Source organism: Pempheris klunzingeri, chromosome 1 (genome assembly GCF_042242105.1).
Source record: "Pempheris klunzingeri isolate RE-2024b chromosome 1, fPemKlu1.hap1, whole genome shotgun sequence".
Taxonomy (NCBI): domain Eukaryota; kingdom Metazoa; phylum Chordata; class Actinopteri; order Acropomatiformes; family Pempheridae; genus Pempheris; species Pempheris klunzingeri.
In genome coordinates this window covers 17,595,239-17,667,327 of record NC_092012.1, presented here as the reverse complement: position 1 = coordinate 17,667,327, position 72,089 = coordinate 17,595,239, and positions in this window count along the sequence as shown.

Below are 72,089 nucleotides of genomic sequence, written 5' to 3'. Positions count from 1 at the left end.
CACACACACACACACACACGCACACACACAAACAATCTCAATCGGATAGGTAAACAAATCCTGTCCAAGACTCTCCTCCTTCAGGAGATTGTGAAAGCTTTGGCAAGCTTGAGTGAATATGTTGTTTTTGTTAATACATAAAGATTAGGGAAACAGTCTCTAGGCTCCAATCTCTCTTTCTCTCTCCCTCTCTCTCACTCTCCCTCTCTCCCCTCTACCCTCTCCTTTCATCCTCCCCCACCTTCTCTCCGAGTCTGGCAGGAGAGGTGGTCTTGTCAGACAGCTTCTCTCCCACGTACCACGGAGCTCTGAGAGGTGTGGAGCAAACAGGCTGAATGCTGGGAGGCTTCTGTCTCTCTTTCTTAAAACCTTTTGGCTGCTGGAAAATACTCTCTGACAGCAGGTCTATGTGTTCTGCTGCATGTTTGACAGGAGAGGAAGAGCAGCCTGCACCAGATACAAAATACCACCACAGGCAGATGCTTAGCCAATCTAAGAAAGCCTCATGGGTTGAGTAAGAAACAATATTCTACAACTGAAGAGGGACAGTCAGTTATATGTGGTTTATTCAAGACTGTTTACGAAGCTTTTTCTGCTTCCCAACCACAGTGATACGATACTGAGTAAGTAACGGGGAAATGGTGACCTAAGAGAAGAGGTAGGTTAAAAGAGCGCTCTCTTATCTCTATCTTGTGGTATTGCTGGGGTGGATATGTGTAAGAAGGAGCATGTAAATGTAGAGCATCAGAGAGGAGGCCTTATTTCTCATCATCAGGTATATTTGCAAGAGACGCAGCGACAACTGTTGATACAACTTTTTTACTTTGTCTGCTTTTGGAGAGAAAAAAAGACTTTCAGCAACTTAGTAAGTCTCGTGGATAGAACCAGTTGGGATAATTGCTCATGGTTGATGAAACTATGATGTTAGCTCCACCTGCAAGTGAAGTCAGACTTCACAAAGAGCATCAGTGGGCAACCATCCCTCCAAGTTTTCCAACAGCAGTCTTTCCTCTAATTTTCATCTCTGAACAGGCCTATGAGCCACTCCAGTCAGCCCCTAAAGGAAAGCTTTTTATCATCCAAATTGAGGAGGAGATAAAGGCCAAATCACATCAGAGACAACACCAGCTGCACATAAAGAAGTTCTCCACTGAACAATGGAGCTGCCATGAGTACCACCTCTGTCTCCCAGCTGAGCCACGCAGCCAGAGCTTAACCAATCATTGGGGTCAAAGCAGCCGCATGGATGACCAAAGTGCAGCCACCATAATCTAATTGTCATTGTATTGCCTTCCAATGTAAAAGGCATCTCTTTTCAGTATCACGGAGGGATTGGAGTATAGATGAATAGGTCTCCGGCTTGTGTAGGCGACTTTAAACTGATTTAAAGGAGTCTAGTATAGTATTAAGATGCACTTTGGAGTAGTGGTGTTATTCAGGCTTCACAATGGTGCTCTGTTGGAATGATGCACTGGAGTAATCAAAGCCCAACATCTCCATCTAATCCCGATTCAATAGTATGTTTATACAAACTATCGCAATGCCAAGAATATGTTTAAAGCAGACGAGGTCTCAAAAAAGTGTCTAAAGGAAAAAGGAAATGAATCCTCGTTATGGAAAAACAACTTTTATTTAAATAAAATGTGCCAAAAATGTTTTAAGAGATCATGCACAACATGTGAAAAAGCAAAACAGACAGAGGCAAAAAAAAAAAAAAAAAAAAAAAAAAACAACAGCAGAGAGGGTGTGAGACAAAGGGAATAAGCAAAGTATCTAAATTAATCTCAGGTCATGATTCAAGGTCATTTGGGGAAAGGGATGTCTCCCTCTCTCTCTCTCTCTCTCTCTCTCTCTCTCTCTCTCTCTCTCTCTCTCTCTCTCTCTGTTCTTTCTACCTATCCTTGGGCTGTTTTACAGCTGAGATTCCCTTTGTCTTTTTCTAAATGCACTGGGTGATTGGCCACCCTTTTTATCTCTTTCTGAGCAGTTTAATCTTATTCAGCATGGTACATATTAAACCCTCTCCATGATTAAATATGAAAAGAAGAACATTCCTTCAGCTAATTTCAACATGATGACTTGTTAGACCATCTAGATTAATTAAATATTTCATGACATTTTAATTTTCTTGATAATATTGATAGGTCAAACTACATAGCTCTTAAGAAAGCCAAAGCACTTTCTAACAGTGGGTTATTTGATACAGTAAATACTTTTTGAAATTATTAATCACCGTGAGTCCTGGAGTGATTTTTTTGGAGGGGGGGGTTTAATGCAGATTCCAGTAATTCCTTCTTTCACGCATTGGTTTTCTTCCCTGCCCCTTTTATTTATGCAGATGGATATTGTTTTATTTACAAGTTAGTAAAGTGCAGTCAAGTCTTGGACAAAGCAACAGTGTCAGTCGACTCTCATATCTCTCAGAAATATACACACATATTTACAACATCCCCAACGGTGATGCCAGCATCCATCTACACTTAGCTGCAGCCTCCTCCTTCATTAGCCAATGGCACCTTTAGCTTATGGTCAGAGCTGCAGCAGTGTCTATAGTGTAATGAAATTTACGAAGAAGAGCCACTTGGTATGCCAGCGATGCGGCAGCAGGTCCCCATGCTCAGTGAAAACCACACGCTCGCTTTTATAGATTGCATAATGGCTTGCATGAAAATGGTTTCACACTAACATAAATCAAATGTCAAAATACAACCGGAGCAAGACAATTCCCGTGGTGCACACATGGACACACACACTCACACACACAATGGGGCACACACATACAAAAACGGCAGATACACATGCTCAGAAGAGTCAGCCATCCAAAGAACTCTGTTCTGCGTATGCAGATACATGTAGTGCTTGATAGCATACATAATAATTTATTAAGAAATGTTAAATATTCATCAATATTAAATTAATCATTTATAGCAGATCTTTAAATTAAAGGGTGTCCTTGAAGTTTTAGATGTGAGCAGTGTCTTTAGCAAAGAGGCAATCCCCTGTGGACATTTTAAATCTCTGATGTACAACATTCGGACTGCTATTGTATAATGACTATCCCACTTTGATATTGTCTTTCACAAAGAAAAAAAAAAAACCACACACACCACAGAACAAATGTCCCTGTAAAAGTCATTAATTGCCAGTGCCATAATTAACGTTAGCCCCATGTCTAGGAAATAGAAAACACTGTAACACTGCTTGGAAGCTGTGGAGCAGAAAATGAGTGAGAAAATGGGGCAGAAAATGTTTGTCTGCAGAACTGGACTCTTACATTGTTGCAGAATTTTGCGGTACTGTCAACATGAACTGTGATCAATGTCACCATGAAGTAAACCGTATGCTACAGCTGAAATAATTAATTGGTTAGTAGGCAAAAAATACAATCGCAGACTAATTTGGTGATTGATTAATCATTTCAACCCTTTTTTAAGCAAAAATAGAGAACATCTGGTACACGTTTACTGGTTTCAGCCTCTCCAATTAGAGCATTTGCTGCTTTTCTTTATAATAAAAACTGACTACCATTGTTTTTGGACTTTTGGGGATGGACAATGCTTACATTAAATGCTCAGTGACGTGCGCTTTACTTTGAAAGACTATGGAAATTACAAGATGCATTTGTACTAACTTGATCAATACCACTATCAGAGTATATTTAATTACACACAGCTTGCAAGAATGAAGTCATCACACTTTATACATCTGTGGCCATGAAAGCAGAGGAGGGGAAGGACACGGCTCCTTGCCAGGGCACACCGGCTGGTGAGACTGCATGAGACACGCTGTTACACAGCAGCTCAGTGCCAACCACACCTGTGCCCACATAGGCACCACCCTCTCCAGGGCCTGACGAGGTCACCTGGGTGCTCTGCCAGCCACACCTGTCCTTCTCCTCACCCTCATATAGCTCCTTGTGGAAACCCCACAGATGGACCGACATACTGTACAGGATATTTGCATGATCGCCTGGTCTGCGCAGGGCAGTCGACGTTCTTCACAAAAAAGTCAGTGTGAGAGGAAAAGGACTTTCAACTCTATCTAATTCCTCCACATATACACAGTTGTAGTATTTCCTCCCGTTCTTTCCATGCCATTCTCGTTATCAGTTCAGCTAATGCCCTCAGGGAGGTGAGCACTGAGTCAGGTCGCCCCATCAGTATGGATAGAAGCAAGGTTCAGCACCGGGTTAGGCAAAAAGACGGCTTATAAAAGATTATACTGCCATGATAGCAAATAATCAGGAGCTAATTCATTGTGTGGCCCCCTCTCATCGCTCCCTAAGCCTCCTTATTAGGGGGCTTACATCTACATCTGCGGCTGATGAGAGTGCTTCTCCTCTCTTAAATTTAAACAGTGCGTACCAGACGGAGACAGCACACTAATGTTAGATTTGGCGCTCACCTCTCCACTATTTGTAATAGTTGTGGATGATATAGTCTGATATATGTGCTAAATCCAGCGCCTAAAGGATTGAAAGGGGTTTTTTTTCCATGTGAAAGGCATAGAGATCTGAGTGTTTCATCTAGATCTGATTATATTATTGATAACAGCTAGTGGGTGGCAGGTCCTCAGATAAAAGGCTTAGCCCTGATTCATTTCACTTGTGCAAATCCTTCCTTTCAGCACAGGTCGTATTTGTTTTAAGTTTTTAATTCATCAACGGCAGCAACAAAAACATTGTTAATGTATTAAGAATTACGAAGACTAATGGATGCATGTGCATTTTTACAAATCACAAACCTCCATATGTGTCTAGCTCTAATTAGTTCTTTAATCATTTCAATGACAAATTTTGAATAGTGTGCTGGAGACTTTCATTATAACCACACATGGATATTGTACCAGCAGGAAAACCCTCATCTATGTAGTGCAGGCTTCACCATAAATCAGGTTAAATTCCCTAGAAAGAAGAATGCAGGAGGACACTGCACCCAGCACTAAAATAGTACCACCCTGGGCTACTTCTGATTGAATGTTTTATCACAGACAATCCTGAGTGGCGGAAAAAAAGAAACTAATTCATTCATCCTGCTCAAGTAAAGAACTGTAACAACCATGTAATTCCTCTGAGATTTTGCCGTTTCAGAGCACTTTGATTTGTCATGTTATTCATGTCTTTTCATCCTTCTTTCTTCCTGCACTCGGCAATACAGTGCGGTGGGTATCGTGTGCTGTAATTCAGCTTTTTATAACCCCCTCGCTCATTCACCTATTGAGTATCTGCCACTGTAGTACCAGGGCCACATGAGTTCATCACTCCGCCTCAGTAAAAGGATACAATAAGTATGTGTCCAGGGCAGCTTAGGAAGGGCATGGATATCCATCAGCAGTGCATATGATGGATCACGGGGGTGTCTGGGATGAATAGACATGCAACAAAAAATACAGTGAGGCCAAAACGGGCAGGAATATACATTACATCCATTTAATCATCCGCGCGTGTTAGGAAGGCAGGCGGGCCTTGCTTTCTCTATCCCTGCCGCCTTCAAAAGCTTTGCATAGATTGATTATGTACGGAGAAGCAGCGAGCATAACTGCAAAACACCTGCCAACAAGAGAAGGCAGTAAGCTTTTTCACTGAAGCATGCAGGAAGACGGTGAGAAAGGAAAGAACGCGTGACTGTTTAGCTACCCTGATGAACACCTCTGAGTATCCAAAGTACTGATGGAAATCTAACTTAAATCCTATCACTCCAAGTTCTAGTTTGTTGTCTCGTGTCTGGTTGCCACTTGTGGAATGTTGAGCAGAAACCTTGACACAGTGAGAGTTTGTTAATACCTCAAAGACAAAAGTTCATCAGAGAGCTGAGGTGAAAAGTCAGAGGATATCACAGTTTTCACAGCTGTGACTTACAGGATCCTGGATTACTATCCTGTAAAAGGAAGCAGGTCATTAGGAAGGAATACCAAAACATGGAAAACTGATAAGGTGTTCACTGGGTTTAAAATCTCATCATCATTTCTGAGCACATATCTTTCTTGATGCCCTAGGCCTCATTTAACTTCTGACTTAAAATACTCAGACCTTTTACACCCACATGAAACTGGGTCATTAAGGTCATCCTGTATAAATGTATTCATGAAGTGTGATCTGCGTGAATGGAAAAAAAGCGCTATGAGACAGCGCTGCTGCCGACGTCTCCACAGTGATGACGTGATTGATGATGATTAGAGATCTTGTCTTAAATCGATTTTACAGGACATGTCATCTGCATTTCATTTGCAGAATGAGTAGCTGCTCTCAGTACTTAAATGTAAACATGTCTCTTGCTCTTAATTCAAAGAGTGCTATACCACATGTCAAGCCTTTAACACCACCATTTTTCCCCCCAACAGAAAGCCTTCTAGTTGTAGCTTAACTACTCCTTGTCTCGAATTGGGATTTTGAAGGACTCGCACCTTCATCTTGAGATAAAGAAAGACGGCAGAAAGAGAAAAACAAGGCAACAGGAAGCAAGGAAAGCAATTTTGTAAGACTTGAAAAGACACTTTCGATAAAGGGGACCACAGCTCCTTTTATGTTTCTTTTATGAGAGGATGAAGACATAGGGAGCAGTCAGTTTTTCCAATATACATGGAAAGGTTGAACTCCTCTTTCATCCGAATTCAATGACACTCACTTCTCATGAATATAGATAAGAAACATGCAAATCAAAAACCCATGCAGTTTTTCTGTTGTTTTGCTTGAATCTCTTACTTGGAAATCTAGGTAAGTATGGAGTGTGCTTGACCTGTTAAAAGATAAGAATAATAGGTGGATTTAGCATTGCAGCTCAGAGTCTGAACGTGCTCATAGATCCTGTGTTACAAAATCTAATCTAAATGTAACATATATTATCCTTATCTTCTTTTGAAAACAAACTATTCCAGGCTTCCTTTCTTACTTCCTCAGCTGAGGATCTTCTGAATGGTATGGCAGTGGACTGTCTCTCACAGCCGGACAAGAGAGCCCCCCTCACCTCTGTCTCATCTGGGAAGCCCTGGGGTTGGGCTGAAGGAAGAAAGAAGGCTGAAGGCAGGGCCGGATGAAAAACGAGGGTGTCACAGCATTGTTGCAAGGTTAGCACACCCACTAATGGAGCTGTGCTGGGGCAGGGCGCCCTGAGGATCGACCCCGCCAAGGGGGGCATGTACAAGCCCAAGATAAACTACTGTAGGGGGCATGGCACTGCCCCAAGCCCCTCTACTGCCCGCTAAGCACTCACATACACACACACACACACACACACACACACACACACACACACAAACCACCACCATTGGCTAGAGACACCCGTTCCACATTTATAGCTGACCATCAGATGCAATACTGAGAGAAGCCTACTGCTCATAAAGCATTGTTTGACACAGCACTATTCAATGTTTATAAAAAGCTGAGTAACACTGTAACTTTACTCTGATAGAGAGTTACAATTGAACACTGTCACTTAGTTTTTTCAAACAACTTAACTCACCATTGTACTCACCTTTCAAAATTATGACATCTATTGGCAGACAACTTTGACAGCGGAGACATTGATGTTATTACAATTCCATGTAGTGATAACTGCTATCCAACCCAAACCAATCACTCCCCACAAAAAGTAAGCCTTTCACGTAAAAAGGGGAAAAGAAAATTAAATGAGCAGATCCTGAGCCTCAGTGTGAGGGGACCACTCTGTGGTTCGTGTTTCAGAATTTTCTGCCAAGCCATGCCGCTCTCCAGACTGTTCATGTAGACTACATGGAAACACGCTTGTCCTCTTTTCAGCAGCACAGATTATTTTAACACAGCCAGGTAAATCCTGATTATCCAAAGAGCTCAGAGGGTAGTGCAGACAGCCAAGAGAAAAATGAGAGAAAGTTAAGAATGAGACATATGGCTGACATGCTCCTGCTGTGCGGGGTTGCACCGCTGAACGGTCAAGGGTGGGGAGTTTCAGACAGAGGGGACATGAGGAATGACATGTCCTGGAAGATCTCTTGCTCACATGGGACTCAAAGTTGACAAAGAAGGCTCTGTTTGGCAGAGTGGCAGCCATATTAATGACCAGTTCATCACTGTTTGTCAGGGGAGGGAAAAAGGAAAAGATGGGAAGAAGGAAAACATTTCCCAGCAGGCCTTTAAGGAGACTGACTTCCTGCCAGGAGAGGAGAGGAATGCTGACATCTTCCTGTTGGCTACTCACAGGCACATTTGATTGGTCAAGAGGGGATACATTTGTGTCAGTAAGCCATGCTTTGATTGGACAGAAGGAATGTGGACAGGTCAGTGTGGAGTTCAGTCAATGTCAGGTCCAGGATGAAGGTTTAAATGAGAGAGAAACGCCATCCAACAGAGTAAGGAAAGGGAGAGTACAGGCTAAGAAGAGAACATTTGAAAGAGGAACTACAAATGATGCCTCTTCTCTCTTGGTTTGCACATTTAATATATACACCCACTCACAGTAAGATGTTGCCCAGCTGTATCACGCCATCAACCACCCACCCATTCTCCACTGTTTTGGTCACGGCACAGATCAAGAAGGAGAATGGAGAAAAACCCTCTGACGTTTAGTGGGATTCCCTCTTAAGCTGTGAAATTCCTGCTGTTAATCAAAGCAATGTTGTGCATTTCTTAATTATATCAGGTTGTAGTTCAAATACAGTGAGTGTGTAAGTCTCCGTGTGTGATCCTTCTGTCTCTGTGTCTAACAGTGTGAGATGGGAGGTGAAAATGGGATAGTTATAGGCAGAATTGAGCCTGTCTAGAATCCAGCAGAGAAAGGCCTGTCCAACAAGCTTCACCAAAGCCTCTGTCGCTGATCTAACAAAGCCCCTCTTATTCGGGGCAGCAGACAGAGGCCCACAGGGAGAAAACCTCAAAGACTTTAACAACACCTCAAACCCCAGCCTCCATGACGGCTTGCTTCTTTCATTATTGAGCTCAAACGGGGGCTCTGCGGGTGCCAGTGTGGGCATGCCCGTATTAAAGAGAAAATAAGCCTCTGCCCACACATTATCGCTCACATGGCACCGACACCCACAGGCATTATTGCTCGGAATTTTCCAGTACCAGCATCTCATCACCCAGCGTAATATGTTTCCATGTGTGGTGGCAATTAAAGTGCCCAAACACAGAAGTGGTAACAGAAGCCACACTGGCTCCTGTGTGCAGAGGCCACCGTGTCTCTCCAGTCCCGACAAAACAACAGCGCAGGGCAGATACCTTCCATGAGGAGCTACACTACATTCGTTATCTACAGTAACAAATTAAAATCAAGGAAGAGCATGAGGCAGAGCTTTTCTTAGTAAATGGTATGTGTCTCTCTCCATTTCCTTGTCTGAAAAAATTAAATAAAATCATTCTAATATCTAATAATCTGATATTTTAGGCCAGAGAGTATTTAGTTCTGCCAGAAATTTTAACACAGTCACCACAGATGGCTGTTAGAAAAGCCATTGCAGTTATAGTAAAATCTACCTATGCCTTTTTTGGCCTCCGTACCCCCGACACTATAGCTGTAGCTCTGGACCGTCGGTCCTCAAGAAACTCAAGGAAACCAGTGTTTTACCGTCCTCTTCATCTGATTTTCTTCTCTCTGCTTCTTCCAAAGATTCTTTATGATTATTGGGGCGGTTTTAAAAACTGTTTTATTAATCTTCGAAGGGTGTTCATGGAACAGACGTCATGTACATCAATAATCTTTTTATGCCTGATATTAACTAGTTCACTTTGCTAAAAACACACACACACACATACACACACACACACATGCACACAAACGGCACATGCATAAAAGTTTTCCAGCAACTTCTACCAAGATTGCATAAGAAAAACACCCACGGAACCGCGACAGGACACATTACACTTCCGCTTTCTTCAAAGCGTCGCTATTCCGATAATCTTTCCACCCACCTTATACCTCATGAGCAATGAGCCTTAACAAAACTGAAAATGGACAGCAATCTATCATCAGCAAACAGATCAAGCTGACAGCATTGCACTCCTACTGCTCTATGAAAGTGCACAGGTTCAGTCACTCTGCACTACACCCATCAAACTCTGACCCCTTTATACGCTGATGGCATTGTGGTGTTTAATCATAGTGAGAGACATTAAATAAACCGAGGTTACGTGGACCTGTATAATATAATAATTGTGCAGAGGCCTGAGAGGGATCTTATCATGAAGTTTACAACAGGCCAGAGTGGGGGTAAAAGAGGTAAAGTACAATGAGCTGGTGCTGGCAAAAGGCTATGTGGTGTTAGGGTTTTGAGGGACAGTGGAAAAGTGCTTTGGGGACAGTGGGGTTAATAGTCCAGGGAAGACAGGCCTGGCACCAGCATGTTATAATAATACACTTGGCAGCTAGAATGGTGTCAACCCCTTAATTCCCCCCGGGAGGGAAGGACACAGCCTAATCTGTATTCAGTCCTGACATTGTCCACATCTGATATGGAACATTAGCCCCTAACTCTCTCTATAGACTAGTGTCCTTCGGTTTATATTACTTTATGTTAATAGAGAGAGAAAACTCCATGTGCTGTCGTTTGTCATTGTTAGCAGGGGTGCTCCCTGAGCCTGTTTGAAATGCATTTGTTTAGAAGAGAAAAAGGGGGAAGGTAAACCTGACCGCACCGGGGAACCTCGTAGCTTCTCCATCTCTATTGATCTCTGAACCAACCGAGAGCCTTCGGTGCCCCCTTCCTCTCCTATTCCTGTGTTCTGCACTCTTCGTTCAACATTCCTCTGCTGTACTCAGTCGGCTGTGAGCTGTGCCTACCTGGGGCGGTTGAGCATTCGAGACCAAAGTCTGATTCACTCTACTTTTAAGGGTTAATATGTAGGAGCACTTGGGTTCCATTGAGGGAATTTTAATGTGTGTCTCTTGTTTTTGTTCTCTCTGTTAAGATAAACATTAAGTGACTTGCTGCTCCATCATCTGGAATATGACCCTATGCAGAGGGTCAATTAGAATAAAACAAGTCAATTAGGGAAAAAAAAGAATTGTGAAAAAGGAGGTCAAAACAACTGAGATGCATCATTCCTGATAGGTCTTGAGACAAGTTTATATAGATAATTATTTACAGTAGAAATGAAAAGCACACCAACATGAATAAATATGTTCTAAGCAGTTGCTCTACAAGAGATGAGCCTCAGTTACATTGCTGCTTAACACAGCGTGCATTGTCTTATTTGAATTAAATAAAATGAGGGAATGTCTGGTGAAGCTGGTGGAGAGAATATTGTTTAAATCTGACAATATTCTCTGACTTCTGTTGGAATTAATTCAGCTAATTGTCTTCAGCCCAATTAGAGTCTATTCCCCTCTGCAGTCTGGTGAAACAGTGCCGAGCTAATTGGATTAAATCTTTATCATTTCCTGGGTAACACGGAGAGAAGGGGGAATATGAAGCAACACTACTGCCTTTTTTAATTAAATCGACCCTAATGAATGTGCTTTTATTAACATCCTACTTTTTCATGCTTCTGTGCTGTAAATACAGCTGAAAATTCGCGCTAGAGATTTTTACACGAGCAATTTATTGACTATGAAATCTTCTCTTCACTGGTGCGAGTATGGGATCACCAAAGAAAGTGTACAGGATATCTCTCTACTGATTTTTTTTATTTTTTTTTACCAAACTCATTATTGTGAGCCACCAGCAGGACAGGAGAAAGCCTCATTGTAAACCTCTGAGTGCACAGTACAGTAAAAAGCATGTCCCTGTGTACCTACCAGCCCTGCTCATCCTCTTAAATGCCAATAATAATTAATGGTATTACAGCAGGATACTTCTGAGCCTCTTAAACTCTGCTTTATTAGTGGCCTTTAGATAGGCCAGGTGGGGGTGGCTGTGTGGAGAAAGCAGAATTTGCCAATCCTTACTGAGAGATAAAAAAGGGTTAGCGATGAAAAAACAGTGATTATGGCTGAAAATGATTAATAGAAAGAATTCATCGGCGTGTTTCAGAATATATCCACACATCATTCTCATGAGCTCTCGGGAAGATCATATCGTGTTCATCATCTAAAGCCTCATCAACACTGCTGCAGTGAACTTTGTGTTTTTACAGTCTCCTTCCCCTCTGAATGACCACTGCCAGCCAGCTCAGAATATAAAATGGACCGTAAAAAGGGCCGTTCAAGTCATGACTATTATATGTTTTCTCAAAGTGTCCAGGGAATCACAGTTAGTGACAAATCCCTCCTTGAGGGTAAACTACTTATTCAGTATTAAGAGCTCATCAGAAATCTCAGCGATCGTCTGTGAGGACAACAAAGGGGGGAAAGGTGGACACGTGGAGTTTACAAAGACTGACCTTGGAGCACAAATAACCATGTTAAAACATTAACATTTGGAGCCTAATCGGACAAAGTACTAAGCTGATGGCTGCTGTAGCTAGGGAGCAACAGCTAGATGCCTTGCAGAGAGTCTCTCTCAGCTAAGTAGGAATTGAGTGAGGTAATACTGAGGGCATTGAGGATGAGATACTTAACAAAGGGAGCATTACTCTGATGATCCACGACAAAACAAATGACGAAGAACAGGACTTCTCGGCTTTCGCTGTAACTGAACATACTGGCCTTTGACTGTTATTTTTATCTCTTGATATTCTTGTAGTACTCGCCATTTTTCAGCCTTCCACAGCGGTAAAGTATAGGACTTAGATGAATATACTATATTGGTGTTAGATGCACTCTGTACTGTCAATATGTACAGTGCACGCATCCACTTAACCTCAGTACATAACAACCATATGTGCAAGAATCACCCGACCACTCAGCTTCTTTGCTTCAGATTGAAGAGCCACTGTATTGATTCAGAGAAACCCAGCCGCCCCCCCCTCTTTTAAAGAAGCCATGTCGTGTGTCCAGTGCTGCTCTGCTCTACGAATCGTTGCCTTATAGTCTCAGTGGGATAGACGGGGGAGAGCATCTGGAAAAACAAACAGAAAACCCAGTGAGAGGAAGGCTGGGATGATATACAGCCAGTAGGGAGTACTGCAGCTCACTGCCATGAGAGTGGATTGGACTGGAGGGCAATAGGGAGCACGGGGGGAATGGTCCGCTTTATGCTGCATGACTCATGAAAATATAATGAACAGGAGCCAACGACCCAACAGCCAACATACACACAGTACATCTAGACATGCAGACACAGCCGCGAGAGAACACAGCAACACAAACAGACTCAGATGAATACAAAATACACACACACACACATTCACATACCCACACAAAAAACACCCATACTATTTCAGATGAAGCATCTGTAGCATCTGTCACTCTGGGAAAAAAAAGAGCACATGTGTTAGAATGATGAGCTTGCACAGTTTCTTTCTGAAGGCATAAAGACAATTCTGAATTTCTTATAAGTTTATCTTATTATTTTATTCTTTATTCTTATACCTTGGTATGCATATTCAATAGAACTAATTATAGTGTTATTATATTGTGCAAATTGTATTCTTCATATTGTGTTGGTTTTATGTTTTATGTCTTGTTTTTATTGATTTTGTAATTTTCGGCATGATATATAATTTTTATATATTGTTTTTATAGAAACTGCTTCCCTGTATTGTCATAAATATTGTTGTATCTTAAGCATGACTATAAATATTTATATTTGGATGCAAAATATGTATATGCATAACAATAGCATGCCCACTCACACCGTTCACCACAACTTGAGTTACGTGGACTGATTACAAGAGTTTTGCCTTTTAGACTTAGTGAGAACAGCTGCTAAAGCCTATGAGGCAGACATGCAGGGAAACACAATGCTTTAGTCACTTAGATCAGGAGCAAAGGACAGTCATGTCTGATGATGTAATTTTAGTGGGACATGAAATATCTAAACCATGTTATTTCATGCCTGTCTACACACACGCTTCACCACAGAAATGTCCCATGTTGACATTCTGAATAGGATTTCAAGGATCTGTTTTGCAGCTGGGAAAATGCTTCATATATATTGAAAAGGACTGCTTGGGAAAATGGATGTCTGAATCTGAGTGAGCAAATGACATTGCACAGTGCACAGAGCAAAGGGAAAGCGATCAATGTAGATCATAAACAGAATACAATAAAGTAATCCATTGCCATTACTAGCAAATGGGCACTGTATTGGAGGCCTTTACAGACTGAGACATGCATGGCTTCAGTTTGCCAGCTACTTGGATGAATGCATGAAGAGGAATGGCCATATAATGTCTCACCAATGTGTCAAAGAAAACAAAGAATGGATCCTTTGCCTTAGTAACTATGTGTACTGCTATGCTCACAAATGATTTTATTGAGAGGAGAGGAGAGATTTTGATAAAAAAAAAAAAAAAAAGAAAATCCAACAAACAATCAAGTGGGAACACACTGCAGCTAGACAGACACACAAACACACACACACACACACACACACACAACTCATCAGGCAGCCCTGACACACAATCCCTAGCATGCGCCTGTGAAACCTGAGTCGTTCTCTGTCACAATCCCAACATCTGGATCTGTTAGGGAAATTAACAGCCTGGCTATTCCACTGTCATTTAACCTGCAAGCAACTGAGCCATGTGTTGAAAAGTTTTCTTGGATACTCATAAGCCTGCTTGGAAAAGCGCCTCCCTGTCATAAATCAACCAACTCCCTCTATCGAGTAGCAGCGTCTTGTTTTTTCAGAAAAGTTGCAAAGATTACTATAAAAGCATTTAAAATCTAAGAGCTGAGCAGTTGTGTGATGAGAATGTTTGTCATCTGCCACAGAATAATAACAATAATTCAATTCAAGTGTGAAAAATCATAGATTTATTTTTAACCTTTGATGAACTTTTATAGTTTTCATATTTATATGTATATATATTATATATTCTAAAAATTACTAATATTTTCTCATTTGCAGTTTCGGCAAATGTTTGATGAAGAGCTGTCCAGTGATTTATTTAAGCTCTTAGATCTCTGTCCTTGGGATGCTGTGGACTCCTATTAAATAATTCAACAAAACAAGAGAGGAGTAGGTAATAGAGCTGGGGCCTAAAGTAACTCAATCAGAGCTGGCTGTCTGACGTTCCCACCCTTGCCCCTAGAACACACACAATGGATACGTCTGCCACTCTCTGAGGTCAAAGGCTGTTTGTTGACCACAAACCACATAAAATTGGTTGCTCTGTAGCCATGGCCGAGGGAAGACCACAGAGTGGTCAGCGCGCGAATCTGAGTTGCTATGTAATCATGTTACACTCACAAGCGACCACCCACATATATCAACAGAATGAATATACTTTCACACAAATCTGCTTTTATGTTTGAATGAGGTCATGTGAGGAAAAAAGAAATTGGATTTCAGTGGTAACACATTACAAAGCCCCGTGACATTAACAGTAATTTTCCTTTGACATAATAGAAAGTTCAAAGACAGAAAGCAACCACACTTTTCCTGTCAGTTTCCTTTGACAGTTTTCATAACAAGCTCAGAACATGTGAATCAGACACAAAAACAAAGTTACAGGTGTTTTCTTCATTCTTGCAAAACGTGTTCTGTACTCCTGTCTTCGTGCGGGGTAAATGTCAATTAGTAATCACCGATCATAAGGTCACCATCTTAATAGACTAAAAGTGAACAATAAGTGCAACCTGCACTCTGAAATTATACAACATGCTGGTAGCTGAGACTATAAAACATGGTCTGTCCAACAGTTTAATACATCATTCGCCATGACCTGTATGAGCTCTTCATTGATCAGGCTTCAGAAAAACAATGTACACACATCCTGTCCTTCACTGCTGAACTCTGACACTTTGTACTTGGAAGTTTTGGCAGGGGTCTGAGGACATTGCTCTCCTTGCTGCTTTTGTTCTGAGCATTACACCATTCAAGCAAACAATTTTTCTAGTGAGGAAGGACGTTTTCAAATAAATGTGTGAAAATAGTCTTTTCATAAAGAAAATATGTTGAGTTATTAAAACAAACACTTAAGAAAAACAACTGTCCCGTTCTATGCACCATGACAGCACAGTTGTCAGTCCAAAAGCGACAGCAGAGGAATAAGACTCACAACTTTATGCTTTAAGGCTTTGGAACAGATAAACAAGATGGGCTGTAAATACCATAGGACTGTACAGAATGACAGTTCTCCCCCAGCTGGCTTGTTTTAGCATTGTGCACCTACAGTAATGACATGCATTGTAGTGAATTTTAAGCTATCCAAACATGTCTTTAGTAAATATACAGAGAGAGGGAAAACACTATTGAAGGGGAGAGTCAGAACGACAGAGAAAGTGAGCAAGTGTATCAGTGAGAGAGAGACAGACTGAGAGCTGGTCCCAGAAACGCACCACGATCAATTAGTCTGGCTGTACAATAGCCGGAAATCTCATATTGGGGTCATGCATTCCTTATCAGCAAGTGAATTTTCACATGCCAGATAATGCTCTAATGATTAATGGAGTTGAATGAATAATGGTGTGGAAGAAGAGTGTTATTTTTACCCTGTGGCAGCTAGTAGCACACACACAGTTAACCTAAAAAGTGAAGATCACACTTGAGGGCACTTTCTCAAGTCCTCCCACACGCAGAGAGATAAAAAAAGACCCTTTGGTACGATTAATCTGTTTTGCCGTATATTTAAATACAAATGTTTTTGCAGTGAAATTGAACCGAATTCAGTGAATTTCAAAGGAACTCCGCAACAGAATATGTGCTTAGCACGTAACACTTGTAAGCTGAAAAATGCTTAAAATTTTGCACGCATTTAAGGATTGCATGCATATTCATTTCTGTGATGCAACAGTCGCTCCTTGGGAACGTTAATAACTGTCATGAACTGTGGCTTGCACAAGCAGCCATTGCCTATCCTTCAGATGCACATTTATTAGCGGCCTGTGTAGCACTGCATCGTGATGCATGGAGGTGATAGTGATGGAAAATACTCGTCCTCATGCTCTTCTGCAAGCAGGTGTTGTGTGGGCAAACTGGCACTGGTGGACATGCCACTCTAATTTCATTGACAGGTTTATGACCTTTTATGTGTCCCAGCTGCCATGTTTATGACGGGCTGACGGTGCGTTCATGTTCAACAACATTAAACATGCATAAGCTAGACGCTGTGGCCCAACGCACGGAACAGAATGCTCTCTCCAAGAGCCCTGAACATCTAACACGTGGAACACGGATTCGATGGGAGCCATAAAAACAAGCAGAAATTGAAATACAAAATGACACATGGATAGATGGGAGATCGTGGAATTAAAAATGGATGTAAAAACTACAAATCTAAGTCATGATGGAGTCTAATTTTATAGGGCTGTTTGGCTCTCCAATGCCACTGTACGTGAGATTAATCTTCCCTATCTGCCTAGCAAGACAAGGTCAGACGAGGCAAGGTGGTTGGACCTACGGCACTGGGAGCGTCAATCCAACAGACCCAACAGCATGTTGGGTAATTAATAATACCTCTGGGAAGTTCTCCCAAAAAATAGGAGATGTACTTGTTCCTGGAGTACAGTAAAATAGCCCTCAGAAAGAGGAGCAAAAGGGGAAGGGGGATGGAGAGGACACAGCCAATGATTTATAGACCATTGTTGTTTGGAGGGTATTTGGCAAGAGTTGCTGTTCTTATCGCGCATGTAGGCCTCTGTCTTCACTAGAGCTTTCTGACCCTTTTAGTCCTAAATCTTTTAACTTTCATCACTGGGAACCAGATAAGACTAACAGAGTCACATTTACGATGGAAGAGAAACCCTCCTAAAAAGTTACATTTATTGTTCTCTTCTATTGAAATTGTACGGAATTCTGTGTTTTTTGCAGTGTGATCAAAGAAAGATTGTAAACTGGGGTTTACACTGATAAAAAGTACAATCTTAACTCATCTTTGCCACTAACCTTATCTTGGGTTGCTTGAATACAGAGCTAATTCAGTTTTATTGGACAGAAACCTATTCATATTGTATTGTATTGTATATTTTTCATTAAGGTATGCTGTCAATTGATAGGGAGCAACAGTATCAGGGCAAGAGATTAAAAGAGAAATTTAAGAGAAAGAGAAAATGGGAGAGCGATAGTAGGAGACAAACAGAGAAAAACACAAGAGAAGAAAATGCAAAAGATAAACAGAAAGAGAAAAAAAAAAGGTTAAATCTCCCCTGTGATTTGTCAGTGATATGCCCTAAAGCCAGAGGAGGAGGCATCAGTATCGCAGGCCAAACAAAACATGTCAGGATCATTATCAGGCTAAAGATATGATTAGAGCCACATCATGCCGTGCCCCGCACTCTTCTCTCATGAGGAATATATTCTTCTCTGCTCGCCTTGTTTTCTCTGTCTTTTAAATGGCGATTATAATTTGGTCGTCTGGAGGGGTGCCAGGAAATAAACTGTTTAGTGTCATAGCCATGCCTGAGCAAGCATGCCGTGGTCCAGGCCCTGCCTAGGGACAGGTGCCAGCACAATGCTCCATTTAACACTGCAGCCATGCAAGCTCTGTGTACTTTACCTAAACGGCCATAGTGGAGATGTCACTGAGACATTTTGAGGGATGGGTATTTTGTAAACTACTGTGGTCACAACATGGGTAATTAAATTGATTGTTACCACTTAAACCCACTTGCCCATTAATTGCCCTATGAGAAAATAGTGCAGTCACGTTTGATGCACATGAACAAATTGAATGAGGAGGAAAAGGGGGAAGGTACAAGCTAAACTTACATTTCCTCAATGGGTTCATATCTCCACAAGGCCTCTGTAGGGTTTAAGACTGCACTTTATTAAAAGCAAACACACGGCACACAGAGCTGATGGAAGAGTGTTGAGACATGAAAACTGTTGCCTTCTTTATTTGAGATGTATGAAGCCCTGGAGTCTTTGGATCCCTAGAGCAGGGTTACAGTAAATGAAAGTAGCAGCTCTACCAGATTAATATTATTTTGTTTCAGTGTGGGGAGAGTGTCTTTACAGAGAAAATCCTTTATGTCTGTCCTAATACATATTTGCTTTGGTTCTTTGCTTGCTATATTCATACTGGTTACTTGAAGAGAAAATATACAGAAAATAATGAAAAAGATACTCAGATCAATCATCTAATGTGTTGAGCAGTTATCCTAAATCATGATCAGTTCAAAAAAGAGAAATGGAGCCAAATCGCAAATTTATTGAAGGCTGTGTTCCACAAATCACCCAAGGGTACAGAAAATCAATGTTTTCATACAGAACCCTACTTTTTCATCCAATTGTGGGAATTGTAATGTGTTTCGTGCCACTGCTGACATATAATGTGTTGTCATTTTTATTTTGAACTTTTGTTTATTCCTTGATTATATAGCACCCAAAGTCTTTAGCCGGAGTAGAAAACAAACTAGCAGTAGCATGGCGTTATGACGAGGAAAATGAATCCAAATGTAGTGGAACATGTTGCATTTTAATAAGCACACAGTCATAAACAGTGGCAGTCTCAAGAAATTTTATGATTAAATTTCATCTGCTTAATCGCTGTAGCCACGGTATTCATAACTCAACTATATCAGGACAGCTGGGATGCTGTTCAACTCTCTGTGTAGGCAGGCGGATGGAGGACTAAACACTATTTAGTAAAGAAGGAGTCACTGTCCTGTATCTTATTATAAGAATGGATTGTGGTTCTCATGCATCATAGTTCGAAGAAGAAACAGTTGCAGGAATATCATGGATGAGGCAAACAGAGCTACAGAGACGTGTACTGCAGAGGAACTAAAGAGGGGACATGCAGAGGAAACTCTCCTTAGAGCAGAAGAAAAGAGGTGGAGCAGGAGGTGGAGAGATGCTTTAAGCTGATTTATATCAAACTGTAATAAACTGGGCATCTCCCCCCCCTGCCTGTTTAATATGCGAATATGCAGAGCATCCCACTCCTGACAGCTCCCCATTAATAAAAGCATGGCTGGGAGCGCAGGTAGCCATAGCTCATCTATATGAAAATACATGATGATGGTTTTACACAGAGTCATCTTTTAGAATGGAGCCCATGCGCTAGAGCAGGGCTGATACTGAGAAGCACACACAGTCATAACTCTACATACATCTGTAGTTCATTTCTGGGATGCTGTCGAACCTGCAGTCAAGGTGAATGGAATCAAATCACGACGCGTCTCATGTATGACAGAGGCGAGGGGGAGATGAAATTCTCTTGGACTGTACATCAGTTTCATACTCAACACACTGCCAAGATGGCGACAGACCATATGGTGCAATGCCATTTAACCCTACTAATTAATGAAACCATTCTCTTTATGCACTACTGATGGATGTCTTTGTTATACAGTTTTCACACTCAATGGGCCAAAAGTTTGTACAGTTTCACCAGTCAATTTAAATTATACAGTGCCCTGAAGAACATGAGACACCTATAAACTGTAAGAATACCTTCTGTTCACCGAGAACAATCACAACAATGTAAGAACAGTTGCTTTCACAGGGTCACCTTGTCACTTTAGAAGTTATAGTATTTGAGATGAGGAATGATTCATAAAAATGTATAGACTGTTCTGGTGAGTATTTTTCTCCTCCCTTGGTAACAAGACCATAGATATCAGACAAAGATGCATTTCCTCAAGCCCAATATTCTTATAACTCACATGTATATTACTTTTGTCCGCTTTCTCCCAGCAGACGCCCCGATAAGGAGGAGAGAACAAGGGGGAAAAAAAGAAGGAAACACAAGGAGGCTATGGACCTGGTATGTCCAGCCCCTGGAGGCCCTGGTAATACCCACTCTTAGTCCATGTATTTTACATGAACAATTCTCAGAGGGCACAAAGAATAGGAATCTTACACTATTTAAATACAGGATTTGGGACATCAAAGCCAGGCTGATATTGGAATAACAGAAATAATTAGGGATATGGAAGTTGCAGAAATAGCCACATTTCCATAAGATGATAATTAGTCCCAGGGCTAGCTGGGTCAGGAGAAAGCCTGTTTGTTGGGGCTTTGTATTAGCAGGAGGCCTGCAGCTGGCATCCCAGGTAATTACATGAGAGTGGAATATAATACAAATTAAATACTGATTGAAAATCGGGTTTCATTTCATTTAATGTTAGTGCCATTCCTTGTACACAGAATTGAAAACATAGAAGTTGTTTCAATTTAAATAATGTACTAAAGCTGGTACACACCAGAAACACAGACCTCAGTTAAATAGGTTAACACACTTTCATTATAGGTGGTTTTCAGCTAGCCATGTGGAAAATATGATCAGTATATTTAAAACAGCACTTCACAGTAAAGAAGATCATAGACCATTCTTTTGATGACATGTGGGGACTACAAAGGCTTGTAAACATGCTAAATGATAAGGTGACTGCTTCAGCCACTTGCAAGATGAAAAAAACTGAAACCTCGTTTAGCCTAAAACTTGAATCAGATTAGACCGGAGCACAGGTCTGCTACCGCACTCCTCTCTGTGTGTGCAGTCATTTGCTTTGTCTTGTTCTATTTCCATGAATGGGTAAACATCGAGGGAGTAAAATCATTTCATTTTCTCCTGCTGAGAGGGATGTTAAGAGGGGCCAGAGAGTCTGTCTCCTTATCTAATAACCCTGCCACAAGCTTGCCAACACAGGAGAACCCTGGCAATAAGCAGGGAGGGAGTCACAGAGCCATTTAGAATCCAAGCTTGGCTCAGTGAGTGAAATCCACACTGCTACTGGAAGAGTGATGCTGGTAGCTACAAGTCTTCCTCCACTTCCTCAGAGGAAGCAGATCTGATGCATCTGGCAGCATCTGGCAAACGTTTGCATGTCTTTTGATACTCAATTGCTAAGCATAGTTTAAATCACAGTGCTGTGCTCTAACAGACAGACAGTGCATGTCATGAAATATGATTCATTTATGCACATTAAAATCTCTCCCCAGGGATTTATTCTAGCCCCAAATGAAATCTAAAGGGATGTTAAGTTGGAGGAGGAATGGAAAATGGAGGGCGGTGAACATTTCTCCTGCTTTGCCTATTGATGCAGAGAAAGTATTTTGCACAGATTATCGTTCCGAATCTTGTTCATTTTGGCGAAAAAATATTGAACTATGTTCAATTGGTCATAAAGCTTAAAAAGACTAAGCTAACAAGACTGAGAGCATGCTAATGTGTCTGTGAGGCTGCACAGTGGTGCTCAAGGCTAAATGCTAACTTAAGCATGCTAACCACATCCATGATGCCAACATGCTCACAATGACAACGCTAGCTAATCGATGCTAAGCAGGTGTAACCTTTAACATTAACATCATCTTAATTTAGCATGCTAATATTTTCTAACAGCACGTAAGAAAGTAGAGCTGAGGCAGAAATGTCATTAGTTTTGTGATAGTGTGATATCATGAACCAAACCTTTAGACAAATACAATTTCTGACCTTTGGATAGCATTAGTAGAAAAGTCAGGGATCATCTAGGAACCATGAATGTCTGTAAAAAAAAAAAAAATGTGTGCACATCTATCGAGTAGATATTGTAATATTTCACTGGGTAAGTGAAAACTTTGACCTGTAGGCGGTGCTGGAGGAAAAGTCTGAAGATCGCCACAGTCAGTGGGATACATCCTCTGAACACTGTGAATATGTGTACAAAACTCATGGCAATCCATCCAGTGTTTGTCAACCTCATGGTGGTGCTAGAGGAAAAGTCAGGGGATCACCAGTCAGTAGGAGCCACCCTGTGAGCTTTAGAATGTCTATACAAAATGTCATCAAATAGTTGTTGAGATAATTCAGTCTGGACCAAAGTGTTAGACTGATCAACTGGCTGACAGACAAATCAACAGGCCGACATTGTCCTCAATAAAGCCATGCTGCTAACATGGCTACAAACCTGAAAACAAGCCCAGCCCAGCTTTCATAGAGCAGTACTCATTCTCTTCACTGATGACGGATGGGAAAAAGTAAAGTGATACTTCCTGAGGCTCACCCAACCAGGCCACTCTTAGATCCACCCCCCATCTGTGCGCATCACCGCAGTGACCTTGTGTGATCCACAAATCTTGTTACTTTGATGGAAAAATTGATAGTTCATTTTTAAAAAGATAAGATTTAAGTATCCATATTTTTTTTTTTTAGAGAAGTCATCAGTAGTTAACAGCACAATTGTTGAATGAGACCGACTTAATGTATTTGGCAGCTCTCAGGACAGCCCCAGCAGCCTGGGAGACAGTGTCCCCTGGTGTTTATAATGTCTCATCTATACTGGATGTCTGGTTGAAGCACCAATAATTTGCTTCCCCAAACCAACCTCATAAACATATTATTTAAGACTCATTTTCATCCCAGTGGCTGCCGGTCAATCTATAACTAACAGTTTTATAAGAACCATTGTCATAATGTTCTCCACCAGTGCTGAATGGTGCCTGTGTCTTCAATCCAAACATCATGGAGCAATTAGATTTTTTTGGTCAGTGTTAAGTTGGACCAGAAAAACTGGACCTTTTTGCTGGCAAGACACAGCACTTTCAGCACCAAAATCATTATGGCAGCAAGAAGAGGCAATAAAAATCCATCATAGGTGTGGGTAAAGAGGGTGTTCACACCGTTATCTACAAACTGAATACATTTCACAGGATTCTAATAGCATAAGAAAAATTACATTTAAGACCTTTTAATGCCACTCAGAATGAAATTTACTACCAATTTTACAATAACTCAAACAGAGGAAAAAAAAAAAACACAATACCAATTACTTGGGAGGGGTGGTCTGCATGTGGAAGTCCACCTCCTTAATTCCCGATTTCCATGGTAATTGATGCCCAAATTAGTATCTGAATGGCTTCTACCAGACTGGCTGCAATACTGTAACTGGCCGCTAGTGGAGGTCTGGCACTAGAATGAATAAAGTGAGTGATGACAGTGCAAGAAGAAGAAAAGGAAGGTGATGCATAAACTGTATGTTGACAGTGCAGTGAATGAATTAGCGTGCGTTTATCGTTGGTCCATCCCACAGACGAACTTTAGCCAGGCCTGTGTCGATCAGGACACAGGGACAGCTGTGGATGTACGATGACAGCTAGCTAGCAGACAATGCATTTGCTTTGAGCTCCCTGGCTGCAAAGAAAATATAAGTGTTCTTGCTTCCATTACACTGATTTGCATGTTAATGAAAGAGGCTTTTGGCAACATCAAATTATTAAAAAAATATGTTACCAATTATTGTGAGATTTTAGATTGCAAAGCTAAAAAAGATTCATAAAATTCTACTTCCCATGTCTTAGCAGCTGATAGATTTAAGACATGTTAACAACAATCAAGGCCTTATTTTTAGATTCATTAATTCAATGCCTTTTATGGATTTGCCGGATCCCTGTTACAGAAGCTCTATTCCGACCAATGAAGCATGAGGTGAAGCAGCTGGTGCAAGTTTTGCTAACTGACTCAAGGCAAGCACAGTCGCAGCTTGTAAAGAGATAAATGCCTGTGACCTGCCTGGTTCAAATCAATTGTTTGATCAAAGTGAAGCTACCGAATTATCTTTGACTGATTTTTTTCCAACTACTTTTTCCTCACATCCCTCCCTCCTGTCACAGCACACCTGTTGCCTAACAGAGGTTTGGGCCATGGATCCCCAGCAGCCCTCTGGGCATTCAGGCCCTTTGTGGATGGAGGAGCAGGCCAAGCCCTGGACATTACAAACTGCTGACTAAACACAATCTTTGTTGCAGGGTGGGTGCATGTGACATCACGTCATCCCCTGGGGCTGTGTGGGATCTAGGGCAGGCTCAAGCTCTTTGTGTGTCCAGAGCCAGAGCACCCTGTACACGCGTCCTGGATCATCCTGCCATGTCACCTCTATTGTCCACAGGTCTGGACGCACTATCCTGGCATTCTCACACTATGAGGTAGTGTGGGAGAAACATTCTCTGCTTGACATGGTCCAGGGGCTTACTCAAAAGAGATGGACATTTGGCCTGAGACACGTGAGATCCAGGAGAAAACTTCTGTAGAACAAATTATGACTGATTATCAAAACTCTTAAACATACCTACATACCACCCATTGTCAAAATGACTTTAAAAGCCACAGGGTTCAATTTGAATTGATTTAGGAAGATCTTTGCCTTATAAAACTTCTTTAAACATATATTCACCCTGCATAAATATACCAGAACAAGTCTTTTGAGGTTTCTAGGGCTTGGTTAAAACTGATTTAGTGGTCACCTTGGAATTAACTGTCGAGTATTATGTGTCCCAATCTATGAGGACCAATTTACCTCCAGTGGGGTCACTCCTGCCATCTTCTTCCACTCTGTGCTGTCCTTCTGTCATATTCTTTTTTGTCTGATCTCAGTATTGCTGCACTTTCCATTCCAAAAACTGAAAAGACATTAACCCTCATATTAGATCTTTGTGAATAACACTGAGTTCATTCAATGACGCAGAACATGGAGACCACAGTCAGTGTGCCCTATTAGTGGTGGGCAGGAATGTAATAAGTGGGACCATAACGTCTGGCACAGGTTCCCCCTGATGCAACTCTTAGCTCTCCAGGCGCAACAGCACCTAGATAGATCTTCAGAGAAAAGAAAAACGGCCACATCCCTTGCAGTCAGACGTATTCGCGACACTCTCCTGACACCAATCTTTTCCACATGGATGGCCTATCGGTGTCCCATTTTCCTGAATCTGTTATTTCCATAATCCGGCGGGTGCCATTGCCTGGGGTTAATAGATGAGCCTGAGTGTGTGAGATGGCAGGGCTTTGTAGCCTCTAACGAACAGTGTGCGGTCTGATGAATGACATTTGGGCTGCAACCACGTCACTTCTTCCATTAGCGAAGCCTGTCCCAACTCCACCGTATTGAACCATGGCTTTCAGCTATTAGCCTGATGCATGACACAGTCAATTCCAGTTACGCTTTAATAAGTGAATATTTATCTTAGCCCGCTCTCAAAGAAAAAAGGAACAGGCAAGAAAAAATGAGGACAGAAGTAGCAGGATTGTTCTTATCTCTCTGCATGCAAGTGCGTCTACCTTTGTTTTGGTGTAGTTTTGTTTCTTTTCAACTGTGCCAGTGAGGTTTATTCTTCACCAGCAAAAAAGATGGTGTGTTCATGCAAAGTCTTGGAGTATCAGCATACAGTCCTAGAGGAGATAGTACCCTGCCATGTCACTTATTTAAAGGGTCACTCCAACAATTTTAAATATACAGTTCAGTTCACTCGTAATAAGGAGAAGCCTGTAAAACAGATGTGTAATGCTTTCCGTGGCTCTGGAGAGAGCTTTCTTAAGTTCGAAAATATAACCCTAATGTTGTCATCAGGGTAATCTGTCAGTAATGTAAGGGATCTGAATCAAGACTGCTGTTAATGTTATGTGTTCATCAAAAAATGGAGCCTGAAAGTTAAAACCATCCCATCCTTATTTCAATCAAGGAGAAATTTAGAACCAGCGATATTCGTACAAAAAAATACTCACTTAAATTTAGCTGGTCTTTTCAGCTGACTATCTGTACATGTCTTCAGCATATTATAACATTCTGTGTGTGTACCATATGTGTGTGTGTGTGTGTCCACATATAGTACACACACAAGAGAGAGAGGCGTTGATTTGTGTGACCAAGTAGAGTTGAGTGCCACTCTGACAGGCTATTAGTCATAAGGCTTTAGCCACTCAGCCCTTATCACCAGAGTAATCCATACCCTCAGATGGCTACTCTACACATTTCAATGCATGCACTATACAGTACACAGACACATTAACACATATGCACATCATAGTCAGTGGAAAATATCACTTCACGTGACATGACATTTGACTTACAACAGGGTCGGCGGAGGCTGACAGGTAAAAGCATAAGTGAATGCTTAAATTGATCAGTGAAGATGTCAATCGCTGTGAGGCTAAATATTTGACAGGCCACAATCCTGTGTCCACTTTTTTCAGTTTTAAGACACACCCCCAAGTCACCTCAATTTCAGCAAGCCAAGGAGATATATATATCACAGATTTGTTATATCGCTGGTGTATATGATTCATGCCAACATAAACATAATCAAGCAGCATTTTCTTTTGACAAACATCCAAATACTTAGAAGAAACAGTGAATGCTACTTAAAGAGAGATTATCACAGGATGTTGTGGAACTCTGAGAGTTGCTTGGAAACTGAGAGCCAATCATTTTCTTCTTCAATGAGCCATGGGGGACTAGTTTGGAGTTAATTGCAGTGAATCCAATTTTTTAATTAAAATGAACATGATGACGATCTGACTGGATTGGGATTTGTTATTGCTATTTCTTTCTCTCTCCCCGTCTCATTTTCTCTCCCCTGCAGGACAGCTTGAAAGAGTCCTGTTGTTTTATTTTAATTGGGGCAGTGATGTAATTGGCCTACTCCATGCTGGTCTGTTCAATTTGGATCCTGGCGTGTGTGTGTGTGTGTGTGTGTGTGTGTGTGTGTGTGTGTGTCTTTTGTGTGAGTGTATGTGCCGAGATATAAAGTGTTGGATGGCTTGGATAATAAGAGACTGAGAAAGTGAAATGTGTACTATGCTGTACAAACCAGTGAAACAAATAGCAAACAAACATCAAATCCATTGGACCACATGTTCAAGAACCAGAATCGTTCTTTGAACAGCACAGTGAAATATTCACCTACATCTAGCTTGGGCATCCTGATTGTTCAGCTGGTTATTCACACAGTAAAGGACTACAATATCTTGGTTTGGGATTTTATCATGGGCTTCTGTACTTAACTCAATCTCCGCTGTAGTGAAATCTTTTACTAATCTATGTTGTAAAGGTCAGAATGACAAAAACTCATCACATGGAACATAACTAGAACACAATGACATAAAACAAACATGAATGTCCCTATGTTGTGTCACTGCAGTAATGTAGTCCCACACAGGTATCTTTTGAAGGCCTTGTGAACACGCCTCACCCACGAATTATTTCTATGCAAATTAACTGATGGGGAACACAAAGCAAACGGATGGGGCAGGGTGTTACATGGAAGGGGATGAAACACGCTTGGAGAAAAAAAAAAAATGCAACCTGCAAATGAAATCGAAAGAAAAAAAAAATCGATTCTTCATGCGTTGTGTTGGGCGGCGTACCTTGCAGAGGTGGCACAGTGATAAATATTCATGTATTTTTGCCCTTAAAAATGACTGCGCTTTTGAAAATCACGGGTCAGGAGGGGAGACGGAAGGTAGCTTTAAAAACAAAGACAAAAACAGCCTAATCATTTCAGAGCTACTTTTTCTCTATTCAATTATATAGAGTGTAGAGGAGACATAATAGTGACAATGTGACATTTATCGGTCAACCTTCTCAGTGACAATCCCCTGATTTGTGAATTCTGTTCAGGCAGAGATAGCATAGCTTTGAGCACAGACTCCCACCCGTCTAATAATATCTCTATAATTAGCATATGCTTTGATTATAAAGGTCACTAACTCGGCCTAACAGAACATCATATGAAGTGTACCAGGGGAGGCTTGTTTAACAGTCTATTTCCATCCCTTTTAATCTGCATTCAACTATTTAACATGCCATATTTCCTATGTCGAGTCAGTGAATGTACAGTAAGACACACGGCTCACCCAGGGGAGATGCTGCTCTACAGGATTCTTTGCACCTTTAACTGGATAAAAAGAGCTGTACCCAGGCAAATGTGTGTAAACTTACACTTATGCAGGGATCTGCTTAATTATTCTCTAGTAATTCTTGGCTCATTGTTCACCTAGTCTTGCAGCTTTTAGTATATCAATGCCTGGCAGGTTGTCAGGTATGATGGTGGGTGCCTGCCTTTTATTTTTATTCATAAATTCATTTATTTTATGCCAGTACCAACCATAGTTTTATGTTTCATACACAGTATTCAATGCACCTTCTTTTCTACACTGATAAAACATCTTACTTCAGTGCACTGCACTACACATTATTTGAGCATGAATCAAAAACAAAAACATAAAAATGTGAATTCATTGTGAAGACCGCCATTTCAGGACCACAATAATCCAATAATCTGCTCTATTCTATGTCACTAGTTTTCCTTAGGTTTTTTGTAAATTTTTTAAGATGGAGGCATCCTATAGATGCCGCTGCGAAACAAAACTTTCACTTTCTCTTCACTTGTATTGCAAACTAGCTACTAACAGTGAGAATGGCATCCCAAAATATGAGTGCAGAGTATGTTATGGACAAAAATATATTTTGCAATGTTTTGGCTGACTAATATATTCAGCCGTAATTATTTGAGCCAGAGTACACAGTCGAAGACACGCAGTGGAGACAGGCTGAGGCTGCATTAGAGAATATTCTCAAAACTGAAGATGCGCATGGGTCAACGTCCGTCTCTGCCTGCCAAAAGCTCTCTCACAAATGTACTTTTTTTCTACTACATTTTTAAGGTACACTGGCTCCTGGTTGTTCTCAACAATATCTTTCAACCAGGCATATGATCAACGGACATGGATTTTAGTTATTTTCAAATACTTCCCGTGGCTATTGCTAGCGGACTATTGACACATCACCATAGGTATGTGTGGACTTAGCTACAGGAGGACATCAGACTGCTGAAACAGGACCTTAAGACAAAGGATGAGTAAATTGTGGGCTCTTCATCCATAGCCACTGCTCAGGCTAAACATCTGACCATGGCTAACTCTTCTGTGTGCACTGGTCAGTCCGCCAAGCACTCAGCTGCTGGTACGTACAGCAATGCCACACTTCCCTAGTCCAGTTCAGTCACCACCGGAGGGGAGCCGATCCTTTCAACTGATGCCATGGCCCTGAATGATGACATCTGGCCTGTCCTCAGGGGCTAAACTTAACACCCAAGCTTGACCCACTCCCTGCAAGTCTGAGCTGTGGGTCCTTCTCAGGAGCGGCAACAGTTGGGCTAAACGTTCCTTCTGTAAGCTGAGTGTGTTTGATACTCTGCAGCTCTGTAACAAATTCCAGGCTGTGGACAGTGGAGATGATCTGCGCTCTCCATTGCAGCACCTGCCAGGCGACCCATCTTCTGCCCAAGCCCCCAACCCCGAGCTGCCTGGCGCCAACCGGGGAGGCTGACTGTGCTTCTGTTGCTGAGGATTGTGCCTCACCTGCTGCTGCTTGTGCCCACCCTCAGTGCTTGTTGCTGGCACCTCTATGGTCCGGCACGTGGTGGTACGCGGTGGCTGGACCTTCTGCTACCTAGGAGTCTGTGTAAAGGACATCACTCCCATCGCTCTGCAGCTATCCCAGGAGCACAATTCGGCTTCTGCTGTCGTAATCCAGGCCGGAACAAATGACTTAAAAAAGCAGCAGTCAAAGACTCTCAAAGAGGACTTTGTGTGCCTAATCAATAGTCTGCTGGACTCTGAAAGCAAGTTATTAATTTCGGTCCGCTTCCCACCCCTCATTCTGGTGACATAAAGTTCAGCCACATACGCCAACTTCACATATGGCTCATGGGTTACTACAGTAGTAGAGACATTCCCTTTGTGGACAACTTCACCACCTTCTTAAACAGACCCCAGCTTTTTAAAACAGACAGCCTCCATCCTTACGCCTCACGCCTCTTAGCTACTAACATTGAGCTGACTTTGCACTCTTGAAAGGCTCCCCTTACGCACCAACTCTCCGTAAGTACTCCATAGACTCCTCTGGAATCACACTGTTTTCAGCCTAACTACATCCATAGTGTTGGCATCACCACCTGTACTCACATCATCCCTGTTCTGTATAAATCTGTCCGTCTAGCAAGGCATGGAAGTCGACCTAAGTGTGTCTCCTTCAGTAACCTAATTTATCCTCCGGTGTCCATTGTGCCCTCTCATCCACCTGTTGCTACCTCTAATAAGCATGTCACACTAGAAACATCTCAAGACTTTAAATTACACTGCGGCCTTGGACTGTTACATTTAAATATCCTGCTCCCAAAAATGGACTATATCCAAGTCTTAATACGTGAATCCTCCCCAGACGTCCTCATCCTGACAGAAACATGGCTTTCCCCTAAAATCCCAAATAACGTCATCTCTGTAACAGGATACAACATTTTTAGATACTATCGTCAAAGTAAGGGAGGTGGAGTACTGATTTATGTAAAAGACTGTCTCACTGTTGATGAAATTTCCACATTCTCTGAACCAAAAAATATGAATATATAGTTTTGGATCTCTATCTTGGTCGGGAAGTTCATTATCTATTATTGGTATATATCGCCCCCCCTCGGCACAGCTGGATGCTTTGGTGGATATTGCACAGCTTTGGTCGCTGTATGCTTCCTCTGAGTTACTAATGATGGGAGATCTTAATCTGGACTGGCTCTCTGACAGCTTAGTACTTAGTATTCTCCACCTCCACCATTGGCGCCATTTGTCTTACCATTACAACTTTGAAAGGCACCCATATCGCTCTTACTGAGTCAAGCAAATACTTAGGACTTTGGCTTGACAGCAGACTATAATTCAAAACGCATATTCAACATTTGACTCAAAAATTTAAAATCAAATTGGGTTTTCCTGTGTAGGATTAAAAGCTGTGTGTCTCCATCCAACCGTAAAACTATTGTGCAACCAACCTTTATGTCTGTTCTGGACTATGGAGATATTCTGTATTGTCATGTGGCCCCATCAACTCTTCAGCAGTTAAACCCTGTGTATCACAGTGCATTATGCTTTATCACAAATGACAAATTCGCGCCAGATCATTATTCTCTGTATCAGAAGGTTGGATGGACTTCCTTACAGAGAAGAAGAAACAGGAACCTCAATTATAAAGCTCTGCTGTTGAAGTACCTCACATCTCTTCTCTCATTTAAATCCACCAACCTCAGTACATGATCCAGTGCCTACGTATCTTTAGAGATCCCTTACATACGTTGGCAGAACTGGGTTCAGGTATTATGCACCTTTTAAATGGAATGAACTACAATCTGCCCTCAAACTGGAGTCACTCATTACAATTAGATAATTTAAAACCTTATTAAGTGATGTCTTTGTTGATTCTTGTAACTGCTTCAGGTAGCCACTCTTTATTTCTTGTTATTGCTTCATTTTGGGGTTTTTTTTCTGAATGTTGCTTGTTCTCCGGTTCTCTTATGAAGAGATCTTAATCTCAATGAGACTGCCTGACTAAATAAAGATTATAATATGGCCGGCGGGGACCATCTAGAACGTGAGCTGCAGAGACCAAACAGCGACGGGTGGCTACTTGGCTCAAATTGTCCTCTGATGATGACCTCGGGCCATAGTGATGTCCAATGCGTATAATATAATATTCTCATGTTTCTCACACACTGTTGGTGTTTATCTTTAGCAGTAAGTTTATTTTTCAGTCAGTTGTTGTTTTCTGTGTATTTACATGGCATTATTAAGACCTAGTTGCCAGCTTGTAATGTTATGTGAGAGTTATGTTACTGCATTCTGGTAGCTACAGTTTCCGTACATGTCGGTTGCCATTTTCCGTTGTTTACGCTTTAGTGCACCAAACGCTTGCTGTAGTAACTGTTACGGTCTGTTTTATCTGAATATACAAATTCCAAGTGTGTAAATGTTCCACTTTTCAGCACCTTCAAAAACCCTACATTGGAATGAAAACATTAGCAGCGTGTTCGCTATTTGCTGCTGACAAAAGAAGAGAAGTAGTGTCTGAAATCTCTGCAATCACTGTAGAATAAGCTTCTTTTTTTTTTTTCATTTAGGGAAACTATTGTAAGGAGTAGTGACTGAATGACCAAGGGAGTGATTTCAGACACCACCTTGGTAACTGCAAATATATGATCATTCATTTATTCAATTTAATCAGTCATTGACAACATTTAGTATCTACTGGTACTGTAAATCACTAGCATGCCCCTTTTTAAATAGACTGTTTATGTCTGAGCGCTGTGTTAAGTGCTACCGAATACATTCTATATAGTATATGCAGTATATGAACATGAGTACCATCACATTAAGAACACACCATATTGGCTTGAGCAGTGGCGGAAATGACAATTACGCCCTTTCTTTCGGTGGCTATTCATGATCCAACAATTAAACGCGTCTATGTCTATATGTGGGGAATGTTAAATAGTTTTTTTTTCTTTTCTTTCCAAGCCGATGCAGCAAAGATCAAACACAGAAGGATGAGACGGTCTGAATAAAGCTTATGCTGTTTGCAGATCAGTAAAGTAAAGCTGGCTTCTGAATGCATTCACAGCACAATCTGCCTATAGATGGTGCTCTGCTTGAGCTGGTGGGCTATTTTAAGTCCCCCCCTTGCAAATACACTAACAAACAGAGAGGGGAGCCCCCTTGGGAGACCATTGTAAACAAGTGGGTATGATGCACTGAGTACAATCCCACTTTTTGTTTTATATAAAATATGCTCCTTTCATCTGAGACAAACAAGTAGATAAACCAGCGCCTACACTCACACACCCTGCGTTAATTACCACATTCATTTACAATGTTTAATCTGTGTGCAAACTGAAAATACAACAAACAAACAAAAGGCAGACCAGGATTTTTCTGTTGTTTTGTTTGTTTGTATGGTGCAACATTTAGCAGTGAATTCTTATCTGTAGAAAATTGGTCTGCACAACAATGTCCTGGTTTTGCCTCCCTCCATCAGTTCTACAAGATATTTCTGGCTTAATGATCTAGGTTACATACAATAAAAGAATGTATTAAAAATATCTGGGTTACGAACATATCTGTAAAATTAAAAGAGTAGAAAAACTTTCTTTTTTTTTTTACTTGTTTTATTTTGTCATATTCAGATTTTAGGTCAAGTAAAACTGATGCCCAACAACTGATCAAACATTTAAATCTCTGTCCTGGTCAGCAGTCCTCCAGAGACTTGAGAGAGAAGAAAATATGACAGTGAATTATTCCTCCCATTAAAAAATGGTTATCACTGAGCTGCAGTACTTTGAGTCAATATGTTGAAATGTTGCAGAGATGACTAAATTAAAGGCAAATTCAAATACAAGAACTGCTGTTTTTATATCTGAGTACTGTAGGGTCCCGCTATTACCTACAAGCCTATCAAGCCTGGTCACCTGAGCTCTCTCCATTTATTATCAAAGCACACAGCACATTTGAACCTGAGGGAAATATGATGCCTGACAGCTCCTGTGTCCAGCCAGAAACTAGCTGAAGTTTCACAATTATTGGTGACCAGGCAAAAACTAAATAAATAAATAAATAAAAATCTCTCCTACGTACCAACACGCAACCCTACACCTGCTAGACGTTATAGATTGCTCTGCGGTTGCGGTCAACAAGGTAGCTCAAGGCCTGGGAGGGTCTGACCATCACAATGAAAATATTCATATTTATAATATTCGGTGTAAAACTCTCGATAAAGTCCTTTATGAAAATTTAAGCAATTACATTTATTTAGGAGACAGTTTTTTTTACGAATCATGCAAAAATTCTATGTAACACTTCTACGTTTACATGCAAAAAACAAAATTCTTAGCTGTTTTTCTAGAATTTGCAAAGAACTCTTTGATATCTGAATTTGCAAATTTAGAAATATGGTTTTATTGCATGTTGTAATATGTGCTTCAACAGAGGCCAACAGAGTCTGAAAAAATGTTCTCACACAAAGATACCGTGAATGGAAAATGAAACTGCCTACTTCAAGTGAAATGTCTGTACTTTCTCAATGCTTTTACCTTTTGAACCGAGACTTGCACATTACCGCTATTTTAAAAGTGTCACAATCACATGGACAAAGTGAATGTTACATTTGATCCTACATGCTGTTACACAACACAGACATGTGGTGAAGGGTATTTTTATTACTGCTATGACAGGGCCACGGACACACAGGTTTGTTGTCTCCATCCTCACGCTTTGATCAAACTGCTGCTCGAGAAGATGAAAAGGTTCAGAAAGAGCAGCCTCCACATCTGGAGGGAAGTCCCCTTTACTCGGCACAAAGAGACAGGAAGAAGGAAAAAGAAGGCAGAGGACTCAGACACGAATGACACAACATTTCAATCAAACTGGCGTAGACATGACACTTCCTCCCTTAAAGCACAACAGGACAGTGGGACGGATATAGTGCCTCTTTTGTTTTAGTTGATTATTTACAAAAAAAGTGGATATATTAGGATACTGTCCTTTAATAGAAGGGTTACTAGGTTAAAGCTTCAATGTCAAACACTTTTCCTCACAAATTGTCCTTGAGCAACATTAACACACCAACAGATTGCACATCCCTACATTCTATTGTCTTATATCTTAAACACACACACATAAAAATACACATTGCTTGTGTATTTCAGAAAGTGAATCTACTGTAGATTTTTGCTTTGAGCATTGTGTCACATAAAGAATAACTAAGTATGGTGGGCCCGCTGTGATATCACAGTAAAACAATATTAATTGTTAAAAAAAATAAATGTTTAACAGGAAAATCTAACATCATAGCAGTTTTTAAATGAGAGAAAATGGCAAAAAGCATAATAATTCCCCTTTGAGACTTAAAACAGCACTAGCGCTTGCACAGATCTTATATATACTTAGAGTAAATACTGAGAAAGTATCCATTAATCCAGCAAAATGTTAAGTGACATTTCTGTATGACAGCTTGATAACAGACCCCTCATGGTGGAGGACGTGCAGCTAAAACCCCCGTGTCTATGATAACCTCTTCATTAGACTAGAAGCATGTGAAAGTGTGCTCACACCTGCATGCACACAGGCATACACTCACACAGGGTTTCATTATCATAACTAACCCCCTCCTGCGCTAGTTTAGACAGGAAGAGAGGAATCTCTGACACATCTGACAACTTCACCCTGACTTTAACAGATATTAGAGATGACCTCTGGCTCGTCTTCCCCAATACGATACACATTTCCTGATTTTAAAGGAAGACTCTTTTCTTTGTAGTTATGAAGAAAAAAGAAAATAGTCTCCACCCCAATGTGGAGCTCTCCCCCTTGTTCACCCACACTTGAATAGCAATTAAATTAATTCTCTTTTTTTTCCTCGTTGGGTCTTGTGAGGACTTTTGTGTTACAGGGGATGGGGCGTGGGGAGGGGGTGGAGTGACACATCTAATCTAGCACAGCTTCGTATCTGGTGGAAGACTTATGAAATGAGAGGAAGGGGGATCTTTATCAGTGTGGAATTAGTGCTTCTCCGTGCTTCGTCCAGGAAGTGAATGTAGTGATTCCATTATAGAGAGGGAGCCTTCAAAGAGGCCAGCGCAGCCAGAGGACACCTTGGGAGGAAAGAGAGGACCATGCTGAGGAACAGGATGGAACCTTGCTGAACCAGCACTCTGCAGAGAGAGATCACAATCAGGCATTTGCACAGGGCCTGCACAATTACCTCCCAAATAAAGGTCATTTTTTACATCACTCCAACACTTACATGGGAGGGAAAATGGATTGTAGTTATCCAAAAAGTAAATTGAAAGTGGAATGTATTAAGTTCTTCCTATGAATTTATGAGCAGAAAGAGCATCGCAGGACAAGAAGTACAAAATATGTATCCAGGTAGGCAGTGAGCATCAGTGGTAAATGGTGGAGGAGTACTGGTCAGATTTCAACGGCAGCAATGCTGGATATCCTCATCAGTAATTACATAAATAAGCTGTATCTAAGTATGAAACATTAACGGCATACTGCCACATTCAAATTTAAAAAAGAGATTAAAATGTTCTATTCCATCTCTGCAGCAGTGAAAAGTTTGTCTGACAGCTAAGACAGCCTTTCAGTCACGTCATGTGTCTTGGGCAGATCGGGTAGCTATCAAACACTAACAGCTTCTGATATAATCTAATATTCATCCTTTTTTTTTTTAGTGTCCCTGTGGTAATGGCAGCTGTTATAAAGTTATAAATATGATTCACTGATGCATTTGAGTTAGTTTATAGATTGTTGCTGGCTACTAACAGTAGTAACTAACTGTAGTACCTAAACTGCTGAAGTTCTTTTTTTTTGGCAGTTGCTGAGCAGCTTCAGATGCGTTACCACCATCTTCTGGACTCGAGAGGGGCTAAGCCCGACAATGTACCAACTTAGACAAATGGGAAATTAGATTTGAGATCTGGCAAATGGAGAATGGATGCATATATGCAATGAAGAAGACGTGTTATTGCTCGATATTCTCTTTTGGATGGAGTTCCTTCCTGACGAAAGGCAATTGGGGGGGAAGAGAGATTGAAGCTGGAGGGGCACGTTTTACAAAGCTTAAAAGTCTGTTTTGATTTCATGAAAAAGTAGAATGACAGACCTCACATTGTTTTGACCTCTAGAACCTCTCCTTTTTAGTCGGTGCTTGGGTGCCTGCTCTGATTTCAAGACTGAAAGTAAACCAATGGGTTTTACGTATAACGTTCCTTTGACAGGGACATTATTGGCCTGACACATCTGCGCCATTAGTGGTGCATTATCCTGATGCTTTCACAGCTACCACACTTTGTGTGTATTGCTGAACAAGTTACCAGGTTCACACCTGGGGCCAGAGGTCTATTGAAGTGGGCCCACAGGGGCTCTGAAGTTACTGAGGACTGGCATTGTGGTTTAAATGATCTGGCCCTGCGGAAATGTAGAATTTTACTCATGGCAGTAATTGTACCTCACAGCTGGAATGAGAGCTGAGAGAGAAGAGTGCATAAAAGGGAAGAGGAGAGAACATTTTATAGCTCGTCAGTTATACAGCTAATGACAAAAGTTAAGTATATATACATACAAATACACTCATATACACACACACACACACACATACACAAACACACACAGGCACACATCATATGCTTGTTGAAACAAAAAAAAAAAAAAAAAACTTAAACATTGGGTTTAAGATTGCTACTTTGTAGAGGATCTAAAAACTTCCAAATTAGATATTTGTTTCTTTATATGCCAACTAAAGCCCTAGAGTGATTGTAAATAGGGGAGGTTTACGCGCGGTGTGGGGTGGACTGCAGCCCTCATGCCTAATTCATGCTGGGGCGTCTATGAGAAGCAAACGCAGCAACCGACCAGGCTGAGATTCTCTTTCATATTCTAATCAACCACCATGCGAAGGATGCGTTTGCTCCAAAACAGAGTCATGTTAACGGGGCATCACGCAGAACACACACAGGTTTCAAACACAGATCAGACAACAGACACACCGACAGCTCAAGTGTTAAAGATAAAGTAAGGTAAGGTAAGATTGCTGTATGATTCATATGCATTATATAAAGTTTCTGTACATGAATCAGATTTTATTTTCATGAATTAGGATGCAAAAGCCAGTGTTGTGTGCCACTTTGTGAAAAACACGGTGAAAAGCAGGTTCCAGTTTAGATCCAGTTCCCACATCAGCAAAAAAACCCAACCAAACCATTCACATCTCTTCACAATTTATTTAATGTAATTTTTAATTTTTAGAGATTTGGCAATACCTTTTCCACTAAAGCAGCTATTCTCGTGTGATCTCGTGATTTTAATTTGAATTTTTGATCGCTCATGATCTCGCAAATCCAGACCCAGACACAGAGCAGGTGAAGGAGGCCTCCCAACCAATCCAAGATGAAGCAGAGAAACTTGTCACTAATAACTTTAATATTGCATTGACTGAGGTCAGGCTGGTATTCATATGCACATGTTAACCTTTAATACTTGAAATAATGGTTTTCATTTGGAACCTTAATGTTTCCATTTTGAAAGGATGCTAGTTTTACTATTTTAGGTCTTTTGTTTCTAACTCGAGTGTTGCTTCATCTCAGGCAGTTGGTTTTGTTTGTTTGGAGGTTCCAAAGAAAAAAAGAAAATAATCAAACGTGTACAGGATGCTTATTTGAAAACATTTCTTAATTGAATGTATAAAACTATTACTATAAAGTGATATAAAACTACATATACCGTGATAGGAGATTTTGACCATATAGCCTCCCCTTATAGACAGCAAGATACACATTTTTTAAATGTTCCATTTATTTTTTTATTTTCTACTGCCCCTACAACACTGGCACTTTATGAAGACAGGCCTCTTTGTTATCAAGCATCATGAGGATTCTTATTTCTTCTGCATTCCACAAGTTTTCAAAAGTTGTCTGTTTGTCATGCATTTAACTGTCTAAGAGTGATTCTGGTCTGTATGTGGGTCATTTGATATTGACAATTTAGAAAAAAAAAAACACACTGTACATAATCTACAACAGGGACACAGTATAACAGAGCAATCCTTGCATGTATTTAGACAAAGTTTTTCATCAGGAACTACCAATCCATTAGGTGTAATGTGGGTTATTAAGCTGAAAAGATTAAAAAACTTAGAGGAGAGAGGAAATGAAAAGAACCATCAAATAAAATATATTTCAGAGATACAGCCAAATCGAAGCATTTTAAAAATCGATGCAAAAGATTTCAGTAAAACTCTCATGTATCATTGCCAGATACCCATGGTTTTATTACAGTTTTACTGTAAGAAAGAACTTTGATACTGCTTCATTTTTGATTTGTGATGAGCTATCATTATTATGGTCTGATAAGATTTCTTAGAATCCATTTGATAGATGAACATATCTAAGAGAGGAATATCAGACGCTGTTTCAGCACTATTATCCATTTAGAGTGGAAATGGAGACATATCAGAATTGAAGTGATTATGACCACTGGAAACCAATAATTATGAAAGAAGTGAAGTATTTCTATATGTATAATTTGAACAATTGAGAATGAAATATTTCCACTCTTCATCGTGCTCTCTTTAACCTTAAAGTACTATTATTGTGGGAACAACCCAGACGATGTCGGCCCCCACCCATTCAAAAGGATAATGGAAGCTCACTGTAATAGCGGTAATAAAAGTCTGGCTGCGTCTTCACAAGGATGAGAGAGAGCCACTGACGGAGAGAACAAGTGTGTGAAGACAGATGATTGACTGTCAATCCTGCAGCAGGATGAGGGAGTGTGTTAATTGATGGAGGACAGAGAAGTTTTCATTGCAGGAGTCACATGACCCTCGAATGCCCATTGCATCTACGTAGGAGCACAGCACAAGTTTGCATTCAATGCAGTATAAAAGATAGACATTAAAAGATCCCTGCACAAAGGCATATGTATAGATATGCATGCATGCATGCGTGTGTGTGTGTGTGTGTACACACAAACTGACAAACACAATTTCCATATTTACTGTTGGGTGAGAAAAGGAAAAGGAGGGGAGGGCAAAAAAAAAAACTCATAAATAAATGACAATGCACAGCTTGCCCTGGAAATAGAAGCATCATTTTGTGTTTGTATTATATTCAGGCGGGTAAAATTTAATCTCCCTTTTAATACCCTCTATTGTATAAACAGGAGAGAGGTTGCTGAAATATAAACATTAGGAATGTAACCTTATGAAAATCGATTTGGCATTGAAAAATATTATCTCTGCCTGGTTGTTTATTAATGCAACTTCAGGCATGTAGCCACTATCAATAGAAAACGAAAAATATGTTGTATGGGAGAAAATCTATAAGAAGAGGCTGTGGCAAAATAGACTGTGAAGTTAGTTCAGATAAAAACGTAACATTTGTGGTATTGTTTTGAATAAGATTGTGATCAAAAATGCATGAATAAAAAGCCCTTATCTCGAGCAACCAGAAATAATGCAAACTGTTGCAGAGGAAAAATAAAGTATGAAAAAGTGTTTTCAGTACAATTTTCAGCAATAATAAACATTTAATTTGGTAACAGGTGGAGTGCAGGACTTCCCATAAGTTTTTTTTTTGTACAATTTTAATGCCTGAATTGACTGACTGACTGCTTTTATTGTTGTAGGCAATGTGTAATGTGACGTCATATCTGTTTCAAGGAAGACAAAACAAAAATGAGAACCATGACAACAATGACGGACTGTCTCAGATCTGTGGATATCCAATCAGCACCTTCACATTTTAAATCCAAAGTATTTGGATTTGGCCAAATGTCTCTCTCTCTCTCTATTCTTACTGTTAGCTGCCGCTGTGTTTATCCAGGCACTTCCATGTTCACTGGAATTAATGATGTTGAGTGTCACTCAGTGATGCTGCCACAGAGGAACTTGCCAATTAATCCCCCAAAAAATTGAATAAACACTGACTAAACCACTCAGTGGGTAAGAGAAAGTACGATGTAAGCTAACTTCTTCCTTGATGAGCATCCATCCAACTGTTTTCTTGTGCTGGAGGCACTTTAAACGTTCTTTTCCCAAGCAACACTTTTCAGCTCCTCCTGGAGTATCACGAGACATTCCCAGGCCAGATAGGATTCAGGCGGGTTCTGGGTCTGGCCCGTGGTCTCCTCCCAGCTAGACGGGCCTGAAAGGCCTCCAAAGACAGGTGCCTGGGAGGCATCCTGACCAGATGTCCTAACCACCTCAACTGGTTTCCCAACACTGTCCCGGCGCCTCTAATCCTGTTCAACTCTGGAAAAGGAGAGTGTCAATGCCACAGGATTCCCTAACACAAGTGAGGAAACACAACTTGTGTTGTTTTTCTTCTTCAAGAGGGTCTCCGAATGTCTCTTAGAATGGCCCCTCCCCTGGAACCACTGTGCCTTAGGGGGCCAACATAGCTCCCAGTGTCAGAGGAGCCCACAATACCCACCGCCATGTTGAGTTAGCGATTCCCTGATGAGCACGGAAAGCTAAATTTAACATTAGCAGTTTAAGTTTACTTTGAAAGGTCTATATTTTTCATTCATTCTATTGTTCATGCATCATTTACCCCTTTTTATATGTAATATAGGAATGATGCTGCTGAAATTAGTCAGAAAGATGTGATGTGCTTTGTTTTTGGAAATATGCCTCATGTCTTTAGTGTACGATTCAACTTTTTCCCCACAGTCCACTGTTGAAAAAAGTCAACAAAAATCGCAATAAATTGCAACATTGAACTACAATAGTTGTAAAATGACATTACTTCCCTGCATTGCCACACTGATAGTGATGAATATTGCATCAACCAGCAATAATTGGTTTGTCAGATCTGAAGGGGGAGCAACCCTAGCGCTGGAGTAGGCTACTGTGAAGGTATAGTGGAAAAACCTAAGAGGCTTTCCGTTGCTCCAGATAACAAGAAACTCGTGATAAATAAATACATAAAATTCATAAAACTGGCATATCTCATAAGCACGCATCAATAACGTTTGTGTAATTACTGTCTCCAGAAGAGGGAGACAAAAGTTCCACACTACAGGTTTAAATAGCTGGGTGATAAGTATGATTTCATGTTTCATCTTGATTAGGAGCATGTGTGTAAGATGAAACAAACCAATAAACATAGTAGCAGTATAATAACACTAATGATATGTGAACCGAAGGGGCCAAGCAGCATGGATTATGATATAAAGCATCATGCATTATGAGACAAATTTGAAGTGACAGTTGAGTAACAGCGAGCTAAGATTGTTTTCGTTTTTTTTCCCCTTTTGGCTAAACATCAGCAGCTCTACAGAGACCTGTGTTAAGAACTGGATCTGATCTGCTGTTATATCATACTGTAAATGGTTGAGCCACAGAAACCAAACAATTCTGCCAACAGACTAATCACTTGGGCTGGTAAACCAATCCTCCATGGACATGTACCGCAAGTATGAAAGTGTGTCTGCAGCCCCGATTATTTATTCATTTTGTTTGATTCAGGATGATGTTCCTCCCTTGGATTACCGTTTTTCCTATCTGGCAAGAGCGCTGGCACTATGCCCTCTGTTTAAGATATCAAAGATTTGCGGCATCTCGTTGCCTAGTGTTGGCTCGCCTAGGGAGTTTCACTAAACATGAAATGGATAAAGCCACACTGATGTACTGTAGGGAAAGAAAAAAGAGAAGGAGGGAAAGAGACAGAGAGGGAGTGAGGAAGGCAAGGGGGGAGGAGGGATTGAAAAATGAAAAGATGTAATGGGGTTCCTCTGTTTCAGGGAGAGAAGTGCTGTGGCTGCCTCCGGAAGCTGCTGCCTTTCCTGGGATGCAAGAGCATGGCGGTCTCAGGAGAGCAAGTCTGTGGGAACGATCGGCTTTAAAATATCATTGGAGAGGACTGATTGGACTATGTGTTTTGGTAATTTGTGTATATTAGATACAGCAGATTAATTAATTCTGCAGCTTTGGTTTCATCTCACCATTATGAGGTGGAACACAAACAGAGCAGCTAAATTTAAGAAAATACATGCCATTAATTATGTATGGCCTTTTTGGACCTTATTCTCCTCGAAGTTTTAGCACAACAAGGGAGTTGTAAACATGCAGCAGAGATGTCCTAGCACGTAGAGCACATTGCTTATATACAGGTGGGTTTTGTGCCTCTAAACAGCAGGTATGTTTTCAGACATGGAATCAAGCTAATCAATCAAGTGACGCAATTTTCACAAGCTCATATGACCAGAAACTCAACAATGCAACCTGTTGCTTTTCTTCACTTCTTCTATATTTTTCAGACAATTTAAAGAGTATTCTCATTCACATTCCCAAAAGTACTTGTTTGATTTGAACTGACAGCAGGTTTTATATAGACCATGTGCTGATAATAATCCTGTCAATTATAGGAAAAGCTATGTCAAATCTCTTAACATGGTGTTAGGCCACCACCAGTGACCAGAACAATCAGGGCAGCTCGCATAGAACTTTCACTCATCCGGGTCTCTACTGGAGGGATGAACATCAGTCTTGCAAAACATATCTCGTCATTTGGTGGTTTGATGATGGTGGTGGAGAGACCGGCCCACTATACAGTTCCTACAGAAACCACTACGTCATCCCAAAAAAAAAGACCGCTGGAAAGCTCCTGACATATCTCCAGAATCCAGGGTCCATGGGAACAAATATTTTGGGCACACATTCATCACACATTTCTGTAATTGGTTAATTATGTAGACTGGTTAAAATATACCCCAATTACAGTAGGGAAAAAACAGCGCATTAACCATGTAGTCATTGAAACTAATCATCATGCAAAGAAGCACGAATCAAACAACTGACCCAGATTAAATAACCACCTGTACTAGCATTTTAATACTTAAGCATTCAATCCCTCTATTTTTCTTCTCTGAACACCACATTGCGAATGAAACCAGGTATCTGGTGCTCCTATTTGGAGGAACATGGATGGGCTGTGATAACAGAAGGAGACACTGGGGCTAATACCACACTAGGTTTCTGATTTCCTGTCTAAATCGGCATAAAGCATCTTGCCTTCAGATGGATTACCTGTCAGTGCATTAAGTACAACTTAGACCGCATCTGAAGCCACAAGAGACGCCAGCTTGCTGTTCCAGAGGCGCTTTAACCATGGCCTCTTCAAAACCACAGGGCTATTACATCTGCCTGTTAAAAGCTTTGAGGGAGACGTCCAGTCAAAGTCAGAGCTTAGTGGGAGCTTGTACCAAGGTGACTAAACTCATCCTTCTCTGTCCAGGTCGCAGTTGTTTCTGATGGAATTAGGGTCGCTCCCCTCGTCCTTGCGCCGCCTACATTAACAGCTGAGATAAGAGTCACTTCCTTTTGCCACCAGCTTTGCTGACTTAAAGACTGCAAGACAGACAGATGAGCGAGCATAACAATGTGTAGACTGGGGGAAAGAATTAGAGAACAAGACAGTGCTTTACACTACGCAGGCCAAGCGAAGAATCAAACATACAGGAGGTGCATTTGATCAATGGCCTCAATTGAGAGGCAATGGATTTTGCATTATAACCACCCTGTTCATTATTGGCTGAGTTAGCGTCTGCTCACTAACGCCCCCTCTGTCCTTTGCTGTTGAGGAGCTGTGATCAATTTGGAGGGATGCGTTCTCCCTCTCCTCCTACACACACACACACACACACACAAATAGACGTACATAACATCATAGCCAATCACTCTAGAAGCAGAAAAGGTAGTGTGGGCTACAGAGATCTGGGCCAATAGAAAATCACACTGCTTACATGAACAATAGCTCAATTAGAGACGCCTGTTCATGTTATGAGACTGCTTTTATTATGCTAATCTGTACACTTAACTAAATGCTCTTTCATAAGAAGTTAGCTCACCATTTCATTATGTAGTCACGTGTTAGCGACGCTACACATTGACTGCCTGCGTAAATCATGTTCATGGGAGAGGGATAAAAGTGCCTTGCTGATATGTAAGTGGATTTCGGGGATCGTTTTCCTATCCCTGTATTGATAAAAGCTTCATTAATCAATCACACATCTCTTCCCACCGATGGTCATGATGAAGTGCAGCCCTTGTGATGTGTGTGTGTCTGAGTGTGCACGAGAAAAAACTTTGGCTGAAACTGGCACAAAATAAACAGGAAAGAAGATCCTCCTAATAGTAAATTACAAATAGTTAGATGTTGCATTAAACAATGAAACCTGATCCACACATGGATATCATGGTATGGAGAAAAAACTATGAGTATATTTATAAAATAGCCAAATTTGGATAGTGATGGTGTCAGTGTAGTGATGATTAACAGGTACTCCATATTCCTGATATACATCTGAACTCACTTGCATCTTGAGTAGAATCTCATTTAGAGAAAAACACCATCAGTCATTTTTGTTTTGCAAACAGTTGAAACATTTTAACCGAAACCTTAATGTCATTATGCTGGTGGCAGAGAAGAGAAAAAGATCACTGAAGTCAGTAGGACCAATCATCTCTGGATCATGGGTCTCTTATTTGATTGTTTCTCACTTCTTTGCTCGACTCGGAAAGCATTCTGGTCCACCATCATGATGGCTGTTCCAGTGCTCATGTTTCTTTTCTGTGGAGCGAGGATCAGACTGGCACGGGCCTTTACTGTACATCTGTTAGTGATTGGACCCTGCAGCTGTTCTGACTGATCTGAAACCACATCATAACATCACTGCAGTTGTCAGACGGAAAACAGAACCAACTTCAATTTTAAAAATCGTTTTCGGATTTACCATCTAGTCAAAAATAATGGATCTTTTAACTGTAGGTCTGACTACTACAAACAACTTTCAGCATTTATTGTTTCTTTATGGTTTGTTTTTTTTCTATTGATTTGTTATTTTCCCTTTCACTCTGTGTCATGATTAATATGGTTGGGGATACGAGCAATGAACACATTTGAACTGTTTATCATCTCTGTTCAGTCACATGTGAGGCTTACAATCCCTGTGCAACAGGTGAAAATATAGTTTGATGTGAGATATATCTACATGATTTAAACTTTTATTAAAAAGTTCAACTAAATAATGTCTCAATAAATTGAGAGACAAAAGAGTAAGAACATGTTGCTAGCTGTGAGCACTGAAGTACACTGACACAGTGTGGCTTGATGAATCTCAGCACAGAATAAATTATGGAACGCAGGTATTTAATAAATGTGCAAATGTTTGTCAAACAGTTTAAACATACAGAGAGACTTGGAATGATGTATATGTGCAAATACAAACGGATCCAGCTGTGCAGCCGTCGCGTGAAACATCGCTTCTGATGGCGGTTCAAAAGAAGGGACGTCTCATGTCTCTTAAAATATGTTTCCTCTATTTCTCATCTCTATTTCATCTCTCCTCACATCTTCAGTGCGAGAGACTAAATTGCAAGAAGAATATGCAAGGAAACAAACTGAGAGAAGTGTGAATGCAATTAAGGTAATACGCAGACGCATGTCTGCATAAGGTTTCATGGCAATCCATCCATCCCTAGTTGTTGAGATAATTTAGTCTGGACCAAAAGTGTTGAACCAACTTTGGCATTTGAAAATGATATCAGCAAAATATACTGGTGTATAAAATAACAGTGGTCCAAATCGGTATCTCTACCACAACTGATGTGTGTTTGCATGTCTTTGCCACGTGCACAGGGATGAATAGAAATGTCTGTTTAAGGGTGGAGGCATTTCAGCTAAATGCAGGGCTGCGTTTGGGCTATAAACCATGAAAATCAGTGGGCTTGATGTAAGTAGGGAGCACTCACGGTAAATAACCCACTGTTTGCTAAGGCAAAGACTCTCTCCTCCTCTATCCCTATCAGGTATCCCACACATTCTAACAATTCAATTTCAACACATCTTCACAGACTTGCAACTTTATATCTTACATTTAAGACTGCACTATAGCTTTGTAGCGTACTGCGATTAGAGGACAATTCTTAAAGCGTTTAAGCTTATAGATTTCATTCATACAGGCTGCATAAAAATGATAAACTTCAAGATAAACTTAAGAATTGCAGACGATGGTTTATATTTCACTTTTTTAAGTTCCATAATTTACAACTGTCTAATTCTCTTCTCACTCTCTCTCTACTTTATCTTCCCTTCAGTCACCTCCCCTTCCTCTTTTGTCTTGCTCCGTCTCATCTGCTCTGCATTCATATGCCAAACTTCCATTCTCCTATGTACGGTTTTCTTCTCTGCTCTATGTCTTAGCTCAGCTTTTCCTATGTCTCAGCCTCTCTCTCTCTCTCCACTCACTTCATAGCACAAGCTATCTATCATTGCTGTAATCAACACAATGGAGTTTTCACGGTGGCCACAGTGACCCGCCCTGGACATCGCCTGGGTATGGACTGAAAGAGAAGGAGTTGGAGTTGCCAAACACTGAATCATCACATTTATGAATATTATAAAAAAGGGATGAGAGAGAGACAGAGAGAGAGAGAGAGAGAGCGGCAAGAACAACAAGAGTTTATTTCTCAACACAGCAATTGAATAACCGCTTGAGGCTGTTGAGGTTATTCCTTCTGACTGCTCGCTTTTACAAATACATGCTGTAGATTAGTGACAGAGGACAACCCCGCTGTAGTTTTACTGCTTCCAGCCCCCTGAATTTAAAGGTTCTGAGCATTTCAAGCTTCCTGCTTGGCTCTCCTGTGACAGTGTGACATGTTCTGCTTTGAAGCTTTGAAGTAGGACCTGACAACTTTGTGAGCATGAGTCATTTAGATCAGTGCTACTGTAGATTGGAAAAAACAAAAAGACCAACCACACTTTCCACACAGACAAGTGTGGGACTATTTTAAAAACTAAGCAAACAACCTAAGGTATTCATATTAGACACTGATAGAGCTCATGAGCAAAATATTGATAACATAACATTTCGAACAAAAGAAATGTGATGAGCCGAGCAATTGATTTTCTAATTAAGCACTAATGTCCCACATCAAAAGCGTGGACCTTCATCTAATACTGCTATAGCAAGGGAAGCATCTGGGTTGAGAGTTGAAATATTATTTCTCTTCTTAGGGACAATCTGATGCCTGATGCATTCAGTTTGCAAAACGTGCCTCAATTTTGACATGTGGAAAACAGCCTTAAAGATGGCAGCTCCACGAATAATGAAGCAAAATGAAATGCAAATTCACCATGGGTGTCAGGAAAACTTATCATTGCCTAAATTGCTTATTTCTTGGAGCACATGACCCACAGCATAGAAGGTGACTGCTTCTTGTTCTTAAGTTTAGACTGTGTCACTGAGCTTGAGTTGTCATTGGGCATCCTGGAAATATTTCGTGATGAACTTTAAAAGTATAAATAATTCACTTCGATTCCACAAAAATCTGGTGTGAGTTTCCAGTTAATGTCACTTTTGATTTTAAGACTAATTAGTCATTACTCAATCACATGTGCCTCCCACACTGGAATACTTAATCACTATAGTCTGGGATTAAATGTCATGTGCTGTGCTAATTAGGTAGAATGTGTAAGCAATATACCATGGCTTCATGCACACACAATGACAGTGCGAGTGACATGTTATATATGATTTAAAGCATATTTGTCTTTTATTATGTCTACTGTTAATGCTTATCAATTACAAGACATTTTCATAGAGAAAGTTGAAATAGTCAAAAGCAGTCTTTCTACATATTTTAGGTTCCTAGAAATTGTTTTTCCTCATTTTCTCCTCATTGGACCCCTGCAGACTCTTGCAGAAAAACATTCCTATTACCTTCTGCAAATGGTCAATGCAGAGAAAGGGATTAACTAGGCACACATTTAGGGCTATGGAAATTTGGACATGTCCACAGATTTATTGGCATTTATTATGGTTGTTCTTGTTTTAAGTGTAAAACCCCCTCTAAACTGCATCATTGAATAGGCTGTTGCTCTGCCTCACACAAACCATTAGTGAGAGAATTTATGCATTTAATACATTAGAATAGAAAATGAATTTAAAAAGAAAACGCCATGAGGGAACACATTATCTTTCCTGTCGGCAGTTTTCTGGTTCAACATTTGGCAGCCTCGTCAGTAAATGAAAGAATTATTTCAATTATTGTACAGCATTAAATAATAGTTTGTGGAGAAAGTGGTGACAGGTCTGCAGAGCTATAACACTTCCCCTGCCTCTGGCTTCTCTGTCAGTTTTAATGAAGAAACCTCTCCACACTACACAGAGTGAGGGAGACAGAGAGTGGGGAGGTTTTGTTCACCAATTCTCAAATTTGTTGCAATGGCTGTGAACCAGTGCTTTGTTTAAAAAATATATGTATATTCAAGGTCAACAGGAGCTGCAGGGACTTTGGCTGTCCCAAAATCTGGAGACTGGGATCGGAGGAGAGTAAAATATACTCTCAACAGCTAAAAATTAATTGAATCTGTTTCCTACTGTTGAACTTACTTACAGCGTGTCATCCCATTAATAGCCCCAATGTCTTACTGTGCAATGGTTTGCCACAGGGTTCGAAGCTCAAACCCGACTTGCTCTTGCAGATATTCCCTCAACAAACATTAGGGAATGTCATCTGTGGAAATATATTGCTATCATACCTGCTAAGAAAAACACCTAGGGGCAGGTATATCCTCCTTATGCTCACATTAGCTCCCTGCTAGCTGTCCTGTCCTTCTGCGCATAATGCCCTCTATAAATAGAGAATAAAAGACCTGGCCAATCTAAGCCAGTGGTTCCCATCCGCCATTGTATTGCTATCCCATCCATACAGATATCAAATGCCTGATCCCTGCAGCATTTAACCAAATTAAATACCACCTTCATTAGCAAGCCAACACCTATCGGAGGCATGCAAAATACCCCCAGCCCCAAGGACATACCGCTAAATGGGCTGGCAGAGCTTAAAATAAGTCCACACATCACAAAGACTAGCCTTCATTTGTATGTTCCTAATGTGCCAGCTTCACTCACCGTACATGGCCCGCTGCTCCGAACACATGGTGAGTAATTGCTAACACTCGACCTCCATACTGCACTTAATCAACAGGGTAACACCATGGGGATAAATTCACGAACAATACAGCCAGAATAATTCATATATTGGTCAACAGAACTAATGTGCGTAGCGTCAACGTGTCACATGATTCAGAGCCAAGGTTACTGTATGTTATCTGAGAGAAATACCAATGGGGGCAAGGAAGAAGAAAAAGAAAACAGACATGACCCAAAGTCTGAGGCTAATCGTTTGCTTTGCTTATACTCCATCTAATGATAGAGTCAGCCACTCTATTATTTCTTTGTATAAACACTGTATTTACAAGGGCAATGTAGCCTTTATTCTGCATATATATGGAGGTTTTTTTAGTGTTTTTTAAAATCAATTCATTATATGCTCGTTGCCATAATGCATCTGACCTTTTAAATGCAAGTCCTACTTATTTTGTCTCCTTTTAGTATTGTCTCCACTTAGAAAAGAATGGACTGCTGGGATCCATGAACTGGATGTATGTTTCCAGGTTCAGAACACCCTGTTCATCATTGTACAGTTGGCCCATTTGTCTCCATTCTCACCTTTGACCTGCAGGCAAATGGTGATAAAAGCACCCTTCATTGCATTCGACAATAAAAGCAATAGGCAGTTCTTGAGTCAAGCAGCACAGTAAACAAACATAAATAAAAGAGAGTGGGAATCAATGAAAGAGGAAGCATAGAAAAGCAGCACACAGACCTAGAAACCGATAACACTCAGCTATTACCACCTGCACAACAAAGAAATACACAAAGCTTTGCAGAAAAATGAGAAAAATTATATCCATGGATATTTGTTTGGAAAGCTGTACGACATTATCTAGCACAACTAACATTTTGAGACTTACAGCCCCCCGTACCTGTAACTTCAGACTATGAAACAGCTTTATTTTACAACATAAAGGCATTTTTTGTGCAATGCTGTGAACTGTAATAAAGATGACCTCTTTGATTCATCGGTCTTATTAATAATAATAATATATTAATAATTCACATCACTCATTATTTATAACACAAAAATGTTTAAATCATAGTGAATTGTTTACCTTATCAATAAAACTAAAAAGAGGGATTCCTAAAGAAACGTATTAATCAATATATCAACTCCAGCATTTTATAAAGCATCAGCATACAATTACTTTGCATTACTGGACCCTTCAATGCCTTGTGTCTACACATTTTTCAAGAGGCTTTTCTAATTTCTTTTAAGTGTGAATTTCCCTGCCGTGGGACTGATAAAGAAATATCTTAATTTCAATAACATTTAGTGAATATTCACTTTTTCCTTCTCCTTACTTGCACTTGTACGTTTTTTTTACAACTACTAATAATGGTGTTTTATGTTGTGATGTTTAATTTCCACAGATAAATGTCCTACATGTGGCATTTGGGACGGCCATCGTTTTCAGGTATGAAACCTGGCACGACATACGAAACCCACCGCAATCAACTTGTAACCTGTGGTTGTTTAAAGGTGGGGAGAAGTTTAATGATTTTGCCTGTGGTGATACTGGGTTGTCACTGTGCTATATTTGCAGTTCGTTTACTAGTTAGTTAATGCTTCATGATGGATAGACCGATAACCTAGCGAGAGTGTGCCGGCATTGGTAGGGATGTGTGCACAACAGAGAGAGAGGTGGGAGAAAGACAGAGAGGGAGAGTTAAGAGTTTAAATATTGCCTTTGGGCTCCTCTTGACACAGTAATCAAGTTAACTGCAGACATTTCTTGGGAGTGGGAGTGAGAATTTTGTTTAGTTTTACCTGAAACAATCAGTAGCCAATGAAATCAGTGAATAAGTAGTGTGTGAAATATCTGTCCTGCTGACATCATTTTCAGCCCTTACAAAGCCCACGCAGCTGCTGCTGGTTATCTTTCTTTGAAACAATGGAAGAAATATGACTGAATTAATAAGGCTGGGTTGGCATTGGCCGAAGATTTCAGGAGCTAAGAATTCTCTCTTCTGTTCCTTATACCAGTTGGCCAGATGGAAGGCAGCTCCATGTCTGACAGTTGTAGTATGTGACATGGAGAGTGGGAACCGAGTGGCTGTCAGCAGGTGGACAGCAGTGGCCCAGCTGGACAACACCGCACCAAATTAATTTCTGCATTGATATTTCTCTCATAGACCATGTAAGACAATTTTTTACATTCAAGAGGAGATGGACCAAGTAAGAATGCCTCAACACTCGACTTGACGAGGCAAAAGTCTGATTAGCTGATGTTCAAAGGGAGGATTTGGGGAGAAACACACTGTGTAGCCTAATGTTGGTTAATTTGGTGCCAAAAATTGTCTTTATGATTCAGAGCGTTAATCTACTTAGCTTTGAATCTCCCCTGAACTCTGCACTGGTGCAACATTATTTCTGGGCACTTGGTTTGTATTGCATGTCTTTACAACTTCTGACATGGAAAATAAAAACAGTCGAGCTTGACCTTCCTCTTCTATCATCTTCCCTTTCCTCTGCTCCGAGCATCCACCCCATAACAGATTAGCTCAGAGGAAGACCCATTTCCTCCCTGAGGCTGCTAAAATATTAATCAAAACACAGAGGAGTGTGCAGCAGCTCCCAAGATGCATGTCTTCTAATGGTAATACATGGGGAAGGCAGAGAGGGAGGAGTGCTGCCTGTAATAGCCTCACAGAGGGGGAGGAGAGGAGGAGGGCCAGAGGTGACAGGGGCTTTCACAAGGGACAAAGAGAATGAGAGAGAGGGATAGATAGGCAGGAAGGGAGGTGGAGCGAAGGCACGAGGTGTGTGGAGAATCGACGAAGGGACTGCACTGATACAGAGCGCTTCAGAGAGATCCGGCACAGGGAAGATCAAAGAAGCATCATTGCCTCTCACCACCCGTTTTGTGTGCTTACAAGGGTTGAAGATAGCCTTATGTGAAACTTTCAAGTATGAATAATAGATAACAAAACCCTACAGATAGCCAATTTAGCTTAATATTTTTCTTTGCTTATCGGCAGTGCCAAACATTTGTCTGGTTTTGCGTGTGTGCAAGACTGCGTGAGTGATGAGAGAGAGAGAGAGAGAGAGAGAGAGAGAGAGAGAGAGATGTTACGGTTTTAACAAGCACTTTTTTACCCTTCCAAAGACAGAATGTATGATGCCAGGTGGTCTGTATGAGCATTGAAAGGCGTTTCTCTCATGGGCCAAATCTAAGCCTGTCTCTGGCACTGAGCCACTGCCAGTGGGAAAAAATGATTGGAGTATCCATGTTGGCGACACGGTAATCATGTAACCAAGCTTTGTTGCGGTGAGGGGAGACTAAAAGGGTTATTTCAGCTAATTTTCCATGCTTGCCTACCAGTCTTTCTGTTACTAGATGATTCAGGCACATTGACAGTTGTCATGTCTTGCGGGAGAATATGAGAAGCATGTTAGCTTGCTGAAAACTGTGAAATTAAGGCACACATGAGGCAGGCAGCCTCCTATTACCACTAAAGAAACACACTGGCACTTTAAAGCTGACAACTGTTTAGAATACCTAGTCTGTAAAGAACAACAAGCTGGGTTTATTGGGAATGCAAAACTGTATATCCTCATGGGTCATCTTTGACTAACCTGCAGACAGCTGTGACTGTGTTCCACTATCTGGTAATTAGGGAGATGTGGAGCCCCTGTGGGTTACACACACACACACACACACACACACACACACACACAGCGTGCTGCCATATTCCTCCCTCTTCATCCAACAGGCTCCCGAGAGAGATGGCCGTTTTGTGAAAGGTGACAGAAATCAGTGACCTCTGTCTACCTGACCATGTCGATAATGAGATGCAACTGGAGCTTCATTGTATTCAAATGAGGCTGCGCGTGACAATAATATTGAAGAGATACCAATGGAGAAAGACCAACATTAACTTATCTGAGAATATACAGTGTAAAAGGCAATAAGGAGCTACATGACTGGAAAAAAAAAAACAGAAAAAGAGATAATACACACTCTTTGCACACCCATGCTCTTTGTGTCTCTGAAAGATGGATGGGTTGGGGTTAAACTGTTCTGTCCCAGTCATGGGCCTTTGTCTATTGTGTTGCTTTGCTTAATGTAAACCGATAAAGCTGGCTAACCTTGTGGGCCCAATCAATGCTTATTTAGAATACCATTGATTAACAGTTCTGATTATTGATTATGTCATCCCACTCAAGATATGCCAATGGCTCTGATAAGAGGTTACCCTGGAGCAGATAGGCCTGTCCACCTGGCTACTGGACACACGCACAATAATATGGGCCCTGCTCCTACAATGGATTCAAAGGAGTCTCTCTCTTTCTTGCTCACACATGCACATTCTTATATATTCACTCATTAACACACAAAGACTGAAGACAGTACTACTCTCTGTTGACAAGGGGAAATGTCTGCTGATCTGAAACCTAAACATTGAAATTAACACACCATCTGTTCCTGCAGTGTGCCCAATGGCCATTTTGAAATTTCATCACTGTGAACATATAGCTACATACAGAATACTCCTCACTTTATCATACTGGGTAAAATGAGCAATTAAACATGTCCAAAATTTCCCAGAACATATAACAAAATAACGTTGTGCTACTGATCCAAGTTTTATCAGTCTTGCAGAGTTCTGGGCAACTGCACAGTTTTCAATTTCAGTGGTTAATTCACACCATGTTGCTGTCAAAGTTGAGAGGTCAGCTGGCATTCATATGAAAGCCATTAGAGCTACATAACTAGATGTGTGCATAAATCCTAATATTGTACTTATGGTGAACATTCCAGGTTGTGAAAGGTAAAGAGGTTTTAACAGTCTTACATGAAGTGTGCTCCAGTTTTACGAATGTCGTCCTTCTAAATGCTTCTTTCAGACGGTTAGCCTTCTCTGTGTAAAGTGTTTACATACCGAACAACCTCTAAGCTATGTATCTTGCCAAGCGTTTGAGTTGTGAAGGGCTTTGGAACATAAACAGTGTTGCTCCTTTGACGTACAGTAGCAGTACAGTAAGGTTGCGGTGGATTGTCACCTATGCCAGAGGTTGAATACTGCACTACAGAGATCCCAATTTCTTGTTGACACTGATTAAAGTCTCTTGGTTAAGTGTTAAAATAACTGCTTGGCCTCAGCCATAGGTTCACTGGATTTTGTTTAAAGGTTTTGCTTCGGTTTCGGGGGCATCTTTTCACATGGAAAGCTGAAATGAAAACACACGGTGTAACAGTAACAAACAGTCATAAAAGTGTAACTACACTCCAGAGAGGGATCATGTTACATCATCGCAAATATCCTATAAACAATCTACTTTCACACTCACAGTGAACATGGGACATAAAAGAAAATTACCTCCACGGTATGCAATATATTGTTTAATTGAATGGTATGAATGTCACATGGTACTGAAAAAAAAAAGAAACATTTTCAGGATATTTTCTACCCACAACAAATGCTCTCAAGCCTGTGGGGTCATTGTCCAGCGCTGTAAAGCCTGATGATAAACACGTTTACAGTGGGGCCCGTATGAAAGAGCGAGTGAGTCAATCAAAACTGTCAATAACACAGTATCCATGACTTGCAATTACCAGAGCTAGCACTTGCATACTGAAGTATGCCATTTCAATTTTATAGTCGGAGTGGAAAGATTTAAACACATTAAGAAATGAAAAAATAAAAATTGTAATAATGGCAATTCATAGAGTTTTGTTTTTATGTGCCAAACTATTTCTTGGCTGGACTAGTTGCCAGGCAGCCAGCTGGGACTCCAGGATGTCCAGAAAATGGTCACATTTTATATTTCGATTTTTGGTACAAATTTAACAAACAATGTGTGTCAGTTAGTAAACGTTGGACACAGTCAGGCCAGCTCTTCCCCAATTTCTAAGTTAGTTTGCTGATCGTAGCTTTATACTTGAAATACAGATGTGAGCAGTATCAATCCTCTCATCTACATCTCATTAAGAGAGTAAATAAGGGGATTTCCCAGAATGTTGACCTCTTCCTTTAAAGATAGTCAAAGATTGGTAAGGTAAGTATGAATCTTTTACGATTCTCTGTGCATTACAAGGACCAGAAAAAAGGGCAGTCTGGATCTAATTCTAGTCCCAAATCCTGGTCATCCTAACTTGTAAAGCAGCTGCTGCTGGCCCATGCTGATGAGGGAACCAGGACACTGCTGGGGCGGTGTTTTTGGGAGATGGGGACGGCCCTGTTGTCTTATTGTTAGGTCAGCAGTGCTAGGCTAGCCGTTGTCAGCCAGCCAGTGTTGAGCTCTGCACTTTGCATAAGGGGGCTCTTCCGTAATGAGCCGCTATGTATGGGTATCATGTGAGATATCTGAGCTAGCGCTTACTGTTCCATGGCCAAGGTCAAAGCCTGCCCACCCCACCACCGACTCCTCTACCCTATCCATCACCTGAGAACTCAGACCGCAGCTAAGCTCACATTCCAACCCCTCTGGACATCCTCACACCAATTTGGAAGGACTGTCTTTTTTATGGTGATCTCTGTTTATTGTATATGTCAATATACTTTCAAGAGATTATTCAAAGAAATGCCCTCAAACTCCTGTACAATTTTTTTTAACACAATTTGTGGATGTGGGATGATGAAATAAAAACAATGAGAGACTGATATCTTTGTTCTGTCATTGAGAAAAAAGAAAAAGCCATGGTGTGAACAGTGTCCAGTCTAAATATGTGCCTTTAAAAGACTGTTCAGGCTAATTGTTTGCGGTGTAACACAAGAGTCTATTTATCTTGTCTTGCCTATGTGCATGTTTGATGTTTGCTCTTTTCCAATTAGCACTTGCTATCAACATGTCAAAAGTGGATACCTTATGTGGCTTCATATGAGTACGGCATAGGCTTAAGTGTACAGGACCCTGGAACAATCTGTCCACACACCACCGTACTACCGCTTAAGTCCCCACAGTAATCAATAAACTGCCCTCTCCCAGATCACATATCAATTGCTTGCTGAACTTAGGGGTTGGAATAAAAAAAATGTCTACCTAAAGAACGAATGACCTCTGTGCTGCTACCGTGTACATTTAAGTCAAAGTTACAACTGGTCACTTAATCCTCTTTGATGTATTTGTTGATGACAAGAAAAAAGGGCATTTCTAATGTAGTGTAAATCTTAAGATAAGACACGTATGGGTCTGAACTTAAATGTAGGCATATTTTATGCGTGATGTAATGTAATGATGTATGTTTTTATTCATTTCGTTTATTGAGCTAGATTTTTGTCTTTTTAGTCAATATTGATTGATGGGGTCTTAAGTAAAGACAGGGTTTTTTGAACAGATGTCTTATATTTGTTGACTCCACCTCTGATACCCTGTTTTGTCAGAATTATTAACACACTTTTGGGTGGACTGTTCAGAAGCAGATAGATTCCATGACAAATCTGAAATCAATTTAGGCTCACATATTCATGTCTGTCATTACAGCTGCATATTAATCACCCTTCTACCCCAATCTTCCCACATCCTCCCCCAAACACAGGACAACCCAATGTATTACCACTTAGTCCTGCACAATAAGCTTTATTGACAGCTCTTTTGCCCGGGACTATAGCAAAGTACGCGGCGAAGAGCAGGTAGAGCTGATCTGCAGTTCAGAGAAAGCAGCATGGGGTAGGAGGGCACGAGTTTAAGTACACGACTGTAGCAACTGTATAATCTGGTTTTAAAAAATCTTAGGAGTGGTAGCATGGACAAATAAAAAGGAGAAATGAGCAAGGAGAGATGGATTTCCTGCCATTTGTGATCTATGACCAATTGCCTGTCTATCTTCAGATTCGCTGTTAATGGCTATCGGCCAAGATTTAAATCCTCTCTTTTGTGCATTCCCCTAAATCAATAAATTGGCATCCATTTGATTGAATGCTCATCCATTGTGTTAAAATGAGGCTGAATGAGTTTTGTCCCTTTGACCAATGAGTTTGTTTTCAGTACAAAAAGCTTTTCAGATGTTTTTATGAAAGTACAGTTTAGGCATCCATGTATGTAAAAACCTGATTTTGGTTTCTAAATGGTTGAAATGATTGTTTTGTGCAGAAATGTTAAAGTTAAAAACCAACTTTTATCCCTAAGCACTCAAATTTGATCGTAATCAGTATGCCCTTTTCCCAACTTTCCATATAATCTTAAGTGATCGATATATATTAAGCAATACTGCATGAATGATTATATATCCAAACTGCAATGATATAGTGAAGATAGACTGTCCTCTTCAAAGGGCAAACAGAAGAGTCATATAAAATAATTATGTGAAAAAACTATCGGAGAGAAAAAAAAAGTACAAAAAAAAAAAGAAAGAAATTTCAGAAAATAAATAGCAGCACCATAAATTTGTTGGCAAAAGCAAGCAGAATTGATGGCTCTTTTGCTTGTTTTGCCAAGGTTAACTGTCAGGCTGGTTGGCTTTTTCTAATATACGTGTGTGCCTGCATACGTTTGTATACGTGTGTGATTGTAAACCCTCCAGGGCCTCACAGAAAGGTGATAAAGAGAGCTATACTGTATGGTTATCAGTCGTGCAAATAGTTTTTATGTGAGCTTCAATTATTTCAACTCCATGCACACAGCTCAAGTGTGTGCGCATAAAGAGACACACACCATTTATTTTTTCAGAAGACACTGTAACAATACCTTACAAATGACATGTCCCACTACAATGTCTGCAGAACTCCAAGGATTGTTTAACCACAGGCTGAGATGACTTTAGCTCATCTGATATCAGATCAGTCTGTATTTTGCGATCTCTCACCTGGCACAAGCAAGGCCATTTAAACAAAGAGACTTTTTTTTGTAGTTCAGACCTTTAGCCAAGCTTTAGCTGTCTGCAGACCCAGTTATATTTTCAATTTCAATGTTTCAGTCTAATTGCAATAAGAAACTGCATATCTACAATAAAATCTGTACAAGAAAGAAGCAGAAGTTAATTTTATTTACATATTTTAGAAAAATATCTCCCAGGGAATATGTGAAAGAAAAACCTTATTTCAGTTACTCCCTTTAGGAGAGAATTGGCTGCAGCTTGATGAAATGAATCCTTTTAATTTGCATCCGATATAAAACATAATATGAAGTAATTTAAAATGGAGGAGAAAGTCAAAAGACTGAGTGTGTTTAGCCACTGCATTTGCTGACAGAATGTGAAAAAACATGACATTGATACATTGATGCTCAAATTAGTATTCAAACAAAACCATCAAATTCAGTCAGCCTAAATGGAGAGAGAGGAAAGACTGAAAGAAAAACAACAGCAACCATGGACACCTACATAAACAAAGAGTCGCCTCTTTATGCCTGTAGTTAAACAACAATGCCCTCTATTGGTGTGACACTGCATCTGTTTCACCAACAAAGGCCATCTCACTAAAAGCAGGCTGATGTGTTTTCCAGCACACTCAGCAGAAACATCGCATTGAAGTGCAATCACCTCGAACCTCAAAGACTGTCCTTATTAACCTACTAACTACCAGAGAATGCTTTATTAATTTACAGACGTTATTCAACTATAACAGTCATTGATGCCATAATCAGGAGGCCTTATTAGGACTTAAAAGGTATTAATTAGAACAATAATGAATGAAATCGCGGTAGGTAGTGCAAGTGTAGCCAGCATGCCTCAAGCATTAGAAGTCTACAGACTCACAGACGGCTTCTCAGAGGTAAGAGCCTTCTGTATCTGTGTGTGTGTGTGTGTGTGTGTGTGTCTCTGTGTGTTTGTGTGAATGAGGATGGTTTACAGGATCAGTGAAGGAGTTCTTGACAGGAATGCACATTGAGCCTCTCGTCTCCCTGTTGCTCTCTCTACTGAACCGGAACAGTGGTGTAGACAAACAGGGGCGCCCCGGAGAGTGTGGCGAGCTAAGTGAGTGAGCACAGAGGTTTAATATGACAGCTACAGTTCTCGACTGCTGGTTCAGGGTGAAGAAAATGTCCTACACTGTACGTCTGGTAGCATCATGACCGATAAAACACGTGCCACTTAGAAAATACTCAGCTGGATCCCAGACAGGTGAAGGACTTTTGAATTGTGAGTGATTAGCAAGATGTTTTGAATGGTGGTTATTGGCCAAAGGCATTCTTAATTGTAGTTTTAACTTTGTAAGTGCATGACATCAGAGGTGAGTCAACAACACTTTGACTATATATAAGACACAGATACAGAGATGTGGCAAAATAAGAATATTGCGCATACACTTGAGGCCCTAAACTGTAAAGTATGAACAGTCAATTTATTTCTTAAGGGGAAAATGATTGTTATCTTTTACACACTGTGATCTGTGACAATACAAAGTAACTATAATTTGTAAATGCTCATATCCTCTAGCAGATACAAGAAGCAAGAAGAGGATTTTTTTAACCTAGACATGTTTTTGTCATTTCCTTCATCCTATTATTATATATGAAATAATTTAGTTTTGCTAGAAAAGTATTTCGAAAACACAAAATAATCATCAGTCCAAAAATTGGACATCTCTTTGTCAAATCAAACAGTAATTTGTGTATACATGTGGTTTCGACTTTTACACCCTGACTAGATCAGTCTGATGTGCTTCAGCAATCGGTGACCTTTCAGTCAGTTCCTCGTCCTTTTCATTCTCACTCCATCTTCTCTCCCGCTAATATATCTTCACAAACATGCAAAGTGTTTGCTTCCAGTTTAGGTTGAAATACTTTCCTCAGCTAAAGGGGAAATTCAAAGATTGTCCCCCCTTGGGATACTGATTTACAGGATGAAATTACAGAAAAACAATTGAAAACAAATATATATACATTTCACGTTAACCTATAGGAGTTCAAATCTACTTTACATCATTCACAAACTAATAAGAGAACTAGACAACAATTAATTCACAGTGGTAAAAATCTATACCAGAATTATACAGTATTTTCCTCACTTCACTTCTGCTTTTATACATTGCCGGCTGCTTGTGTGGATGAAAAATTGATATCTTTTGGTATGCTTACACCATCCTGGCAAACAACCTCTCTTCCACCTCCCAGAAGACTATAAAACACTTGCAGACAGGGGGCAGGGGTGGGGGCAACAAGGCAAAGCATGAATAGATGGAGAGAAATGGTAATAGCTGCACAATGTTAAATGGGATTATAGCAAAGATTTGCAGCTGCTGCTTTTACAAATGGTTTTGGCAAAGTTTAACAAATCTCTTGGAGAATAATTTGCCAATAAGCGAAAGGAAGCATACTCTGTTGACAATGTTCATGAATAATTTTGTTACACTTCATTTTCAAATACCGTGAGTGAAATTATAGGAGGCATCTTTCATAGCCAGTTTGAAAGCCTCGAGAGAGAAGCCATGCAATGCCGCCAAAAGACGTTATGATATATACCTGAGCGGAGCTATTAGCGCGAGTCCCATCCCCCTTTTTATTTCAATTAAAGCTCTCTCTTTGATTCAGAGGCGTCCAAATCTAGAGTGTCTTTGATCTCCTAACCGGAAGACAGACAGGAAAATAAGAGTCTCTTTAAACGGGTGGAAAAGAAAGTTGTAATTCCAGAACAGGGGGACAAGTTCTTTCCCTGCTGTGGTTTTAACTGGCACAGGGGTACTTAAAAGACCTCACGCCTGGTTTGGCAGTAGTGAACAAAACAATCCACTATGAGAATAAAAAAAACAAAAAACCTCAGTCTGTAAGGAGCTGACAGGCTCTCTTTCATTCTGAGTCTCACTTCCCTAAATGTGATTGCTCAACTGTCTAAATATGCACAGACAGGAGGGAAACAGCCTCAAAAGACAGAAGTTAATAGGTCCTATGAACACTGACACATCACCACCAGGTTAAACAAAAATATAATTTCTTAATGGTTCTGCCGCCAGAACCATTAAGAAATTAAAGAAAAAGAAAAAAAAAAAACAAACAACAAGGCTGTTGGATCCTAAGGAGAAATCAAAGTTGTATCATCTGTCCAGGGACTACAGCGGAAAAATGGCCACTTGGCTAATTCTGGTGTATTTACAGCAACGTTTATTAATGTGTCACTGTTAAATAAACTAGCAAATAAGTGAATGAAAATGAACAACTTAAGCCTGAAAAAGTTCCATGCCAGAGTGCTTGTTGGAAAGCTGATATCAAAATACCAACAGTGCAGATATTATGGCACATGAATCATGTCTCTAAAATAAAAACTAATCCAAAACTGTAATCCAAGAAAAGAAACCATTAGTTGTATGGACTGACTGGTTTCTGCCAACTCCTCTGAACTTTCATCTTCTATATACGATGAAGTCACACCCCCCTGATTCTTGCAGCTATAGTTAAATCTCATTGCTCAATCTGTGGGCTGCCACCAAACACTCTTTGATCCTCTCTATGGCCCACCAGGGCATGCGGGAACAGCTACATGACAGCCCCAGTGTGAGGGATTGTGGGTATTTTCTCCTCTCAGAGTGAAGGATTATGGGCTGCTAACTGCTTTTGTATGAAAGAAAAACATCAGTGTGCACCATGTTGGAGCCCCAGCGAACAACAGTGGCTCCCCGGAAGCCTGGATGTTCTTTGATGTGCTGCTGAGCCGTGCGGGGCCACACAAAGTAGAGGAGCACAATCAGTCATCTGTTAGGAAGGGATGAGTAGGCCTAAGGACCAGAGAAGGGTCACTCAACACTGGCCACAGACACAGGCAGGAGGGGAAGACAGCACCAAGACCAGAAATTCACATTCACTCTTACGGGTCCTGTGTCACGTCTTTTATTTCTCTTTCTGTCTTTTAACTGCTGTTTATTCAAGTGTGTTCCACTCCGTCTTTCGTCCTCTGCAGAGGGAAATAATAAACACATCATTCTGATAATTCTGGTGTTTGTCTGTGAGTAATATTAATCCATTTAATCAGTGTTCTGTGACTCAACTGGATCTCTAAGCATTTGCATGCCTTTTCTCCCAGCTCTTTATATGATGCAAGCATGCATATTAAAGCAAGGCAGCCAGCTGTGAAAACAGCTTAATTAGTAGTAATCACTTCTGATGGAACATGTTTCCACTATTTGCCTCCATTAGTGATGCCTTATTTCTCTTATTTTATCAGCCAACTGCTGCCACTTTGCGCAAGGTGGGGCTAGTGAAATAATGAAGGTGTCACTGAAAATCTTCTTCAAAATATAAGTGTGCGCTGCCTTCAGATACTGGGAGATTTTCATATTCAAAATGTGAAAAAATAAGAGGTGTAAAATTATCCCAAGGGTAATCATCATGGACAAAGTGAAGAACATTTTTGACATCTTCTTGTAAAAATGAATATAGAAAGGCACTAGAACACAATCCAAAGGTCAATATGACAACTTGGTCTGACCAAAGGAACACGCACCAGATCCAGCTACACACATTAAAAGTTAGATCCTCACGGTGGGTAACAAAGAGCTTCCACCTCCCACAAATCAAACTGTAAGAGGGCAGGGTCAGCTTTGGGAGGAACGAGGAAAACAATGGGCGGATGAGAGGAGCATGAAGTAAACAAAACGTCTGCAACAAATTCTAAGGTGACACATACCACACATGATTATCTGGGCATGCTCGAAACTGAAACTGCTGTCTCACTTATTTCAGTAAAACACATGTTCTCTGATAACTTTTCAAAAATCTGAAAATTATTGATACATAATGAATTCACAATGGCCTTCGCAAACTACTAAACCCTAAAAGCAATGAGAAAATAGCTTTAGTTTCACATAGCACATTCATTAGCCTCTACACAATGCACACTGGCTAATTTGAGTTTACATATTTTACTTTCTATCTTACTAACTGTTGGTATTTATTTTGACATGGGTGTCAGTCACTTGTATGTATAGACTACATTGTTGTTGATGTGAGTCAGCTATTTTAGTTGCAATGCATTTCTCTTACAGTCATCCCACTTCCCAGTCATGCTGCCATTCGATGGGTCTTTGATTCTTTGTGGTTGGCAACAATCCTTAACCATCCTCCTTCCTTGGCATCTGGCCCTTAGATAATGCTTAATATCACTCACGTATCACGGAGGACACAAAAACAGACAAAGGTACAAAGAGAAAAAAATCGGCAGAAAGATTATAAGAATATTAACATACAGGAAGTGCAAGCAGGAAAATATCAACACAGGGTACACGTCTCAGTTAAGATTCAGCTCTGTGGATATTTTTTAGTTGGTAGTCTTCTATTGCAATATAGGTGCCTCTAATTAGTTAGGGTTAGGGTCCTCCATATTAGTAAATTATGTGGGTAAAATATTACAAACATTATAATGTAGTTCAGTAGACAGGCTTTTTTTCGGTTCTGAGGATTTTACACGTTAATGAAAACTATGGTAGACTACCAAGTCAGCATTAAAAAGAATATATCCTCATGGACAGAAACAATTAAGTAGAAACAGGTGGCCAGGTGCTTACCATAAACATGCTTCAGCAGTGTTGCCTGTGCAGCTTCATTGTTATGAATTTTTGTGATTCTTAAATTCTTGGTTTACTTTAAGTACAGTGGCTAATTTAACTCTCAGATAAACAATAAAGCCTTATGGAGCCCACCTAGTTGTAAATCAGGCGTACAATTAGCTTATAATAATGATTGTACAACACCTACTGTCTCTCTCTTTGTTGTTTCACTTTATTACCCGAGTGTTCCAGGACTTAGAGGCCACCGCATGGAGCCATTTGCAGGTGGACACGCTGTATATATGGCACCATAAAAGTCAGTCTGCCATACATGTTTGAGTGCAATTACAAAGGGTATAATGTAAACCTATTTGTGTTCCACAGTAATAGTATTACTGCAGACTTGTCAGCGACCACTTGACAGACAGAATGGACTTCCTATCACTCTCTAACATGGTCAAGCATCCATCTCAGTCAAAATGCATCAACCTTAGGTGGACGCATCTGTGTCACACACACACACACACACACACACACACACCACCAATTCCCATAAAAGAAGCAGATGCCCAAAGGAAAGGACAACATTTAAGTCAATACAGTTAAACATTTCTGCTGAGTGGACATTACTGTGCATGGGGATTAGTGCTTGGCCCATGGGAAAGAGGACCATTGCTTTTGGTGTGTGTCAGTGTTCTGCATGTCTGCTTGTGAGCCTAATTCATAGAGAAAGACTGACTTAGATCTTAAGGATAAAGGTGTAAAAAGCTTTGAAAACCAAATCTGACAACCACGGATAGTTTGGATATCTTTATTCTTGTTCATGTACACGTACAGGTTCATGTACTGTACGAGCTTTAGAAGTGAGTGAGGACGGCCTGTCTTACTTAACATGAACAGAGTCGGGGTTTGGCCTGACAAGTGATGAAATGTGTTGCTTGCAGATAGGGTGGAGTGATTGTATGTCTTCCACCAGCATGCACACGGGAATGCACAAGCAGCCAAAAGTGTGAAAAGGATATGACACTGCACATATAAAAGGTCATGTTCACTTGCTCATCGCATAGTAGCCTACCACATGAGCTTTGGATGTATAATACAGTGTATTACAGCAATTTTAATCAGTGGTATCAAAACACCACAAAACTTCATTGCCGTTTTAAACCATTCATGAAAGGCTTTACATATCCAGTCAACGTGTATGTTATCCCTTAAGGACACATACAATGTTTTTTGGTAAGGAAACCTATGTTTGATTACAATGACAACTCCACAGGATACACGTTTTCACTGATGTAATTCAAACGGTTCGCTTCAAAGTCAGTCAGCAAATACTGCAGTGGAGAGGCGAGGCAGTTCCGAGCAGGGAGGGAAGCACTAATCACTCACATTAAGACGTTAAACCAATTATCTGACAATAAGCAAAAACAACCACTTAGGAGAAACACAGCGTACCCACTACAAAAGAATGATACTTAACTTCACCAGCCAACCTGTCCAAGTTTCATTGATGAGGTGAGATGCACACCGCCTGCCTGCTGTTGTATCCTGCTTCACAGGAAATCCAATAGGAACGCTCAGTGTCATTAATGCCCTCCACCAAACCAAGAGAAAACACTGATCAATGCTCAACAATCAGCAGATTGATCACACGTGATATCACTGGCCTAATCAAGATAGATAATGCAACTTCCCTTCGTTTCTCAATGTGCTGCTGAGCCAACAGGTGGTTTTTCACATTCCTAATAATTAGATACTGTTGAGATGAGCCCAAAACTCATTTAGAAGCCAAGAGAGACGTAATAGAATTTTCGTATCATGACTTAGACCCTGTAGATTTTGTCAGGCACTATTCTTTGCATGATATCTGATCAGCTGCCAAATCTGAACAAGAGGGCAGTTGCTATTTATATGCTGCCAAAGATGGCTCAGAAGAATGCCTGCTGTAGAATGGCTTGATAAAAATGGCCAAAGCCAAGATAGTTTAGCAAATTAATTTCATGATAATTCTATTTTCTTTTCCTCCTATCTCTTTCATTCTCCTCTTCTCTGAGCTGGTTCTCACAGTCCTGCCTTGCGGCCAGTAAGTATATGCACCATGAACACATTTAATTTTCCCTGTTAGTCCACAGCGCGGCCAGAGGTGAGCTTTAATAAGGATCAATGGCACTTTATCTGGGACAGGACCCACTCCCGTGCATGCAAATCACAACACCAGCAATGGATTCAATTAAAAAGAGAACCTCCAACCACCAGCACTGGAAATTCAATTAAAGGATTTATGCAAAGGTTCACTGGCTTTTTTGTGTTGCTGTTTCTGTTTATGTAATGAGCTTTTCATATCAAGAATCAATACGTAATCTGGAGTGGGGCCATGGGGAGGGTGGTGGTTTGCTTTCTCATATGCATTTTGGATATAATTCAAGAACAGGCATTTCTATAAAGCAGTTAGCAGGATATCTGACCACATTACTCCACCCACTGGGCATGAACTGGAGTCTCCTCACCCCGTGGTATTCTCTTGGAAGGCATAACATGTCTCATGCTATAGCCACATATGACATTTACGTTATGTATTGACTGGGGTACACTTTGAAGTACAGTCACCCTGAGTAAAATCACTTACAGGACTACCCCTTGCAATCAGTCCAGCAAAGAGGCTAAAAGGCGGGAGGCCCTGCAGCAGCCCCAGTGTGCACCCTGAGGTGTGTGTTTTAGCCTAATGAAATGGGATCTCAATAGACAATAATCCTTGTAACAAGATTGAACGGGGACACCCATGTCAATATTAGCAAATGGGATTGCTGGCTTTTCATGTTTGAGCACACACACACACACACACACACACGCATGCCGTCTGTAGGCTCTCATACCTGTGTGCCCATCAGTCTAAAAGTGCTCTCATTGTTTCTGCACCTAGGTTTTAAAGGGAACACAAAAATAAGAGTGTTCTGGCTGCACCTCAAGGCTGTGGGTGGGGACCCATAACATTTTCCCACACCTACTCGATTAGAGGATATAAGCCCACCCCCTCCAAAGTTGCTCAGAAGTTTTTGATTAATCTGCCACAGATGCGCCAAGAGGGGTTGTTCCAAGATAGAGGTGTAAAAAAAGGGATGCTGTGTCGACAGAAAAGAAGTGCATAAAATAAAAGCTGTACAATAAATATCTGGCCAGTTAATGAAGAGGGGCAAGACATTAGCTGCCCCACTACTTGGCATTCCCAGAATAGCTGCCACAGTGGCTTTCTTACGCATCACAATTCACAGGCACTTAAGCATGCGGGAACATTATTTAAAAGGTTTCTGTCATTCCTACCTTTAAGGGTGTGGCATGGATGTGTGTATATGTGTGTATGAGAAGGAAAAGACAGACAACATGGACTGATGAATCACATGGAGTAACCAGAATAATAGAGAGATCAGTCAAATGCAATGCAAATGTTTTGGGTGAGATATTTCTAAAATTTTGTCCACCTTATGTGCAAATATAATAGGAACACCTCAAAAGTAACAGAGGTGAATCATCTCACTGACAAATATTATATTATAAATATGTTTGACAAATATTGTTGTATTAGATTGCATTGGATTGGACAAGGGTTTTTCTAATCATTTTCTAATCTTCTGTGTAAAGGCTTATTGGTGCCATGGCAAACCATGTTTTATTCAAGCATAATTGAAGTGCCAGTGAGATACACCTCACACACATCTCTTCAATAAAATGAAATTGAAATATCTTCTACCCAGACAACACACCATGAAGGGGCAAAATTGAGTTTTTTATCCTACATCCCATCAGCACTCTCAGAGAAGGAGAGGGACGAGATGTGAGGCAAAAGAAGACTAAAATTACCGTCTGTATGAAAAGTGAAACTAGACAGTCTATTCACATCCTGGCCTGGCTATAAATAGGGTAACACACACAGCTAATGTGGTGGATTAGTAGCAGGAAGCAGACAGGCAGTCATCACAGTCCTTGTTCTCCTTAGCTCACCAGGCCCTGGATCCCAGCAGACGTCATCCTATCTACCAAATCAGTATCAGACTGGGGCCTCGTCCATTCACAAAAGCAGCCCCATACAACTCTCATCCTCACTGTGTCATTCACAAAGTAAGGAAAGGCTCCTGTTTCAGTAGTTGATATTCTGCCAGGATGTAACTTCCCCTTTCCTCTTTGTTGCACCATATGAAGTAAGTGTGTAACACTATCCACACCTAAGGGCCCTTTCTTCATATTTATGTAGAGGTTGATGGTAAGAGGTCAGGACTAAAGTGCCCATTTTTCCTTAGATTGAATCATTTAATGCGAAACAAAGCTCTGTCTCTTACAACAAAGTCTCATTGATGGATACCCCTTGACAGTTTGACAGATACAGTTCTTGTTCCTGATAACTACAATACATGACAACACAAGTCAAATCGCAAAAGTAACATAAAAACTGTGGAGAAGGAATGACATATCTAATAGAAATGACATCCTGCTCTATTTGTGTTGCAGTAGTAATATAATAGTAATTATTTACTAATGCATTTATATTACTACAGTTTACAGTTATCTTTTAGATAATCTGTTTATGGGATGCAGCTACTGCAGTAAACAGTGACGCATCTGCATAAAAACAGTAATTGCTGTTTTGTTTCACTGAAACAGTGAATACAGCAGCCTGCTGCTTCATCCTGCTAACAGCAGACTGCCAGTAGACACTCCCTCACCTTTCCCTCTCTCCTAATCACCAATTAGGACTCCATTAGTCTGGCCTGGCAGCTCATTTGCTCCGGAGGCGGCTGCGGGGGCCTGGTGTGTGGGACCTCTGCCCACTGTGTTCCGCCCCAGCGACCACGGCACCACACGGCTGTCACGGTAACACTGCCACTATGTCTCCCTGTTCCACAAGTGAAAGTCCCTTTCCTCCTGTCTTACCACTTCTACCTAACAATGCTTTGCTGGGGAAATCCTCTTCCACACTGGCAGGCTGCACACAGAGACTCTCCTGTGAGGACGGAGGGAAGGAGGAAATGCGAGAGGAGGAGGGGATGGAGGCAACTAGAGGACTGCGCAAGTCTGTGGAGCCACTTGTTAGGCACTTCATTAAATGTCCGTCCCCACGGTGAACGGGTGGAGTGGGACCCTTATTAACAGAGTAGGGAAACATCCTTCAAGAGCTGGGAGAAGGCTTACAGCCCCAGTGCCAGCTGCCCGAGAAGGCTTGTGGGGAAAAGGGGAAACACAGGACAGCCAGAGGTAGAGGGATGGTATGTACCTAGGGAGGGAGTTTGATGGGAAAGGGAGCAGGGACTGAGTCACATTCAAAGCACAAAACAGCCCCTTGGCAACATTGTGAAATCATCCCACTGGCACATAAGATGAGGCCCAAAGCTCTCAGGAACTTGTTAAAGCTGCCGGCTCCCTCTCCCTCTCCCTCCGCCCCTCCCCACCACTCTCTTGGCTAATGTCACACCAGTGGGCCTTGGTCAAAAGTTCAGCACGTGTATATGTAAAGATAGATGACTGCCGAAGGCAGCAGACAAGAGATTAGATGGGGATCATGCAAAATACCACTGAACGAAGAGTGCATGTGTTTGTGTGTGCATGCGCAAGAGTACATGTGTCGACATGGTTGGGTGGGTTTGGGTGTCTCTATGTATGACAAGCCTAATGGAAATACTCTACTTATATTTAAACCAGTTTATAAAGGCCACTTTAATTCTAATCAATGCTACTTTTATGTCAGCAAGCAAGCAATGTCAGTGCTGCTTTTCTGCTGCCTTCTATTTCTGCTCCTCATCTATCAAGCTTGTTGGAGTATCAGGAAAATTTGACCAACTTGCTGTCGAAATGAGTAACATGACTGGTATGAACTGGCACACAATATCACTTTTTATGGTGAGTTGTGCTTTCTAAGTATAATGCGCGACTTGCCTGACTACCGTGGCTTTTTTGAATGCCTTAAGGATATATGTAAAATCACTGTAAGCAATTTTGTCAGGTTGAAAACAAATCAAATATCGCTAATGTATATTTTGGCTTTCTACGTGTTGTTATCCCATTTCCAATATGCTGGCATCTGCAGTCTCTGTAATCTCCGTGGATCCCAGGAGCATGTATAAGCAATTAAAACAATAGCATCTTTACGCCCCTGCAACCAATAAACAAGCTAATGTCACTGCTCTATAAAGACACTTGGCGTCTGGGGCAATACCCCAGCTGGATTAGAACACAGCTCTGTGCTTTAATACCCCACCATAAAGAAGGTTTAAAGAAATGCATGCACTTTATTAAAGAGACTCCAAGGAAATAATATCAAATACATAACCAAGACAACAAACTGAAGTCAGGGTGTAAATTTAGAGAGAATCCCATTTAAATTGAGGTTTATTTAACAACACTCATTTTGCATTGCTGGTGTCTTGGGACTGTTCTTAAAGTTAAGTTCTTTTTGAAGGAATTTTAAATGTTGTTATTTCTAACTCTTAATTAACCAAAGCACACTTTGGTGCAACTTGCTAAGTTTTCTTCAGTCCACCGCCATGCAGGCTACATATTAAGCGGTGTCAGTGTAAAGAGGATTGAGGGTGATATAAGAGCCAAAGGTACATTCAAGGGCTCATGTCAAGGGCCTGAGGCCTGAAATCTTACTAGAAATGGTTGTTGAACTTTTGTGGTGCTGACTGGGCATTGGCAAGGGAATCTCCAGCCTTAACCTCTGGAGGGGAATAAGAGAGCAATGGGAGCCCACACAGCCACAGGTGCCATCTGGGTCTGAACCTGAGAACTTCCCTCTGCTCAACCGCACCACAAGCCCAAGGGCAAGGAAGTCCTTTCCATGAGTCAGTACATTTTTGCTGCTAAATCCTGACAATAAGAGGAGAAAGGCATCGGTGAACATGTGTACAGGGTGTATATTATGGAAGGAGAGAGAGTGAAATGGAGAGTGTATTGGCGTTGGTGAGAGGAGAAGGACTTGAAGTGTGTGGGACCACATCTCAAATTCCTAATATGCTGCTTTCATTGGCCTTGCCCCAAAGGTTTAACAGTGCTGTCCTGGGAGCGGTCCAGTACCTTCAGTTTCTTCTTACTCTGGCAGACCAAGGATTTGCCCTCACCCCGTTCTCTCTTTCCTTTTCAGATTACATTTTATTCTGTGTTTTACGAAAGGTCTGATGGGACTTTCCTTTACCCCAGGTAAATAAGCCCTGCAGCTGGGCAAACAGAACCCCAGCCTACCACCGGGGTCAGTATAAAATTGGGTAAGAGGAGAATGAAAGAGAGACTTAGAAAGGGAGAGTTAGAAAAATGAAAATAGTATATGTAAAATGTATAAACGCTGACACACACACACACACACACAATGTTCTAGGTTCTGCTCCGGGCAAGGAGACAAGCTCCACAGTCTTGAAGGCCAGGTTATGCAATCTTCTGCCTAAGTGATGGGAAGAAGTAGCCAACGTGAGCTCAAAAGGATCCTCAGGGAATGAACAAAATGCAACAGAAAAAATGAGATAAGACAATCAGAGTAGCAAATCTTGAAGAGAACTAAACTAAAGGATTCTGTCTGAACCCTCATCCCTAGCACAACAAGATCGGCACACGGTCTTCCTGTGCTGTGGTATTATTCCATGATGTTCCAAAATGTTTGTACAGGTTTATAGTATATTAGGGTATGAGTGCAGTGAATGGAAGAAGGACCTCTGTTTCGTTTTTACTAACAACTTGTTAGCAA